The 72,089-nt window shown below is 44.4% G+C and overlaps 1 pseudogene; it reads right to left on the bottom strand.

Annotated features, from left to right (window-relative positions):
• Positions 1 to 13,526: 13,526 nt before the first annotated feature.
• LOC123453298 lies at positions 13,527 to 58,443 on the bottom strand (annotated as a pseudogene).
• Between the last annotated feature and the right edge of the window lie 13,646 nt (positions 58,444 to 72,089).

Here is a 72,089-nt window from a genome sequence, read left to right as displayed (position 1 = left end):
CAGCAGGGTTAATTCTCTCTGCCTATTTGCAAGGGCTAGTCTCAAAGTTGAATCACCAATATCTCTAGGGATGAGATTGTGTGAAATTAGTCCTCCTCTTTCTTTCCTTAACAGACTGTGATCAGAATAGCGAAATGATATTAACTGTATTCTGTCGACAACTTGTTAATCATCTATGCTGTGCCAAGTACATCACTTTGCCGGCCGGAAATACAGTGAAGAATGGCGGACCGAGCTCCGGGTTTGTCGTGTGTGGCTTTGTTGTGGTGGTTTGTTCGTTGACCTATTTGTTTCGGTTTTAAGCAAAGGTCTCGCTCTGTAGCCCGGGCTGACCTTGAACTTGTAGTAGTGATCCTCCTGCCTCAGCTTCCCAAGTGCTGGGATTACAGATGTGAGCCACCACACTCCATGACACGCGTTTTATGCCTGAGGTTTTCAAGGGCAGCGACACTGAGAACACGGTGCCCCGTGTAACAGACATGTGAGTTACCGAAGGGCTCCTCCCACCGGATCGTGCCTCCAGACTGGCAGTAAAACTGAAGAAACAGCTGCTTTGGTGAGCAATGCCCCAAATCCTATTGCGTGACTGAAAGCAGCTCTTACTGGTGACACAGGAAATGGAAGGGACTTGACCTTACTCTTGCTGCCAATCAACGCTACTTTAAAAAAAAATGGGGGCTGGAGAGATGGCTTAGCGGTTAAGCGCTTGCCTGTGAAGCCTAAGGACCTTGGTTCAAGGCTCGATTCCCCAGGACCCACGTTAGCCAGATGCACAAGGGGGCGCACGCGTCTGGAGTTCCTTTGCAGTGGCTGGAGGCCCTGGCGTGCCCATTCTCTCTCTGTCTGTCACTCTCAAATAAATAAATAAAAATAATTTTTTTTAATTGGGGGTTCAAGGGCGTTAGCCTCAGTAGTTAAAGACACTTGCTTGCAAAGCTTGATGACTCAGGTTTGGTTCCCCGGTACCCACGTAAAGCCAAATGCACAAAATAGTGTGTGCCTCTGGACTTTGCTTGCAGTGGTAAGAGACCCAGGTGCATACATCCATTTTCATTCATTCATTCATTCATTCATTCATTCATTCATTCTCTCTCTCCTTGCAAACAAATAATAAATATTTTTGAAGGTTTTTTTTGGGGGGGCCGCTGCTTGCACCACGTGTGTGGAGTTTAGAGGACAGCCTAATAGTGCTGGTCCCCTCCTTCCTCCTTGTTTGAGACGGGAGCTCTCTTGTTCTTTCTTTTCTTTTCTTTTCCTTTCTTTCTTTCTTTTCTTTATCTATCTATCTGTTTTTCTTTCTCTCTTTCTTTCTTTCTTTCTTTCTTTCTTTCTTTCTTTCTTTTCAAGGTCAGGTCTCATTCTAGCTCAGGCAGAAATGGATTTCACTGTGTAATCTCAGGATGGCCTTGAACTCATGGCGATCCTCCTAACTCTGCCTCCCGAGTGCTGGGATTAAAGGCGTGCACCGCCACACCCGACTCTCTCTTATTATCTTTTTTGCTGGGAATGCCAGACCTCCTGAGGCAGGAGGATCACAACTACACAGTGGGCACTCCCTCACAGAGCCTTAGTATTGACAAGACTGAACATACAACCTGTCTTCCCTCTCAAAAAAAAAAAAATACATATATATATATATATATATATATGAATTCTCGTACCCCAAGGATAGGAATGTGAACACAGCACTGGGCGCAGGGTGACAAGGACATGAGGGGCACGCACTAGGACAACCTCACATTACCATTGCACTGTGATGGGTCCCAGACAGAATGTACAGTGCTTTGCAGCCTCCCCAGATGCCAGGGGTGAGGGAGAACTGGGTCCTTAGCGATAACCCCTCCCCCAGTAGCCTAGGCAGCAGCGGAGGTAACAAAGGGCACTGAAGTGGGCCCTGTCTTGCAATCTTGAAGGAGGAGCTCTCACTGCACTGACAGCAGCACCATGGGCAGTAAGCAGAGACACGAGGTCCAAAGAGGTGCTTCTTGGTTTTCTCGCCAACACCCAGATGCAGACTTGCCTGGTGCTGTGTGCATTACATTTCTTTTTTTTTTTTAATTTTATTTGTTTATTTATTTGAGAGAGACAGACACAGAGAAAGACAGATAGAGGGAGAGAGAGAGAATGGGCGCGCCAGGGCTTCCAGCCTCTGCAAACGAACTCCAGACGCGTGCGCCCCCTTGTGCATCTGGCTAACGTGGGACCTGGGGAACCGAGCCTCGAACCGGAGTCCTTAGGCTTCACAGGCAAGCGCTTAACCGCTAAGCCATCTCTCCAGCCCTGCATTACATTTCTTGATTTCATGAGTTCTTTTTTTTTTTTTTTCTTTCTATCATCTGTCATCTACCTGTGAATCATCTACCTACATATCTATCTATCTGCAAGGAGAGGGCGGGGGAGAGAGAGTATGGGGGCACCAAGGCCCCTTGCCACCCCAAATGAACCTCAGATGTGTGCACCACTTTGTGCAGGTGGCTTTACGTGGGTACTGGGGAACTGAACCTGGGCCAGAAAGTTCTGTAAGCAAATGCCTTTAACCACTCACTGAGCCACGGGGCCGGCGCCAGTTTCACGGAGTCTTTACTTACTGTGTTTATTGTCTAAGCCTGTCTGGATAGGGTTTTATGCCAGTGGCCACTGGAAAAGTTCTGTTCCTACCTGCTGGTAGATGGAAACCTTGGGATGCAGGGCCTGCGTGTAGGCTAGTGGCTGGGATATGCTTCCTGCTACCGCAACAGCTGTGGAATGGGCGTCCTGGGGGTTATAACTGGAGATGCCCTTCAGGTAACATCGGAGTTGAGCATGCTACAAGCAGATATGACCACGTGGCTCCTCAAGGGATGAGGTTCAAGGGGAAAAACTACTCCCCACTTTGGATAACAAAACTGAAGTTGTGGGTGGATCTCGATCTGCAGATCTGTACATTTATGAAGGCCTCACTGTGTGCTCACTGGTGCTGGCACCCAGGCCCCTGCCCAGCGCACTGTGGACAATGATAGGTCAGGCACCCAGGCTTGTACCCAGCACCCTGTGGACAATGGTGACTAGGCACCCAGGCCCCTGAGCAGCACACTCTGGCTGTCTGAGACACGGCTGGAGGCTGAGATGTAGCTCACTGATATCAGCATCCTGTCGAAGCAGACGAGACAGAGTGGCCTGAGTCTCTTCCACGACGGTCCTTCTCCCCTGCCCTTCCCAGCCGCCCATACCCAGGTTCCCTCTCAATGAGCTGCTTTGCACCTGGACATCGTCATGTGACATCACGGACAGCTCCAGCTCACAGGGTGACAAGAGCCTTTGGCTCACGTCATTCCCTGGGCACCCTGGGGTGAAGACCCCTGCTGACCTTGCTAACTGGCAGACAGAGCCACTGTTCCACAAAGGCTGCGTGCACAGTGGAATCCAACACTCACCAGGCCGGGGGGGCTTTCTGGACCTTCCCGAGGCTCTCTGAACCCATGGGCCAACCTCCCTGAGGGCTCCCCTAACCACACTACAGAAATGAGCACCTAGAACCTAGAACTTTCCTTGGGAAGACTTCCTTTACACCCTCCCCCTGTGATCCTCTGAAGTTTTCATTTCATTTTTAAAATTTTGTTTTTATTTATTTATTTGAGAGCGACAGACAGAGAAAGAAAGAGGCAGAGAGAAAGAGAAAGAGAGAGACAGAGAGAATGGGCGGGCCAGGGCCTCCAGCCACGTGCATGTGCCCCCTTGTGCATCTGGCTAACGTGGGTCCTGGGAAATAGAGCCTGGGGAACTGAGCCTTGAAACCAGGGTTCTCAGGCTTCACAGGCAAGCACTTAACTGCTAAGCCATCTCTCCAGCCCCTCTTTTTAAGTTTATTTATGAGAGAGACAGAGCAGGAATGGGTGCACCAGAGCCTCCAGCCACTGCAAAGGAACTCTAGATGCTTGCGCCACAATGTGCATCTGGCTAACGTGGGCCCTGGAGGATCGAACCTGGGTCCTTAGCCTTCACAAACAAGCGCCTTAACCACTGAGCCATCTCTCCAGCCCCAGAGCTTCTTTTCTTGATGCATCTCCTCACTGCTCAGCAACCTTGGGCATGTGGGGGTTCTCTGAGGGACACATAGCAGGGTCAGGACTCTCAAAGGACAGGCTCACCTCATTAAATGACAAAACGTCACCACAGAAAAGAGCAAACTCCTCACAAGAACCTGGAAGCAGAAACCAGAGAAACTCTAAGCCACACTGAGAGCACACTCATGCCACCGCTCTGACTCTCGACCCCATCTGGTCCACAGGACAGGGGCTCCTGATGACTTTTCAGGACTTATGAGCAGATGTGGAATAGAACAACAGAACCCATTGTATTTGCGCGTAAGGTCATGTCAGGGTCTGAACCCATTTCTGTCCTGCAGGCAGCTTAAGGCGCAGGCTCTTCAGAAGCCCATGAGGTCACCTGTCGCGTTGGGTGTGAACCTACGAAGTCTCTAGGTGAAGTGTCCGTCTCCTTCTCCTTAGACACAGATTCACGCTAGCACCACACAGCCCTGCCTGCTTGTAAATGAAGGGTGCTCAGTTGTGTGCAAAGAGCAGGCACAAGGGTGGAGTAGCTAAGATTGTCTCTGAAGATGTTATTAAAAGACTTCTAGGGGCTGGAGAGATGGCTTAGCGGTTGAGCGCCTGCCTGTGAAGCCTAAGGACCCCGGTTCGAGGCTCGATTCCCCAGGACCCACGTTAGCCAGATGCACAAGGGGGCACACGCGTCTGGAGTTCATTTGCAGTGGCTGGAAGCCCTGGAGAGCCCCTTCTCTTTCTCTCTCTACCTGTCTCTTTCTCTCCCTGTCTGTTCCTTTCAGCTAAATAAATAAAAATGGAGCCGGATGTGGTGGCGCACGCCTTTAATTCCAGCACTTGGGAGGCAGATGTAGGAGGATCGCCGTGAGTTCGAGGCCACCCTGAGACTACATAGTGAATTCCAGGTCAGCCTGGGCTAGAGTGAGACCCTACCTCAAAAAACCAAAAATAAATAAATAAATAAAATAAAATAAATAAAGAAATACAAATGAACAACAAAAAAGACTTCTAAGAAAGGTAAACTTGGGTTGGAGAAATGGTTTACTGGTTAAGGTGCTTGCCTGTGAAGCCAAAGGACCCAGGTTCTATTCCCCAGTACCCACGTAAGCCAGATGCACAAAGGGCATATGCATCTGGAGTTCGTTTGCAGTGGCTGGAGGCTCTGGTATGCTCATTCTCTCCCTGTTTGCCTCTCTTCTATCTCTCTCTCCCTCTGCTTGTAAATAAATACATTTTTAAAAGATCTTTTACAAGTTCTTTTTAAAAAGGTAAATTTATAAAATTTTATCATTATTAACATTTATATTTAGTTTATTATTATTGACAACTACATTTATTTTTAGGAGAGGGCCAAGAAGATCAGGGGCATAAAAGAAAAAGAAGGCTATTCTTTTTTAAAAATATTTTTATTTATGAGACAGAGAGAGAGAGAGAAGGGCATGCCAGTGCCTCTTGCTGCTGCAAATGAACTCACATGTATGCGCCTTTAACCGCCCAGCCATCAATCAGCCTGGCAATTCTTCTCTCCAGGTAAATTCAGGCGTCTTGACTCAATCATGTGGACCTTTTAAAGCCAGTATGGTATGAGTCCTCTCTGGAATTCATGTATTGAAGAAATCTGTGGTGGACTACCCCTCTCCTCCTGCGCTGGGTGGAGGGCTTGGGGCTGGATGAGGTGGACACGGCAGAGTAGATTTCTTTTTCTTTTGTTTTTTCAAGGTAGGGTTTCACTCTAATCCAGGCTGACCTGGAATTCACTATGGAGTCTCAGGGTGGCCTCGAACTCACAGCGGTCCTCCTACCTCTGCCTCCCGAGTGCTGGGATTAAAGGTGGGTGCCACCTTCAGAGTGGATTTCTTGCATGGCTCCTGCTTACAGCTGTTTGAGCAAATGCATGCCCAGCGCTCCACACGACGGCATCAGGATCTTGAAGCTTAAGGACCTCTGGGCTTCCCCTTAAAACACAGAAACAAAGCCAGGCATGGTAGTGCCCGCCTTTCTGGGATGGAGGGATGGCTTAGTAGTTAAGACATTTGGCTACAAAGCCAAAGGACCCAGGTTCTATTCCCCAGGACCCACTAACCCAGATGCACAAGGGGGCACACACATCTGGAGTTCGTTTGCAGTGGCTGGAGCCCTGGCACTCCCATTCTCTCTCTCTCTCACTCTCTTTCTCCCTCTCTTTTTCTCTCTTTCTCTCTGTCAAATAAATAAAATAAAAATAAAAAAATTGATCATCTTCTGTGGTTATGTATAATGTTAATTGTTTCTAAAGAAAGTTTCCCTGCCCAGCCCTCCAAGCCTTCCCCTAATCAAATCTCTGCATAGAAGGCAAAGTGGTCTTTTAAAATACCTAGTTCAATCCTGTCCTCCCTGAGAACCTCTCCACAGGGGAGGAGGCTGAAGGTCAACACCGCACCCAGTCACACTTGACTTTGTCATAGCTATCATTTTGGGGGGGAGGCTTTCATTTTTGCCTCTCCCCCAGTCAAGTACTCTCTCCCAGAATCCCCCTGCCTCCTCTCCTATTAAGGAAATGTAGGAGTTTCTGCATCTCACTGGGTATGTGGCTGCACACTTTCCTTTAATACATCCATGCATGTGACACATTTATGTCCCTTCTCTCCCATTAATCTGTGCATTGTCCCCTTATTTCACAGACTCAATTGTCCGGCCAACAAAAGGGTAAATGACTAGTTTCTCCTCCTGACAGGAGCAAAACCCCGTTTCTCCATCCAGGTCTCTTTATCCTGTTGTATTTCTTGTCGGTGACATTTATCGCCATTGAACAGTAAGTTACTAGTTGCCAGGCACCTCAATCCCAATCGAAAGTAAGGATGACAATTCCATTTATTTATTTGTGTGTGTGTGTGCACGCACACGCGTGTGCATCAGGGCATCTTGCTGCTGCAAACCAACACCAAATGCTTGTGCCACTGTGTGGGTCTGGCTACATGGTTGGATTAAGGATTGAACCCAGGCAGACATGCCTTGCAAACAAGCTCATTTGGCAGCTGAGCTATGGTCCCAGTCCACGGATGAGGACGTCTCCTAGCGTCTACTCGGTTGTCCATGCACTCCATGAACACCAGTTGAGAGCATAAAGCAATGAATGAATGAAAGAATCAGAAATGGAGACACAGATGAGTGGGAAAGGCAGAGAAGGCTCACTTAACACTCTGTTGGAGGTCCTAAGCTCAAGGTTTTTCTTCTGTGTAAGAAAGAGTCTCTGGGCCAATCCTGTCCCTTCTTCATGCCCTGCTGCGGATTTCTGGTCCTGGCTTTCTCTCAGATGTGGTAAGTGACTGGAAGTAGCTGGATGTGAGGTGCAGACTTAGTCCCACAGCCCAGGAAAGGCCACATTCTTATGCTTGTGATGAGAGCAGCCGGCAAATCCTTCCTGATATTTTATCAACTCTGAGAAGAACTGCATTCGGGGAAACCAGGTGATTATTGGTTTTTGTGTTTTTTTTGTAAGACAGGTGTGAACAGATCCAAAAGCAGACATTATTCTTCTAAATGTAAAAAAACACATACACATTGTAAAATATGCAGAAAACAGAGAACTAACAAGCAGAAAATACAAAAACCTAAAACCTTTACTATGTTGAGAGACTGCTGCTGACATGTTCATTTACTGCCCGTCAAGTTATTTGTCTATATATCCATGCCTATAGCTCACTTCCATCTCTCAAAAATAGGATTTTAAGATATATCTTATTTACTTATTTATTTGGGAGAAAGAGAGAGAGAGAAAAATGGGCCCTCCAGGGCCTCTAGCCACTGCAGACGAACTCCAGATACATGTGCCACCTTGTGCATCTGGCTTACGTGGGTCCTGGAGAATTGAACCGGGATCCTTTGGCTTTGCAGGCACATGCCTTAACCACTAAGCAATCTCTCCAGCCCCATCAATAATAGGATTTTAAATATGAAGTTAATGGCCAGGCATGGTGGTACACGCCTTTAATCCCAGCACTTGGGAGGCAGCGATAGGAGGATTGCTGTGAGTTTGAGGCCACCCTGAGACTACATAGTGAATTCCAGGTCAGCCAGGTCTAGAGCAAGACCCTACCTCAAAAAACAAAAACAAACAAACAAAATACCTATCTCTAATAGTGAGGAAAACTGCAAATTCCAGTTGAGGAACATTCTCTAAAAAATCCTTTCAGTCAGCTTCAAAACTTTCAAGGTCTTAACAAATGAGGATGGTCTGAGAAGCTGTTCTGTCAGGAGGAACCCTGGGCATCATGACCACAAAATGCGGGTTGGGATGCTGGCTGGACTCCCTGGACAGAACCAAAATAAAAGGATATTAAAAGAAAAATGAAAAAAAATGGGCTATGGAGCTAAATAGAGCATTCTCAAAGGAAGAAATACGAATGGCATATAAGCATCTAAAAAATGTTCTACGTCACTAGCCATCAGGGAAATGCAGATTAAAACTACATTGAGATTCCATCTCACTCCTGTCAGATTGGCCACCATCATGAAAACAAATGATCATAAATGTTGGCGGGGATGTAGAAAAAGAGGAACCCTTCTGCACTGCTGGTGGGAATGCAATCTGGTCCAGCCATTGTGGAAAACAGTGTGGAGGTTCCTAAAGCAGCTAAAGATTGATCTACCATATGACCCAGCTATAGCACTCCTAAGCATATATCCAAAGGACTCATCTCATTTCCTTAGAAGTACATGCTCAACCATGTTTATTGCTGCTCAATTTATAATAGCTGGGAAATGGAACAAGCCTAGATGTCCCTCAACTGATGAGTGGATAATGAAGATGTGGCACATTTATACAATGGAGTTCTACTCAGCGGTAAAGAAAAATGAAGTTATGAAATTTTCAGTAAAATGGATGGATCTGGAAAGTATTATACTAAGTGAGGTAACCCAGGCCCAGAAAGCCAAGCACCACATGTTCTCTCTCATATGTGGATCCTAGCTACAGATGATTGGGCTTCTGTGTGAGACAGAAAATACTTAGTAGCAGAGGCCAGTAAGTTAAAAAGGCGATATAAAGGGAAAAGAAAGGAAGGGAGGAGGGTACTTAATAGGTTGATATTGTATATATGTAAGTACAATGATTGAGTTGGGGAGGTAATATGATGGAGAATGGAATTTCAAAGGGGAAGGGGTGGGGGAATTACCATGGGATTTTTTTTATAATCATGGAAAATGTTAATAAAAATTTAAAAAGAAAAAAAAGAAAAATGAGAGTATTTAAATAAAGTATGGGTATTAGTTAATAATGTATCAATTTTGGTTAATTAGTTATAAAATGTGTCACAGTAATGTAAGTTGCCAATAATAGGGGAAACTGCAAGTACATAGAAACTCTATTATCTTCATTATTTTTCTGTAGCTCTGTAACTCTGACAGCACTCTAAAATTAAAAAAAAAAGTGTTTATTTTTTTTAAAAAAATGGCACTTGGAATACGATACCTCAACTATCTTAATGCCCTAGTTAGGCAAAGAAAAAAGATTGTTTCAGGAAGCATGTTGTGTGTCGTAGATTTTTTTTTCGTCACAGTTTGTTGTCCCCCTTCCCTCGTGGCTGTTGCATGAGGCAGGTAGACAGAGCTCAGTGTTGCTTGGGAAGGAAAACCCAGAGTTGTTTATTAATTAGCTCTCGATCAGATATAGCCTGAGGACTTACATGTCTTGCCATGTTCGAGTTTCAGCTTGGAGCTCAGCGATGTTATTTTAAGATCCTTAGCCTTTACTGTGATGGAGAAGCCTGGGAAACACATTAGCCTTAATAAAACTATGTATCTAACAAAAGTGATTTTCCTGGAACTGAAGGAAAGAACAAGTCTTAAAGGCCAGGAGTGCCATTCAGAGGACTGTCTGCATGGAATTTCCTTGTTTAAAGAAAATCTGAGAAAAGAAGGAGAATTTCTCTCTCAGATTCCTCCTCGGAAAAACTAGAAGGTCCTTGAGGACTGGGTCAGGTGTATTTCTAAGAGCTACTGATTGAACAATAACGGGGTGCTGATGGGGGGCAAGCTGCTTGGCTCTTAATGGTGGACCTCATGTCCCTTAAGTTCTTGCTCCATCCACTGAACTCTACTGAGATTTTCTAAAACACCCTTTACTCACAAAGGAAACCATCCAGGGAAAATATCAAGATAATAGGATGAGCCAATTTACATGTGAGAAGATGGAGCCACAGATGTCTTACCTTTTACAAATATTTTTAATTTATTTGCAAGGAGAGGGGGACGGGGAGAGGGAGAGAGAGCATGAGTACACCAGGGCCTCCTGCCACTATAAATGAACGTGAGATGCATATGCCACTTTGTACGTGGGCACTTGGGAATCAAACCAAGGTTCTCAGGCTTTACAAGCAAGCGCCTTTCACTGTTAAGGCATCTCTCCAGCCCGTGAATGCCTTATCTTTGAGGTGATAATAAAGGTACAAGGGTAAGTACATAAATATAAGCAAAAAGAGCACTGATTAAGAATGGAAGAACGGGGCAGGAGGGATGGCTTAGGGGTTAAGATGTTTGCCTGTAAAACCAAAGGACCTAGGTTCGATTCCCCAGGACCCATGTTAGCCAGATGCACAAGGGAGTGCAAATGTCTGGAGTTCGTTTGCAGTGGTTGGAAGCCCTGGTGCACCCATTCTCTCTCTCTTTCCCCCTCTTTCTCTGTCAAATAAGTAAATAAAAATAAAAAATATTTTTTAAAAAAGAATGGAGCTGGAGAGATGCCTTAACAATGAAAGATGCTTACCTGTGAAGCCTAAGGACCTATGTTCCGTTCCCCAGAACCCACATAGGCCAGATGCACATGGCGGCACATGTGCCTGGAGTTTGTTTGCAGGGGCTGGAAGCCCTGACGTGTTCTCTCTCTCTCTCTCTTTCAAATAAATAAAAATCTTCTTGAAAAGAATGGGAAAATGGGGGCTGGAGAGATGGCTCAGTGTTTAAAGGCACTTGCTTGCAAAGCCTAATGGCCCAGGTGCAATTCCTCGGGACCCATGTCAAACCAGATGCACAAAGACCATGGTCCATGTGTCTGGAACTCTTGTGACGTGGCAGGAGGCCCTAGTGTGGCCATTCTCTCCCCCCCTCCTTCCTGCCCCATCTCTCATTCTCTATCTCTGCTTGCAAATAAATAGATGCAAATATATTTAAAATTAATAAAAAAAAGAATGGCTGTTTATCATGAAAAGAAATGGGAAAATATGTTGCATGAGAGTAAAAGTACCCTGGGAAATGGGGAGCTGGCTCAGTGGGTGAGAGCGTGAGGACTTGAGGTCAAACCCCAGCACCCCCACTACAAGCTGGGGGTGCGCCTGTAACCTCAGTGCCGAGTTGGGTGAGACAGAAGAATCACTGGAGTTCATCCATCAGCCAGTCTGACACATAACCAGCAGCTTGAGCTCAATGACAGACTCCATCCACCTCACAGAGAAGTGAAGAGCAGTAAAAAAATGATACCCAACAGGGCCGGAGGGATGTCTCAGCGGTTAAGGCACCTGCCTGCAAAGCCTAAGGACCCGGGTTCAATTCCCCAGTATACACTTAAAGCCAGATGTGCAAATCGGAGCATGCATCTGGAGTTGGCTGTGGTTGGAGGGCCTAGCGTACCCATTCTCTGTCAGCCTCTCTTCTCTCTCTCCCTCCACTTGTAAATAAATAAATAAAAATATTTGTTAAAAGAATATCTAAACAATTTTTTAGTTTTGCATGATGTTTACTTTATATCAATGGAATTGGGCCAGGCATGGTGGTACACACCTTTAATCCCAGCACTCAGGAGGCAGTGGTAAGAGGAATACTTTGAGTTTGAGGTCACCCTGAGACTACATTGTAAAGTCCAGGTCTGCCTGGGCTAGAGCAAGACCTTACCTCAAAAAACAAGAGACAAGGAAAAAAAAAAAAAAAGGAATTGGTCTGAATAAATATTTGTTGTTTGTATTCTAAAACACCAACATGTAAGTTATATGTCTGTATTTATGTTTCTTATTCTGTAAAAGATATCTTTCTACCTTCTATGTAGTATTGTCTATTATGTTATCTAAGCTTACGTAATTCTGTCCATTATTTCTACATGGTTATTGTTTTCTTAATAAATTCTAGAAGTTTTAAACCTTTACATTCTGGATACCAGTGACTTATAGATTTCATGTATAGCAAGTGTTTTCTTATTCTCTAGCTTATATTATAGCCTTCCTAATGGTCTTTGAAAAAAACAGGCTCTTTAAGACATGTCCCTTGTCTTGTTTAAGAAATCTTTACTCGCTCAATTCAACTAGATTCCATCTTTGTATAAAATGAGAACAAAAATCTGGTTTCTTTCTTATGGGAGATAAGTACAAGATATTGACTATCATTATTGAATTCCAAGGCTTTAAAATAAATTGATAGATGAAAAACATTTTACACTTGATTTTTTTTCTTGGCTGTTTATACTTTCACATTTGTTGTAGAGTTACCTCATAGTGTTCTGTGAAACATTCCAATTAATATTCTGTTAGAAGAGCACTGAATTTATGTTTAGCTTGATCAAGAATGAACATTTTAGCCAGGTGTGGTGCATGCCTTAAATCCCAGCACTCCGGAGGCAGAGGTAGGAGGATCACCATGAGTTCGAGGCCACCCTGACACTACATAGTGAATTACAGGTCAGCCTGAGCTAGAGTGAGACCCTATCTCAAAAAAAAAAAAAAGGATGAACTTTTTATGATATGATTTTATCATCCATGAATATTGTATTCATCACTATTTACTTGGATTCTTTCTTCTCCTCCTCTATAGTTGAGAAAAATGCCTTGTTATGTAACTCAGGCTCACTCTGTAGCCTAGGCTACCTCGAAATTATAAACCCCTCATTCCCACGAAGAAACAAAAACAATACACAAACATCATTACAATAGTTTAAACCAATTTCCTTTGTGAAATATGAGGTGTCAGACAGAGTTTCCCAGAGAAATGGAACTGTTAGGATTTGGATGGAGAAATAGATAGATAACGATATAATGATAGATAATAGATAGATAGACAGATGATAGGTAGAAAGATGATAGATAATAGGTAGGTAGATGATAAATAGATATTTTCAAAGTTATATTTAACAGTTTATTAAGCTTTGTGTCATTTTAAAAAATCAGGCCCTTGGGCTGGAGAGATGGCTTAGCGGTTAAGCGCTTGCCTGTGAAGCCTAAGGACCCCGGTTCGAGGCTCGGTTCCCCAGGTCCCACGTTAGCCAGATGCACAAGGGGGCGCACGCATCTGGAGTTTGTTTGCAGAGGCTGGAAGCCCTGGCGCGCCCATTCTCTCTCTCTCCCTCTACCTGTCTTTCTGTGTCTGTCGCTCTCTAATAAATAAATAAAAATTAAAAAAAAAAAAATCAGGCCCTTAAGCCATGTAGATATAAGTAGGCAAAAAGTTTGCAAAAAACAAAACAAAATTTAAGCATGTGTAAGTAGATAGATGGTCTGAAATATGGAGTATCTGGTCACTTCCTTATTACGCTATGGCTGTCAAGTAATCCTTAAGTTTAGTTGGATTAAGCCCCCTAAAGCCAGCTTCATTGCAAATCCCGACCTCTGTGTTCTCTTCTGTCATTTGCCCTTCAAAGCTTTCCTTCAGGGTTAAGATGGCTGTGTGGGTGACGTCTTCTAGTTCCAAATCTTCATTATATCTTTTCTCAAGGGAAGTCTTCCCGTTTACATGGTTGTTCCCCATTGCTGTGGCCTTCCAGGCAAAGTAAACTCCAGATGGATCCGATGGAAATAAATATGGCCACTCCCAGTCCATCCACAAGTAAAGAAACAGTGGGTTCTTGGTAAACAAAATAGGACTGCTGAGCAAGTTTTCGGGCTCTGTGCACGAGCACCCTGTAATCTGGGCCCATGCCACTACACACCAAGCCTATTTGCTTGGTAACTAATTGGTTCCACTTCGTGTATACTTCGCTTATCATACAGAATGGATTTCTGTTTCTTATCAGTTGCTAATACCACACCATTTGTAGCTTCATTATTTTTAAAATATTTTATTTTATTTATTTATTTGACAGAGAAAGAGAGAGAGAGAGAGAGAGAGAGAGAGAGAGAGGGAAAGAATGGGTGCAGCAGGGCCTCCAGCCACTGCAAATGAACTCCAGACACATGCACCCCCTTGTGCACCTGGCTAACGTGGGTTCTGGGTAATCAAACCTGGGTCTTTTGGCTTTGCTGGCAAATGCCTTAACTGCTGAGCTATCCCTCCAGCACCCCCCCCCCCCATTTGTAGCTTTAATTCCTTCCAAAGGGATCCCTCTAGCCACAGCAGCCAGTTTACCAGATGGGCTGAAAGTAGTCAGCAGAAAGCTGAGGCTTTGTCCCTCCTTTTAAAATTTATTTATTTATTTTTGGTTTTTCAAGGTAGGGTCTCACACTATTCCAGGCTGACCTGGAATTCAATAAGTAGTCTCAGCGTGGCCTCGAATTCATGACGATTCTCCTACCTCTGCCTTCCAAATGCTGGGATTAAAAACATGCACTACTACACCCGGCTTTTTAATTTATTTATTTGAGAGAAAAAGAAGCAAATTATCTATCTATCTATCTATCTATCTATCTATCTATCTATCTAGACATAGATAGATACATAGAGAATAGGCATGCCAGGGCCTTTAGCCACTGCAAATGAACTCCAGACACATGCACCACCTTGTGCATCTGGCTTATGTGGGTCCTGGGGAATCGAACCTGGGTCCTTAGGCTTCATAGGCAAGTGCCTTAACCACTAAGCCATCTCTCCAGCCCCAGATTTCCTTTTAACAGTTATTTTATAGTGGGTTTGCTGGTGAAAAATTGTTCATTTCACTTTGTTTGAATATACTTTATTATTTTCATATTTCTATTGGTAACAGGTATGAAAGTTTCTTCCTTTCAGCCTTTAAACAATGTGTGAATACTTCCTTTTTTGGTCACCATATTTCTGATAAGAAATCTGTAATTTAAACTATTTTCCCTATGTAAGGTATAATTTCTTTCTCTAGTTGCTTTAAGAATTTGACCTTGATGTATCTTGGAGTGGTTTCTTTGAATTAATCTCATTTGTATATTAAATATGCATATGTGCGTGCACACCATATTTGGGGAATTTTCAGAAATTATTTCTTTGAATACTTTTTCAGTCTCACCCTCTTTCTCCTCTCCTTTCTAGGATTTAACTGCTACAATCCCACATATCCAAGACTGCATTGTTTTTGTTGTTGATGTATCCAAGTCCGCATTGTTGTTTGTTGTTGAGATAGGGTTTCACCCTGCAGCCCAGACAGGCTGGAAATCACAGGGATCCTCCTGCTTCAGCTTCCTAGGTGACCTACCACCCTGGTTCTCAAGCTTGAAGTACCTCAGTACCTATGTCTTACATCAACTCTCTTGGCAAACTTTTCTTAAATCTTATATCTTGCCTGGTTTATCTACTACTTATTTCTCATTAGACACCATTAGCCTTAGAAATCTACCTTCCAATAACCTCAACTCCCATATTGTCCAATTATTTAAATCTCTGTTCCTCATTATTTGTAATTACTTCAGTTCTATCTTACAATTCATTAATCCTATTTTAACTCATCTGCATGTTTGGGAATCCTTAATTTTATTCAGGATCTTTTTGGTTTTTGTAAATTGTGTCTTTATATCTTTGGGCTCATTAAGAAAACTTTAAGATGAAAATTGTCAAAGTAAATGAATAGGATAATAAATTCTATGTATCTTTATTTACCTTTAACAGTGAATAACTTGTGGCTAATCTTACATCCTTTGAATGTCTAATCATTTCTCCTCCCATTCCAGATAATTCTAGAGCAAATTCCAGACATTGTGTCATTTTATCTGTAATTTTCAATGTGTGTATATAATAGACAGGCTTCTCCCACTAATCTAACAAAATTGTTATTTTACTACTTCTGAAAAATCCACTATAATTTCTCACTATAAAATATTCTTAACTTTTAAGAAATTCTTTTTTTTTTTTTTTTTGGTTTTTTGAGGTAGGGTCTTACTCTGGTCCAGGCTGACCTGGATTTAACTATATAGTCTCAGGGTGGCCTCAAACTCTCAGCGATCCTCCTACCTCTGCCTCCCAAGTGCTGGGATTAAAGGCATGTGCCACCATGCCTGGCAAGAAATTCTTTCTAGTTCTTTGTTCATACTTTTAAAATACTCTTTCATTTCACGAAATATAATATTATATATATATACATATATACATAAATAATTTAATTTGTAGTTGATATCCACTTGTTCCAGTGTATGTAGTCTTTGTGGGGAAGATATTGAAGATATTGTTGTCTAATTGTCCTTCTGGCTATTGGTCATGTTGATTTGTTTCCTCATGCATTGTGGGTCTTTTTTTTTTTTATAAATGTGAGATTATAGTAATTGAAACCTTCTGTGTAGAAATTGTTTGAGACTTAAATGAAGCTCATTTCCTCAAAGCTTTAGAAGTGCCTCTTTCAGGCACCTTGAGACATCACTAACCTGTAATCGTTGACTTTCATTTCTCAGGTTGCCTTTTTTTAGGTATTCCAGCAGTGTAAATTTCATACCCAGCTTGTGGGATGGTCACCTGTGGGTAGTAATTCTCAGAGGAGCCCTTATTTTCTTAAAAGTTGACAGAGGAAAGAGTTTTGTTTTTTTTTTAATATCTATTTCAATGGTGTTGATTTCATTTTTCCAGTTTGCCTCTGTGGCTGCTCTTGCCCCTTGTAGGACTGACTCGAGGAAGGGTCTCACTTTGCCTTCCTGGTTTGCATAAATCCCAAGCATTGCTTCTGGACCCTTCCTGTACTTATACTCTGTTAGAACAAAAATAACATCACAACCACGTACTCACAGATCTCCCGAAGACAATGTTTAGCGTCAATACCCAGTTATTGTTTTGGATCTGTGTCTTTTACTACTCTTATCCCAGGAGAGAGACTTTTGCCATTTTCAACTCAATTCAGCATTTAAAACATTGTCAAGTATGGGCTGGAGAGATGTCTCAGTGGTTAAAGGTGCTTGTTTGCAAAGCCTGCTGAGCCAGGTTCAATTCCCTAGTACCCAAGTAATGCCAGATACACAAAGGGTCATATGCATCTGGAGTTCATTTGCAGCAGCAAGAGGTCCTAGCATGCCCATTTCTTTATGTCTCTCTCCCTCTTTGTCTCCCCCATCTCCTTGCAAATAAATAAGAATGTTTCAAAAATACTGTGAGTACTTAGTTCCGTATTTTATGGTCTATGCTAGAATTGGGAGAATTTATTGTGCTACCATATTTTTTTAAATAATTTTTTTTGTTTATTTTTATTAATTTATTTGAGAGCAACAGAGAGAGAAAGAGGCAGAGAGAAAGAGAGAGAATGGGTGCGCAAGGGCTTCCAACCACTGTAAATGAACTCCAGATGCGTGCGCCCCCTTGTGCATCTGGCGAATGTGGGTCCTGGGGAATCGAGCCTCGAACTGGGGTCCTTAGGCTTCACAGGCAAGCTCTTAACCGCTAAGCCATCTCTCCAGCTCTGTGCTACCATATTTGTAGAGAGAGGAATACAAGTTATGTTGCTTATGAGCCTCCTGAGGTTTACTGCCAGAAATTAGTCCCTTTCAAATATCTCCCATCTGTTCCTGAGAGCTTCCTGTTCCAAGGGTTATGTGATAGAATCTTAAACCATTTAGATTAGCCTCACAACATAACTATATGCAGTGGCTATGAACAGCAACAACTCATTTCTCAGTATTTTGGAGGAACAGCAGTATAAGAGTATAGCTCCATGGGCTGGAGAGATGGCTTAGCAGTTAAGGCATCTGCTTGCAAAGTCGAAGGACCCAGGTTCGATTCCCCAGGACCACATTAGCCAGATATACAAGGGGGTGCACGTATCTGGAGTTCATTTGCAGTGGCTGGAGGCCCTGGCATGCTCTTTTCTCTCTCTCTCCCTCTTTCTCTCTGTCAAAAAAATAAAATAAAATAAATTTAATTTAAAAAAAAGAGTATAGTTACAGCAGATTCAGCATCTGCTTTCTGGTTCCTAGTTGGTACCTTGGTGTGTCCTCACCTCACATGGTGAAAAGGGCAAGGTTTCTCTCTGGGTCTCCTATTACAAGGCTATTGATCCTATTCGTGGGGTTGCGACCCTGACCATCTAATCACCTTCCCAAGGCTCCACTGTCCAACCCCATCATAGTTGTGATTAGGTTTAACCTACCACCTTGGAGGTGGAAGTGGTCTGAACCAACCTTCAGACCACAGCGGGCTGGTTCCTGGGTTCAGATCTTCCACCCTGTTCTGGCTCCATGGTCACTGTGGTTTGGGGCCTTGGGAAGAGACACTGCTGTTCATGTCACCCTAAATATGACATACGTATGTGTCCTTAATTACTTAAGCAGAGGCATGGGAGATGATATCACGACATAGACCCCAGCATATAGAAGCATATATGCCTCTCAGCGCTAGAGCCAGGCTTTGGACTCCCTTAGTTGGTCTACCTGTGTGCAGCGCTCTATGTTGACAGCTAGTGTGCCTTGTGACATCATTAATGGGCCTTGGAGACCAGGTTAAGATTCAGAGTTCATGTTCTGCTCTTTTTTTTTTTTTTTTGAGGCAGGGTCTCACTCTAGCCCAGGCCGACCTGGAATTCACTATAGAGTCTCAGGGTGGCCTCGAACTCAGGGCAATCCTCCTACCTCTGCCTCCCGAATTCTGGGATTAAAGGCGTGCGCCACCATGCCCGGCTTTCAGAGTTCATGTTCTTGCCAGTCTCAAATTTCTCTGCCAGAATGACTATCCACAATTGCTAAAAAGAATCGTTCTCCTCCTCCCTTTCCCCTTCTTCTTTTCCTCCTTCATCTTTTCTTTCCAGAGAGATAAAAACACCCCAAACCACGGATGCCAACCCCAAGACACCAGCACATACTTCGTCACATGAGCACTTTCTTCTTCTAGAGTGGGCGCTTTTCAGCCTTGCATCGAGGACTTCACCGAATCCATTTCAGGGCCCATTGCCCTAAGTCTGCTCCATTTCCTTTAGCTGCTGTGCTCTGGGTAACGACTTAGACAATAAACATTCACGAACTTCCCCAAGAAACACATAATATTAAAGAGGCTGAGTTTAGAAGAGTAAGTACTCTCTAAGGAACAAATAATCGAGATATACAGCTCTCTAAGACACCTATCCAATTTACCGGACTAAACAGAACATGAAATATTTGACTCTGGGTTCCTACATTACCTTTGGCTGTTCTCGCGGATGATGCCTTTAGATGTGCATAATCAAGAGTCCCAGTGTTTGCTGAGGAGAGGGAGGGAGGGAACAAACAGAGGCAGTCATCAGCTGTCACTGTAAACTCAGTTCTCCACCTGGGACCTCTCTCCCCCACATACAAGGTTACAAGCAAAGCATGTAAGTTTTTAAATGGAAGTTTCCCCAGCAGCTGTTCTCACATATTTTCATTTTATTTATTTGACAGAGGGAAAGAGGGACAGAGAGAAAGAGAGAGACAGAGAGAGAGAGAGAGAGAGAGAGAGAGAGAGAGGAAATGGGCATGCCAGAGCTTCCAGCCACTACAAACAAACTCCAGATGCATGTACCACCTTGTGCAGCTGGCTTATGTGGGTCCTGGGGAATCGAACCGAGGTCCTTTGGCTTTGCAGGCAGGGGCCTTAACCACTAAGCCATCTCTCCAGCCCCACTCACATATTTTCTAACAAGACATTGTTTCATGCAGGATAGCCCCCTTACAAATCTTTCTTGATATTTCACAAAGCACAGTGTCATGCCTTTGGTGAGTTCTTGTCACACGTGTGTTGATGTCACACACTAGTGTGGGTTATTCTTAGTGTGAAGGTTTTCTTTTTTTCTTTTTTTTTTTTTAGTAAAACAAGAGAATTTATTTGGAAAGTAGGATATAAAAGGCATGATTCTAACATTGATTCAGATTATTAAAATTAGAAAAAGTTATAAACTACAGTGAAGGCAGGGATTCTGAAGATGGCTACAAACAAGAGAACCCACGTTTCTGTCATGCAGATAAGCACTAAGGAAAAGCACATGGGAATGTGTACAGAAGAGGCCACAACAAACACCCGGAAAATTTATATAAGAAACTGTACATACATGGAAAAATAAATTAGGTCATTTACAAGAAATGTTTTGCAGGTTATAATAGGCCATAACTTAGTTTATTATGCATAAAATTTATAGCACATCATACATTTTTACATCACAGATTCAATGTAGCAGAGCTCAGACATGACAAAGCTTGAACCTGGACAGGAGTAATGCAACAGACCAAATAAGGCAGCATGCGCTGAAGTGGCGAGTATGCATAAAACACACCCAGACCTTTAGTGTGAAGGTTTTCTGACTCACCTTTCTCTCTCTCTCTCTCTCTCTTTCGATGTTACGGAAACAAAGGCATTGATGGAGGATGGGATATGGTGTCCTTGGACTATGTGGCCTTTGAGAACTTTATTATTTTTTTTAATTATTTATTTATTTATTTGAGAGCGACAGACACAGAGAGAAAGACAGATAGAGGGAGAGAGAGAGAATGGGCGCGCCAGGGCTTCCAGCCTCTGCAAACGAACTCCAGACGCGTGCGCCCCCTTGTGCATCTGGCTAACGTGGGACCTGGGGAACCGAGCCTCGAACCGGGGTCCTTAGGCTTCACAGGCAAGCGCTTAACCGCTAAGCCATCTCTCCAGCCCCTTTGAGAACTTTAAATCCCCGCTCTTGTGGTCATGCTATTGCATTTAAAGAAGCATGCAGAGGGTCTCAGGGAATATTAAGACATTTCCTCTTTGCTTCTGCCACGTCTCAAGATGCCAAAGGACACCCTGGCTGTAGTGATAACCAGAAAAAGGTGGGTCCCAGGCCCTCACTTTCTCTCTCTCTTTCTTTTTTTCTTTTTTTTTTTTCGTGAGATATGAGAGCAAGAGAGAGAGGGAGAGAGAGAACCTTGTGTGCTTGCATCACTTTGTGCGCCTGGCTTACTTGGGACCTGAAGACTTGAACACGGGTCCTTAGGCTTCGCAGGCAAGTGCCTTAACCGCTAAGCCATCTCTTCAGCCTCCAGACCCTCACTGTGTGGTTCTAGGAATGATTCATAGTTGTGACATTCTCACTTTGGGCATTTTATTTTCATTCTCTGGCCTTGCCATATATCTGTGGACTCGTTCTTTTTAAAATCAGGATGGAGGAAAGGAAGGCTAAAGCTCACAAATCCATGTTTTTCAATCTGTTAGTGCTTAAGATATGTATTTATTTATCTCCAAGGAGAAAGAGAAACAGAGAGAGAGAAAGTGTGGGCACGCTAGGGCCTCCTGTTGCTGCAACCAAACTCCAGATGCAAGCACTGAACTGTGCACCTGGTTTTATGCAGCTCCTGGAGAATCGAACCTGGGCTGGAACTCTTTGCAAACAAGTGCCTTTAACCACCAAGGCATCTCCTCAGCCCCAATCTATTACTTGTCACTCAATGGCTTCTTGTAATAATTTGGTAGACAGACAGAATTAAAAAAATTAAATAGCATGATAGATGGCTAGATGTGGTAGTGCACACCTTTAATCCCGGCGCTCCAGAGCCCGAGGCAGGGGGATCACTGTGAGTTTGAGGCCAGCCTGGGACTCAAGAGTGACTTCCAGGTCAGCCTGAGTTAGAGCAAGACCCTATCTCAAAAAAAAAAAAAAAAAAAGAAAGAAAGAAAAAAACAAAGAAGGAATAGTGTAATAGGAATGGCTGCTCACAATTATGAGAAGTAATGTTTTGAGGAGCTTTTGTATGAAGTGAGTCCCACCATGCATACAATATGTTTCTTATTATAAAGTAGTAAAATACTTGAGAAGCACTACTTTAGAAGAGTTTGATAAAATAAAAATTAATTTTAATTCTATGTATATTGGTAATAAAAATTAATCTTCCCCAAATTAAAAAAAAAAGAGGCCGGATGTGGTGGCGCACGCCTTTAATCCTAGCACTCAAGAGGCAGAGGTAGGAGGATCACTGTGAGTTCGAGGCCACCCTGAGACTCCATAGTGAATTCCAGGTCAGCCTGGGCTAGAGTGAGACCATATCTTGAGACCTCCCTCCCCGCCCCCAAAAAACCAGTATATACCATGTAGCAGATTGGTTGTTGTCTTGGTTATAGTTCTTCAGTCCTCTCTACCCATCTTCCATGCTATGAAACTTCTAGGCCTGCTTTGCTCGCCAAAGCATGGCCTTGAACTCAATCATGCGACTTGCAAAAGCTAGTGAGGTCACAGCAAATGAGATTCAGAGTCTTAAGAAAATTTTGTGTATGCCAGGGCGTGGTGGCGCACGCCTTTAATCCCAGCACTCAGGAAGCAGAGGTAGGAGGATCGCTGTGAGTTCGAGGCTACCCTGAGACTGCATAGTGAATTCCAGGTCAGCCTGGGCCAGAGTGAGACCCTACCTCAAAACAAACAACAACAACAGAAAAAAGACATGGCTGGAGGTCAAAGGATAATCTCAGGTACTGGTTTCCCACCTTCTTCCTTGTTCAAGGCAGCCTCACTTGCTGTTTGTCTTTGCATATGTGAGACTAGCTGGTCATTTAGCCTCCAGGCCTTCGCTCCTGTCTGCCTCCCTCCCATCCTGCACATTACAGACACATGAGCCACTGCGTCCAGCTTCACGTGGCTTCTGGAGATCCAAATCCAGGACCTCACGCCTTTGCAGCACATGCTTTACCTACTGAGCTGTCTCCTCTGCCAGCAAACGGAGTTTTAAAGAGAGCATGTGAAGCTAGACTTGGTCTTGTTCTTGCTGTTGATATGAAAACCAGTCCAGATGAACATATTGAAAGAAGAGAATCAGCGGAGAACAGAGTAGTCACCCCTACCTCGTGGCCAAGGTTATCCTGGACCTGGTAACAGACAGGCAACCACCCTGTAGCAGTCAGCTACAGGCGGCTGGGACAAGCCTCCAGACCAGACACAGTGTATAGGGGGAATGGAATTTATTGAGACTTACAGATCCAGGAGACTTTCCAAGGTGGTGGAAGAAAGCAGCCCCCTTTCACAGGTCCACGCAGAGAGAAATCCCACCGCCAGCACCATGAGCAAGCACACCCCAGGCAGAACTTAATCACTCAGCATACCTTTAACTGGAATTTAGATCTGCCCCCAAACACACATTAAGACTCGACCCTAGGATCCATCCGCAGCAACACCAAGTTACAAGTTAGAATAAAACTCCTGAATCTCTTGGGGGACATCCATTAAAACTACCACACACCTCAATATGGATGAGGCTGGAATAGATAGGAGAATGGCCCTACTGAGCCCAACCAAGGTTGCTCAACCCACTCATTTACTCGTGAGGTAAATAAAAGCTTCTATTTGTACGTGACCGAGTTTCATAGTTGTTTGTTGTGTGGTGATATTGTGGCAATGGATAATTGATACATCCACCAGGATATCTTGCTCATTAGTAACATTCATAATAATTATTACAATAAGATATGCATGCATTTTTCAGACCTTGTCATTTATAATCTCAAAATACTCTCTTTTAAAGATATTTACTTATTTGAGAGAGAGATAGAAAGAGAGAGAAAATGAGCACACCAGGGCCTCTTGCCACTGCAAACAAACTCTAGACAAATGTACCACTTTGTGCATCTGGCTTTACATGGATCCTGGGGAATCAAACTCAGGCCATCAGGTTTTGCAAGCAAGTGCCTTTAACTGATGAACCATCTCTCCAGTCCCCCCAAATACCCTCTTTATCTATCTTTATATTTCAGTGTGCTGGGTACTACAGAAGGAGGTATTTCTTTTTTAAATTTTATTTATTTATTTATTTATTTGAGAGAGAGAGAGAATGAACATGTCAGGGCCTCCAGCCATTGCAAACAAACTCCAGATACATGCACCACCTTGTGCATCAGCTTACGTGGGTCCTGGGGAATTGAACCTGGGTCCTTTGGCTTTGCAGGCAAGTGCCATCACTGCAGCCTTAGAAGAAGGTGATTCTTAAGAATGGGTTTATATTAAGAGGGAATGGATAGCAAGCAGTTACTTGCTTGTAAACCTGACTGCATGGCCCATGTAAAGCCAGATGCATAAAGTGGGGCATGCATTCAGAGTTTATTTGCATCAGCAGGAGGCCCTCGTGAGCCCATATGCATTCTGTCTTCTCTCTGTGTGTGTCTCTCACAAAGAAATAAAAATATTTTTAAAAAGAAAAGGCTTACATGAGTGACTTAAATCGATGTCAGAGGAAATATCTCTTCTCAGGATTATCCATCAAGGTCCTGTTGTTACCCGAGTCTTAGATTCACCCACTTAAGAATCTTCTTTATCAGAGCTGTTGGCAGGTTGCTAGCCTCTCCTATCTTCCAGAATGAAAACTCCACTTCCTGTCTACCCTTGTGGACCCACCTCAATTTTCATAAAAGTTCCTGTAGGATGCCGGTTTGAGTAATAAGCACTGACATTTTGCTTGCAAGCAAAATAGGGGCCCATTCCTCAGGAAACCACAATGACATTAATATCCTCTGGGTACATTCGGTCCTCTAAATAACCCGATTTATTTTCCTTACATTTGCATTTTCATTTGATCATTAAAGATGAGCTTTTCTTTGTAGCAGGAAGCTTATGGCTGTCTTGATTAGTTTGGCCTGCTGGTTATCACGGCCAACTCCTGGGGCCTTTCTCGTTGGACATTCAGTTCTCAGGGAACATGACTACCACACGCTTAACCAAAGCCTCTCACCATTGATTGATTGTATAAGGACAGCAAAGTGGGAGTGGATGAGCTTTGAAGTTGTTTTTATGATCTCCATCAACAGGGTAAGAAAGTGCCCATTGTCCATCTGTGTGGGGCAGGGGCAGTGCAAAGAGAAAGAAACACAGGAAAAAATTAAAATCTTAAAAGCCACCCATGGGCATCCCAAAACCTCCACCAGAGAGATCTGGTCAGTCCTCAAGTCCTGTTGGTAACAGAAGCTGGGAAGGGTATGTGTCATTGAAATCAGGTAAACTTCACATAGGTGTCCGAAACATCCCAATGTCTAGGCTTAGGAGCCTAAAAGTAGGTAATTTTATGTGGACCCCTGCTGTGGTGAGCAATATTGTGGGTGCTGGAGAGAGACGGTCAAGTAAGACTCAATTTGTATCATCAAAAGTACTGAGCTAATGATGGTTTGAGGTGTTTGACGCTGTTTTTGTTTTTCTAGGTAGGGTCTCACTCTAGCCCAAGAATTTACTATGTAGTCTCAGGGTATCTTTGAACTCATGGTAATCCTCCTGCCTCTGCCTCCCGAGGGCTGGGATTAGAGGTGTGCACCACCACACCCTGTTCATGTGTTTGACTCTGTAGTCCCAAGGTAGGACTTGGTAATTTGACTCTGATTTTAGTGGGCTAATGGGACATTTTCCACATCTTGAAGTCTCTCTGCTGCCTTGATAGTTTGATTGTATGAATGCCTTTTAATGCCTTTGCTTTGAGTTCCTTTGGGCTTTGAATTTGACACAGAGATTCAATTTTTAAAAAAATATCCATTCAGGCTGGGGAGATATCTTAATTATTTTATTATTTATTTATTTGAGAGAGAGAGAGAAAGAGGCAGATACAGAGTATAGGGCTTCTAACCTCTGTAAACAAACTCCAAACACTTGTGCCACCCTGTGTATCTGCCTGTATGTGAGTACTGGGGAATCAAACCTGGGTCCTCTGGCTTTGCTGGTAAGCGCCTTAACCACTAAGCTGACTCTCCAGCCCATAGGGAGATAGCTTAATGATCAACTGGAGTGCCCATATTGAATCCCAAAACCCCATGAAAAAAGGCAGAAGCCATGGCTGGCTTCTATAATCCCATCATACTGATGCTCATAGAGAGATAGGAAGCAGAAAAAGGAGAACTTTCCAGAAGGAATTTCATGTCAAGAAAAGCAAGCAATAGCAGAATGAGAGTCCAGAGGGAGAAACTCAGCCTCTAGGCAGGTGGACAGGTGAGGACTGGCTGGAGAGCTGGCTTCTGACCTCTGGCATGTTTGCATTCAAACACTCAAACATTTGAACACACACACACACACACAGATAGAATTAAAAAAAATTCTCATTAAATAAATATAGAAGCAATAGCATTTTAAAAATGCCTCCTAACTACTGATCAGCTGGTTTGACAGAATTCTCATGATAAGGTACCTGTGTTTGTATGGTGCATAGCAAAATAGTTGCAAGAATCTGGTATAAGGTGTTTATTTAGGAATATATATATTTTCAGATAACCCACTAGGTTATCTTATATCAAAATTTTACTTCCATTTCCTCTAGTACTGAAAGCTTGGTTTGAAGTTTAAATACTTGAGTTCAAAGTACTTTAGTTTATGACAAAATCCTTTGGAATCCATCAAAATAGCAGTTGAAGGGGCTGGAGAGATGGCTTAGCAGTTAAGCGCTTGCCTGTGAAGCCTAAGGACCCCGGTTCGAGGCTCAATTCCCCAGGACCCACGTTAGCCAGATGCACAAGGGGGCGCACGTGTCTGGAGTTCGTTTGCAGAGGCTGGAAGCCCTGGCGCACCTGTTCTCTCCCTCCCTCCCTCCCTCTCTCTCTCTTTCTCTCTCTCTCTCTGTCACTCTCCAATAAATAAAGAACAAAAACAAATTAAAAAAAAATAGCAGTTGAAGTAGGCTTACTTCAGTTCCCTACATTAAAAATGGGAATCTATCTATCTATCTATCTATCTATCTATCTATCTATCTATCTATCTATCTAATTTGAGGTAGAGTTTCACTCTAGCCTAGGCTGACCTGGAATTCACTATGTAGTCTCAGGGTGGCCTTGAACTCACAACAATCCTCCTAACTCTGCCTCCCAAGTGCTGGGATTAAAGGTGTGCGCCACCATGCCCAGCTCTGCAAATGTAATTTAGTGGTTGTTTCACATAACTCTTTTCTTGCCAAGTGATTAATAAGAAAGTTTAAGATAATCTATTTTAATTAGAAAAAAATCAAAATATTTCTGAATGCCTTTAAATAAGATTTGCTTTAAAGGGTATTTGTTTTTCACTGTGAAATCATGTATCCTATAGGGTCATAAAATTACTTTTGCTGGGCTGGGATGGGGGATGACTCAGCAGTTAAAAGCGCTTACTTTCAAATCTTGCCAGTCAGGGTTCAACCCCCCTGCACCCAGGCAAAGCCAGATACAAAGTGGCACATTTGGGTTGGAGACATGGCTTAGCATTTGAGGTGCTTGCATGTGAAGCCTAAGGACCTAGGTTTGATTCCCCAGTGCCCATATAAGCCAGATGCAGAAGGTGGCACATGAGTCTGGAGTTTGTTTACAGTGGCTAGAGGCCCGGGTACGTCCATTCTCATTCTCTCTCTAAAATAAATAAATAATAAAATATTTCAAAAAGAGAAGTGGCACATTTCATCTGTGATCCTAACCCCCATGTCAGCGGGAGGCAGAGCCAGGAGACTGCAGCTCCTGGACCAGCAGGTCTGAGGATAGCGTGCAGTGGGTTCACGAGCAACAAAGCCAAAGGACCCAGGTTCGATTCCCCAGGACCCATGTAAGTCAGATGCACAAGGGGCACATGTGTCTGGAGTTCGTTTGCAGTAACTAGAGGCCCTTGCATGCCCATTCTCTCTCTGTCCCTCTTCTCTCTGTGTCTCTGCTTGCAAATAAATAAAATTAAAAAAAAAAAAAAGAAAGGTAGAGCACAAACATCTCAAAGGTGTCGTCTGACCTCTGCATAGGCACCGTGGCACATGGGTATATGTGTGCCTGCACACACGCGCACACACACACATGCACACCCACACAATCTAAAAACACTTTTGCCTGCTTGGTGCATTTAATATACATATTAGTTGTTGTATGTCTGTATGTGTGGAAATTTATTTTGAGAAATATGAGGAGCACTCAGGGTAAGAGAGCTCGCTGTTGCTACATTTTATTACTGTCACTGATATTTATAATCACTTGGAGTTGGAGTCCTCCTCTGAGTGGTTATAATCCATCCAGTCTGATAGAGTCTATAATAGACTGAAGGAATCAGTATAAATGTCTTCTGAATGTAGATACAATGTACCACTGTGTACTTTGAGATTGTCTTCTCTTTTCGAAAGCAATGAACTGCGTGATCACGAAGACTGATGTAATAGAGCTGCAACGAACACATCATAATCCAGGTCTTTTATTTCACACAGGAGGTAACCTGGCTCATCAAGGTTAAGGGATCCGTTCATCATTCTGATATTATGTATCAAAACAATTCAGGAATGTTGAGCCCAGAGATGGCAACACAATAAGTGATGTGGAATAGCTCCACTTGAGTCTATTGCCTGCTCTGTGCTAGTGAAAAATGGAGTGTAAAGGGACACAATTAACCTGCTTAAACATCCTCCTGTGCAGTCCTTGCCTTCAGGCACACTTAATGGAGGCCATCGCCCAAGTTGTTCCTCCTGACAGATGAAGGAGAAGTTTCAGAAATCATTACCCCAGGCCTTATTTTTCTTTTTAAATTTTTTATTTATTTATTTGAGACCGACAGACACCGAGAGAAAGACAGATAGAGGGAGAGAGAGAATGGGCGCGCCAGGGCTTCCAGCCTCTGCAAACGAACTCCAGACGCGTGCGCCCCCTTGTGCATCTGGCTAACGTGGGAACTGGGGAACCGAGCCTCGAACCGGGGTCCATAGGCTTCACAGGCAAGCGCTTAACCGCTAAGCCATCTCTCCAGCCCTACCCCAGGCCTTATTGCAAAATGCTGGTGTTTTCTGTTATCTAAGGAATGGGATGACCCCTCTGTAAAATGTACCATGACCTTCCTGTACCTCTGTATTTCTAAATACCTTTATGATTACATAGCATAGAATGTTTCTTGCCTAATTTTGTATTTTCACTTCCATTCTGTTTTCACAATGAGCCTCTTGTGGTTTTCTCCAATAAAAGCTGACCCTCCCAGCAGTTCAGGGATGCTTCCTGAGATCCCGAACTTTAGGAAAACAGACTTGGTGCACCAGTCTCTTTCTTTTTTCTTTTCTATCTTTTTTTTTTTTTAACCCAGTAAAATTTCGCCTCACATTCCATGAGTCGATGGTCTTACTTGTGTGACACCGGACCCCATAACACTAGGACACAGTAAAAGGACCAAAAATAGTTGGTGGTCCTTGGGAACCAGTGGTGGAGAGCGTGGCTGATGCGACACACTGGTGCGTTCTGTCACTCAGCACCAAGAGCTCACAACAGAACCCAGATTACTGTGAGTATGGCCAGAAAGAAATAGCACAGACGTCCACAGAGGATAAGGACATTTATCCTGCTAATCATGGGCCAACATACTTGGAAAAAATAGCATATTCACTGAACATATAGCCTGTTTTCTCTTGTCATTTTTTTTTCTCAAACAACATAGTACAACAATTTGCATGTAATTTCCAGTTTACTCGGTATTTTGAATAATCTAGAGATGAGTTAACGTGTGCAGAGGTTGGATATAGGTAAGTAATATACCAATACGATCCTATTTTATATCATTATAATATGGTGGAGCTGGGAAGACCCCAACATAATGCCAGCCCTTCATGGCACACAGGAAATGACTTGGCTCATAAAAGCTCAGTGGTTTGCTCACCGTTCCAAACGCTCTTAAAGGATTTGAGTATCAGAGGACTTTGGCATCCTGGAGTGGGGAATTGGGATGGGGGATCCTGGATTTTTGTTTGTCCATGGGTACAGAGGGATAACTTTATTGTCTTTGGAATCAAACTTCTGCTAGAACTGATAGGTGCACATTTCTCAGAAGCAGAGAGTTTCAACCATGTGCCACATATGAGCAAACAAATAGAACACACACACACACACAGACACACACACACAGCCTTGCCTTCCAGGAGGCTGGTAACTAGGAAAAAACTTCGAAAGTTTTGGACAATGGAACACTCAGGAGCCATACATTGTTGCTAGAAAATTTTCAGTGCCAGCGAGTTGTTGGCCAGGGAGATCCCTGATGCCCCCAAAACATTATAGGCCATTGCCAAGGCCCTTAGTTTCCCACCAGGAATAGATGTTAAGACCCTATTGCTGAAGACTCCACATACTTGGGCTGCAAGGCCACTGATAAATCCTGCTGGAACTGAGCTGATAACCTCCTCCATGTAGACCAGCTGACAAAAAGCTGGAAGAAGCCATTCTGCATGCAGTTCAATGGGAGAGAGATAAATCACCAGTGAAGATACTCAACAGTGGACATTGGAAGCCTTGTATTCGGCCAGCTAGTCCAAATGAGCCAACAGGTACAATAGTGGCAGATCTATCATGGTGGAAACCAACTGCCCTCTAATTGGACTGGAGGCCCACTCCATGGGAGGGAATACATCCCTGATACTGAAAACCTACAACAGGGGTAGTCATGAGCTCTAGAGGTGTAACGTCTGCTGATATCTGGATAAATGTATATATTATGCTTATCAAACAAACTGCCCAGTAAGCACTTCTCTTAATGTTCATATCCTTATATTAATGCTACTCTCACTTTTGGTCGAGAATCTTCTCTTTTCAGATAGCAGTGACCTTGAGATGACTCAGAGGCATCATGGTGCTGGAAAGAAGTGACCGGAGTGCTCAGCACTGCAATATCTCTATCACACCTTCCAAGGCTCAGGGTCCATTGCAGAAGAGGTGGCAGAAAGAATGCAAGAGCCAAAGGAAGGGTAGGACTCCTTACAACGTGCTCTTCCAGACACAAAGTGGCCTGGATATCCATGACCTCACCGTGCCTGACACTACCTACACAAGACCATCATAAGAGGAGGAAAAGATCATGACATCAAAATAAAAGAGAGACTTATTGAGATGGGGAGGGGATATGATGGAGAGTGGAGTTTCAAAGGGGAAAGTTGGAGGGGGTGGGAGGGTATTACCATGGGATATTTTTTATAATCATGGAAGTTGTTAATAAAAATTTGAAAATAACCTTAGAACACATCCTGAGCTCTTGCCAACTTTAAACTGGGATGAAAATGGGACCCTAAGCTTATCAGAACATTCTGTAACTTCCATCAGATATTTGTATATAACTGGCATTCATTAAATTTTCAGAGAATGTTTAAAAAAAAAAAAAAGAAAAAGAAAAAGAAAAACACTTCAAGGGAAATTTCATGGAGAAAGTGGCCAGGATTCCTGCCGCTAGCTGAGTGAGTTTCTTGGATCTGAGGAAGCAGCCGTAGAGGGAAACAACCCGGCGTTGAACTTCAACTCCAGCACATGGAAGCGGAACGGTGTGTCTGTGAAATGGGGTGATGCTACAGCTGTTGCTGCCTGATTTTAAGAGTGGATGCCAGGACGTACATCCGGTTTAATAGGGACTCGATGAACAGTTGTTAGTGTCCATCTGAGGGAGAATATTTGTGGCATTAGGTTTTCATTCCTGAACCCTTCTTAGTATCATGTGAAAACTTAACAAACTCTTTTTTTTTTTTTTTTTTTTTTAGTTTTACAAGGCAGGGTCTTTCTCTAGCCCAGGCTGGCCTGGAATTCACCATGTAGTCTGAGGCTGGCCTCGAACTCACAGTGATCCTCCTACCTCAGCTTCTTTCCCGAGTGCTGGGATTAAAAGTGTGTGCCACCACACCTGGCTAAACTACCTTTCTAAATTCCCATAACAACCCCATGAATCAGATTTTATTTTTTTGCCTTTTCCTTTCCAATTTAATTTAATTAATTTTATTTACTTATTTATTTGAGAGAAAGAAAGTGAGAGAGCATGGGCACCCAGGGCCTCCAGCCACTGCAAACAAACTCCAGATGCATGTGCCACCTTGCGCATCTGGCTTACATGGGTCCTGGGGAATCAAACCTGGGTCCTTTGGCTTTTCAGGCATGTGCCTTAAGCACTAAGCCATCACTCCTGCCCTTAATTTAATTTTTAACAACTAGGAAAGGGACTCAGAGGCAAGGTTCCAAGCCAGGTCTGCCTGGCTTTTCCACCTTAATTCCCTGCTCCCTCCCCACATCCTTTGCAAGCAAGAGACTGATTCCACTCCATAGATGGCCTTTCCTTCCATGTCTGTTTAGGTTGAGAGGGAGCCATGATTAACTAGTAAAGATGATTAAAATAGTCAGAACTGACACGAAATTGCACAGGAGAGGAAAAAAAAAAAAAAACCTACATTTCCGTGTCTTTCAGCCGAGACCCTCAGGATCCAAGGTGAACGAAGAGGTGGAAGACAGATGTTTGACATTCAGCGTAAACTGTGGAGTTTTTAGTACTCCATGTTTGTTTTAGAACATATTTTATGGTATTGCTATTAAAATGATGGGGAGATAGAAATCTCTTTTAGTGTTTGGAAGCACTTCATTTTCCTTGGAGTCATGATGTTACAGTTGGCTCCAGAAGATGGGGATTTTTTTTTTAAGACATTTATGCTAAATTCTGACATTCGCTGAGTTCCGTTAGCCCTGCCCGTAGTTAAACTCAGGTAAACACAACTTTATTCCCTCTCTTCCGTTGACAGGGTCAGTAGATTAAAACTTACAAGGTCATGTCTCTTTCAGTATCACAAAGCATTACCTGGGATTATTGCCTGGTGCCATTCTTGCTTTTTTTATACACAGTTTGGATTTAGGGGCCTAAGAGATCTGATGATTTCGCCACCTGGGCTTGAGGCTAGAGTTCTGCAGGTGGAAAGGGCTAAATACCCATGGAAAATGGCCTTAAGAGCAACATACTTGTAGCCTGATTTCTGGAACTGAATAGCAATTTGTTACTTTACTAATTTGCCCCTTTGTCCACTTATCACAACAAGCAGGGAAGGAATGTTTAAAAGTCCCTATTGTGCTAAGGATGCTGTGGCCCTTACGCAGAAGTACACACGCTGGAAGGGACAAGGGATCCTGGGGAAGATGCTGGTATGGTTGTACATCCCTGAAATCCCCGCACTTGGGATGCTGAGGCCAAAGATGTTCAAGAGTTCAAGGCCAAGCTGGGCCATGGTGGCGCACGCCTTTAATCCCAGCACTCTGGAGGCAGAGGTAAGAGGACTGCCATGAGTTCGAGGCCAGCCTGATATTATATAGTGAATTCCAGGTCAGCCTAGACTAAAGAGTGAGACTCTACCTTGAAAAACCGAAAAAAATAATAGTTTAAGGCCAGTTTGGGCTACATGGTAAGGCTCTGTCTCTAATAATAATAATAATAAGTAACAATAAAAAGTTTCTCCTCAGCAATTTGATGATAATGATGATGTTGATAGTGACCTTGACCATATTGTTTCTGGTAATTGCCAATCACTGAACATCTTTTGTGTGTCACGAATAGGTATTTGTCTGTTTTGAAAACTCCTACTCTTTTCAGTATGTTCTCATAACTGACAGGCTCAATAGTGTGGGAGATAAGTAGCTTATTTTATTTTATTTTAAACTTTTTTTTGATTATTTTTACTTATTTGAGAGCGACAGAGAGAGAAAGAGGCCGATATAAAGAGAGAATGGGCGCACCAGAGCCTCCAGCCACTGCAAACTGAATTCCAGATGCGTGTACCCCCTTGTGCATCTGGCTAACGTGGGTCCTGGGGAATCGAGCCTTGAACCGGGGTCCTCAGGCTTCACAAGCAAGTGCTTAACCGCTAAGCCATCTCTCCAGCCCTGTAAGTCACTTATTTTACTGTCATATTGTTAGAAAGTAACAGGACCTGGACACCAGAAATGTGATCCTAGAAGTGTAAATTAGTGCCAAGTGTGATGGCTCACTTTAGTAATCTCAGCACACAGAAGGCTGAGGCAGGTGGACCACTGTGAGTGTAAAGCCAGCCTGGTCTACAAAGAGTGAGCCCTAATTTCAAAAGAAAGAATGAGAAAGAAAAAAGAAAGAGAGAAAGAAAGACAGGAAGGAAGGAAGGAGAAAAGGAGGGAGGAAAGAAAAAAAAGGAGATAAGGGGCTGGAGAGATGGCTTAGCGGTTAAGCGCTTGCCTGTGAAGCCTAAGGACCCCGGTTCGAGGCTTGATTCCCCAGGTCCCACGTTAGCCAGATGCACAAGGGGGCGCACGCGTCTGGAGTTCGTTTGCAGTGGCTGGAAGCCCTGGCGCGCCCATTCTCTCTCTCTCCCTCTATCTGTCTTTCTTTCTGTGTCTGTCGCTCTCAAATAAATAAATAAAATTTTTTTTAAAAAAAAGGAGATAAGGAAGGAAGGAAGGGAGGGAGGGAGGGAAGGAGAAAGATTAATTTTTTTTCACTTTTTTACCCTGCACTTTCCTGGGAATGGTCAGTCCTGTGAGCTATCAGATAGCTATAAGAATCTGACAGAAGACTTATGAATAGTACCATGTTCACAAAAGATATCTCACAATCAGCAATTGTTGTTAGTTCTACTATTTGTCATAGCCTTGTCCCCCAACAAGTCTCAGTGACCTTTGCCTAAAGGCTGAGAAGCAGTGACTGACACGGACAAGAGTTTTAAGCAGCAGATGAACTGACAGTGACGGGTCCTAGAAAGAAGCCAAAAGTTCAGGACAACAAAACAAGTCACACTACTTTCTGTCAGGGTTTGAATATGTAATGTCCCCCACAGATCGTGATTCAAACGCTTAATCCTCAGAATCAAGTGCTGCTTTGCAAAGTTCCAGAAACGTGGAAGGCTGGGCCACTGAGGGCTGGTCTTTGGGAGCTGTCATATCTCTAATCACTTCTCATCTCATTCTCTACTTCTTGGCCCACCATGATGGGAACTGGCCTACCCCACCATGTTTTCCTCACCATGGAGAGGGAGGGAGTGGTAAACACTTTTATTTATTTATTTATTTTTGGTTTTTCCAGGTAGGGTCTCACTCTAGCCCGGGCTGGCCTGGAATTCACTATGGAGTCTCAGGGTGGCCTCGAACTCATGGCGATCCTCCTACCTCTGCCTCCCGAGTGCCGGCATTAAAGGTGTGTGTCACCACACCCGGCTTAGGAGCAGTAAACACTTTTAAAGCATGAGCAGAGGGCTGGAGAGATGACTTAGCAGTTAAGGCACTTGCCTAAGGATCCAGGTTCGATTTCCCAGAACCCACATAAGCCAGATGCACATAGTGACACATGCATCTGGATTTCATTTGCAGTAGTTAGAGGCCCTGGTGTGCCCATATTTTCTCTTCCTCTCTATCTCATAAATCAATAAATAGATAAACAAGTTTCACTTAAAAAAAGCATAAGCTGGCCTGGAGAGATGGCTTAGCAATTAAGCACTTGCCTGTGAAGCTTAAGGACCCCAGTTCGATTCCCCAGGACCCACATAAGCCAGATGCACAAGGGGGCACATGCATCTGGAGTTGGTTTGCAGTGGCTGGAGGCCCTGGTGCGCCCATACTCTCTCTTTCTCTCTGCCTCTTTCTCCCTCTGTCTGTTGCTTTCAAATAAATAAATAAAAATAAACAATTTTTTAAAGCATAAGCTGAGAGAAATACTTCCTTCCTTAAAGTATATCTTTTTTGTTTGTTTTGTTTTTTTGAGGCAGGGTCTCACTCTAGCTCAGGCTGACCTGGAATTCACTATGTAGTCTCAGGGTGGCCTTGAACTCACGGAGATCCTCCTACCTCTGCCTCCCAAGTGCTGGGATTAAAGGCGTGCACCACCACGCCCGGCTCCTTAAAGTATATCTTGCAGGTACTTTGATCACAACAAAAGAATGCTACCTAATACACTTCGTCAACATGGAGTCCTTGGAAAAAGAATTCCGGAAGATCACAGGGCTGAGCTTGAGAAAGCATCTGGGAATCCCTGTGTGCATGTGTATTAGGCAAGGCCTGGCAATATACTTGCTTATTCGCACTTTCGCTGGGACTGCATTCAGACTGATTTCCTAAGCCTCATCTCCCATGTCCATGGGTAACTAACCACACTTAGGCTCCCAGGACAGACTCAGAGCCAGTGTTCCCTTCCCTGGGCCTGCCGACTCTGCCTGTGACAGCTTCTCTTCTGCAGAAATCAGGCTGACTGGGGATTTGTGAATAGAGGACATTAAAACCTTACAGTCCGCTGCAGACTGCACAGAGAGATTGAGCTGATGAAAGCCCTGTCCTCCATCATTTATTCAGCCGTAATTGTCATTAGTTTGGCTTGTTAACAGCAGACAGAGAGGCCACGGAACGCTGCTCTGTTTTCCAGAGGCAATTGTTCCATCAAATCTCAGCACTTTCTTCAGTCTTTTTTAGTTTGAGGTAAACTTAAATCACGTAAACAAAACCCTGCGCCAGCTGGGCATGGTGGCATGCGCCTGTAATCCCAGCGCTCAAGAGGCAGAGGTAGGAGGATCACCATGAGTTCGAGGCCACCCTGAGACTGCATAGTGAATTCCAAGTCAGCCTGAGCCAGAGCGAGACCCTACCTCAGGAAAAAACAAACAAACACCACCACCAACAACAACAAAAACTGCTGCATCTCTTGAGTATTTCACCTTTTGCTTCTTGGCTCAATTGCTCCGAATATGAGATCATCATGGACATCTTTTTTTTTAAAATTTTTTTTAAATTTATTTGAGAGCGACAGACACAGAGAGAAAGACATAGAGGGAGAGAGAGAGAATGGGCGCGCCAGGGCTTCCAGCCTCTGCAAACGAACTCCAGACGCGTGCGCCCCCTTGTGCATCTGGCTAACGCGGGACCTGGGGAACCAAGCCTCGAACCGGGGTCCATAGGCTTCACAGGCGAGCGCTTAACCGCTAAGCCATCTCTCCAGCCCCATCATGGACATCTTAACCAATGCGCCTGAAAAACATCTCACAGGTGGACTTTATCTATTCCATCATCACCGGGGCTTAATAATGGGAACAGGCTTATTGCGAAATTTTCAAATGGGATAAAAGAGTAACTAATGAAAATATCAGCTTGTCTAGTTTCTTTTGCTGTTTGTTGGTTTTGGGACAATGTCTTGCCATAACCACAGATTCTCTTGCTTCTGCCTTCCTGACAATTGGGATTACGGGCATGCATCACACGGGGCTTCCCTTGCATTTTGTTTTGTTATTTTGTGTTTTTTAAAATATTTTTTATTTTTATTTATTTATTTGAGAGAGAGAGATACAGAAATCAGCTGGGAAAGAGAGAGAGAGAAAATGGGCACGCAGGACATCCAGCCACTGCAAACAAACTCCAGATGTGTGTGCTCCCTTGTGTATCTAGCTAATGTGGGTTCTGGGGAGTCAAACCTGGGTCCTTTGGTTTTGTAGGTAAATGCCTTAACCTCTAAGCCATCTCTCCAGCCCTTGTTTTTTTTTTTTTTTTTTTTTTTTAATTGAGACATGGCCTTGGTGTGTTTCTGAGGCTGGCCGGAACACACAACTATAATTCTCCTAGCTCAGCTTCCTGAGTGCTGGGATTACAAGCATGCACCACTATGGCTAGCTTTCCTTTATAATTTTTGGTATTTATACAAGTTAATGACAGGATACAATTTAATCTGAACATAGATGAAGTTTCATGTGATGAAAAGAAAAAAAGGGATGTTTCAGGCTGGAGGGAAGGCTTAGTGGTTAAGGTGCCTGCCGTAAAGCCATAGGACCCAGGTTTGATTCTCCAGGACCCACATTAGCCAGATTCACAAGGGGACACACACATCTGGAGTTCATTTGCAGTGGCTGGAGGCCCTGGCGCGCCCATTCTCTCTCTCTCTCTCCCTCTTTCTCTGTCAAATAAATAAATAAAAATAAAACATTTTTTTTTTTAAAGAAAGTTTCTAGTGAGCAACGTTACGGTTTATACCTATGAAAATACTGAATTAGCTGACAAGAAATGACATCGGCCCTGAGACACTGTCAAAAGGGGCAAAATCACAACCATTTAAAGATCTCAACTTTTCAACGCTGGGATGAGGCTACATTTCATTCTGTAAAGCAGAATACGTGCTCCAGTAGGCTAGGCAGAGCAGATGGGATTCACCGAAAAGAAAGCAGAAGTAAAAACAAAAGGAAAAGTGGCTCAGTCATTTCAGGTGCTTTCCTAGTCAGGCAGGAACAGGAAGAAATGACCGGGATTGCATCAATATTAATTAATCATGGGATAATATAATAAGTTATATTTTAAAAAGTTATTTTATTGACCACTTCCATAAATATTAACAAGATACCATGATCATGATTCCCCTTTCACCATCTTCCTTTTTTCTCCTTCCAAGCCCCCCCGCATTGAATCTCTTCTTCTGTTTTAAAAAGATATTTTATTTTTATTTATTATTTGAGAGAGACAGAGTCAGACAAGGGGAGATAGAAAGAGAGAGAAAGAATGGGCACACCAGGACATCCAGCCACTGCAAACGAACGCCAGATGCATGGGCCATCTCATGCATCTGGCTTACATAGATCCTGGGGAATCGAACTGAGGTCCTCTGGCTTTGCAGGCAAGTGCCTTAACCACTAAGCCATCTCTCCATCCCTGCCATGACTTTTTTTTTATCCAATTATACAAGTCTTGTGTAGGTAGGGTCAGACACTGTGAGGTCATGTATAATGAGGCCACTTTGTGTCTGGACATTGTTATAACCCTCCTCCCCTTCCTTTGGTTATTACATTCATTCTTTTATTGATTTTTATTTATATTATTGACAACATCCATAATTATAGACAATAAACCATGATAATTTCCCCCTTCACAACTCTAGTCTCCATCATTACCCTCCCCCTCTCAATCAGTCTCTTTTATTTTGATGTCATCATCTTTTCCTCCTATTATGAGAGTCTTGTGTAGGTAGCGTCAGGCACTGTGAGGTCATGGGTATCCAGGCCATTTTGTGTCTGGAGGAGCACGTTGTAAGCAGTCCTACCCTTCCTTTGGCTCTTACATTCTTTCCACCACCTCTTCTACTATTGCTGAGCCTTGGGAGGTGTGATAGAGATGTTTCAGTGCTGGGCACTCCTCTGTCACTTCTTCTCAGCACTATGGTGCCTTCTGAAACATCCCAGAGGTCACTGCCATCTGAAAAGAGAAGCTTCTCTAACCCAAAGTGAGAGTAGCATTAATATATGGGTGTGAACATTAAGAGAAGTGCTTACGGGGCAGTTTGGTGAGCATAATATATGCATTTAGCCAGACACCAGCAGGTGTTATACCTCTAGGGCTCATTACTACCCTCATCATAGGTTTTTCAGTATCAGGCATGTATGCCCTCCCATGGAGCGGGCCTCCAGTCCAATTAGAGAGTGGTTGGTTTCCCCCATAATAGACATGCCACTATTGCACCCGTTAGTTCATTTGGCCTGGCTGGCCAAACTGAAGGCTTGCAGTATTTACTATTGTTTATCTCCACAGATGACCTCTCTCTCTCCCATGGAGCTGCACGCAGTGCAGCTTTTTCCAGCTTTCTGTCAGCTGGTTTACATAGAGGTTTTCAGCTCAGCCTCAGCAGGATTTCTCAGTGACATTGCAGCCCAAGTATGTGGAGTCTTCAGCCATAGGGTCATACCATCTATTCCTGCTGGGAAACCAAGATTCTTACGTTCAGTTTTCATTGCCCCTTCTTCTGCAATGATCCCTGAGCCTTGGAGGGTATGATAGAGATGTCTCACTTAGTGCTGAACACTCCACTATCCCTTCTTCTCAGTACTTTGGGGAGTTTTGAGTCACCCGAGCGGTCATCGTCGTCTGGAAAGGGAAGCTTCTCTAAACCAAAAGTGGTAGTAGTTAATACATGAGTGTAGGGCTGGAAAGATGGCTCAGTGGTTAAGGTACTTGCCTGTGAAGCCTGAGGACCCAGGTTCAATTCCCTAGTACCCATGTAAACCAGATGCACAAGGTAGGACACATATGTGTCTGCAGTTTGTTTGCAGTGGCTAGAGGCCCTAGCGTACCCATTATCTCCCTCCCCCTCTCTGCTTCTTTTTTTCTCTCTCTCTCTAATAAATAAACATAAAAAAGATAGGCAGAAACATATTTAGTTTTGTGGAGATAATGTACCCATTTAGCTAGACGACAGTGGTAGTCCCCTACCAGGGCTTATGACCTCTTCAGCCATAGGCATTTCATTAGGTTTTCAGGATCAGGCAGGAATTAATAACAATCCCAAAATTGTATATAAATAATACTGTAGGCCTTCTATCTGTCAGGTTAGTAAATTTTCCAACTTCTTCTTCACAATCTGTAATCTGTTTATTTTGTTCCCTGATTTAGTTTCTAAACTTACTCAAAGTTAAGTTTTCAACTTTTCACACCATGAGTGGTTTATCTTGGGACACTCTGTCTCTCTAGCAACATGCCATTTCTGGCATATGAATTTCATCTAGTGATGGATTCAAAGTTTCCTGAGGCCAAGCTTGTGTATTATATTACGTAGTATTTGGCAGCCTGTAAAGGGCTATGAATTCATGAAACCTGAGCTAGTGGGTGGGTAGATGGAAGAGAATAATGCTATGAAGTTTGAACTTGACATATGAAATGAAAGGTTCAGAAATTTAGCAAGGTCTAAGGGATATGACAGACCTCTAAAAATAATCATAAAAGATTAAGGAAGCAGCTGAGAGATAATGTAAGTAGATTTCTTAGAAAACCCAAGACCAACACAAATTATTAAAAGTTTCCAATACTTTCTGTTTTTAGTGGGAGGACTAAAATCATACAGTGCTTCTTTCTGAAGTTTTCAGCGGAAATTGGTCTACCCTCCAACATGTTTGGAATGTATAAGTTACCCATCTCCATTATTGGCTATTTATTGAGACAGATCATGCTCAGGGTCATTAGAAAAGTAATTCTGTCTTGATTTTTCAAGAAAATCCCAGATGTGCCCTGCACCTTGATAACAGAGAATTTAGGTTGCCAGCCAGAGCCGAATTGGATTTTGGCTATAATTTTTAAGTGGAGTTGCTATCCTTTTCCCCTTTTTCAAGGACAAATTCAAATATCCACCCCCCCACCCCGCTTGTCGAGACAGTTGCTCTGATGGGAAACTCTTCTAGAATAGAAATATTTTAAGGTATTAAAAAGAATCCAATTGACAAATAGTTTTGAAGAATCCACTTTTGAGATGAAAGTATCCAATTCCACTCCGCGCCCTTATACCTGGGGATACACAATCAATCCTCTAATCTTGTAATCCAAATCGCTGCAGGAGAGAGGCAGGATGGTTATGCAAATACGAAGCTACCAATTAAGTCAGATGGCTTAAAATGCCCAGTTTTGTTTTGTTTTTAGTGAATTTAATCTGTTGAACCTTGGCACTCTGTAAACACCAGGCAGATGATCCAGTGGTTTAAACTGTCAAACATGTACCACGCTGCATCTATTAATGTCACCTGGATGACACTTGGCTCTTAAGTAATGATGAAAGACTTCAATTTGTTAATATAAGTGATGGGCCTTATGTATTAAAGTAATTTGGAAGTTGAGAGGAGAAAATTATTGTGAAGTATATGTTGTCACATAAATTTGCATGTTAGCCAAACAGGGGCCTCCAGGTGGGACTTGAGGACAAAATTAGCAGGTCTTTGTTAGCTTGCATGACTTGTGATGATGTTAGCTCTTACACCTGGGAGATAAAGTTCTAGTATAGCTCCCTAAGTAAGCATGTAAGGGCCATCACAGAGACATAAGCATGGTGATGCTTAATGGACACTTCTTTGCTTTGGGGGAATATGTAGTACAATTCCAGGAAAATGTCAACATGTTAGAGACTTCAGAAAGAAAGGATAATGGTTAAGCTAGGCATGGTGGCGCACGCCTTTAGTCCTAGCACTTGGGAGGCCGAGGTAGGAGGATCGCCATGAGTTTGAGGTCACCCTGAGACTATATAGTGAACTCCAGGTCAACCTGGGCTAGAGAGAGACCCTACCTCAAAAAAAGGGGGGATGGGGCTGGAGAGATGGCTTAGAGGTTAAATGCTTGCCTGTGAAGCCTAAGGACCCCGATTCGAGGCTACATTTCCCAAGACCCAGGTAAGCCAGATACGCAAGGGGGCGCACGCATCTGGAGTTTGTTTGCAGCGGCTGGAGGCCCTGGTGCGTCCATTCTCTCTCTCTGCCTCTCTTTCTCTCTGTCTGTCACTCTCAAATAAGTAAATAAAAATAAACAATTTTTTCAAAAAAGGGAGGGGAATGGTAAAAGTAGAAATAGCCATGTGGGGCTGTTGCACTATGCTGGGTTTTATTCCTTGAGCTTATAAATCGTTGTAATAAAAAGAAAATGGTTCAATTGTGCTATTGGCCTAGAGTTTGATTGATTGGGTTGGGAGTGCTCTAGGCGTTTGTTGGTTTGTTGTTGTTTTTTCCCCCTCTGGAATGGTCTGCTGTTTGCAGAAGCTGTTTTGAGTTTTATTAAGACCTGGAGGAAAGAAAAGAAGGGACATAACTTAAAGGATGCTCATGTTTTTCACCATAAAGCTGCTCTTCTTGCTGTATGAAAAACGATATTTTCTGTGCACACATTCTCTTTCTCCTCTCTGCCTGCTCTCTAGACTACGTGCTGGAAAAAGTCTTCAGTCAATGAAGGGTTGTTGGCTCCAAGTAAATATGCATGCCTGCTCAATGGCATTGCCTCTACAGTCGTCAAAACATGGTCATATTCTGTAGAAATGCACATGATTACTGCCCCCTTCAGCAAACTTTCCAGTGAAGATTAGTAAATTAAGATCATTTTCAAGTCACTTGCATAATGCAAAAAAAAAAAAAAAAGCTTATGTGTTTTCAATAGCAGTCTTCAATGCCCATTCTAGGAGAATCATTTCTGGCTTTAAGTTTAAAAGCAAAATGTGGCAGGGGTGGGGGTCCTGGAAAGATGGCTCAGCAGCTAAGGCAGTTACCGGAATAACCTAATATCATGAATTTGATTTCCCAGTACCCATGTAAAGTTAGATGCAAAAGTGGTGCAGGCATCTGGAGTTTGGTTGCAGTGGCTGGAGGCCCTGGTGCACCCATTTTTTTCTCTCTGTCTCTCTTTTCTCTCTCTCTGCTTACAAATAAATTAAAAGGTATTTTTAAAAATTAAAAATAAGGGACTGGAGAGATGGCTTAGCAGTTAAGGCACTTGCCTTCAAAGCCAAAGGACCTCGGTTCCATTCCCCAGGATCCACGTTAGCCAGATGCACAAGGGGGCGCACGTGTCTGGAGTTCGTTTGCAGTGGCTAGAAGTCCTGGTGTGCCCATTCCCTCTCTCTCACACACACTCTGCCTCTTTCCCTCTCTCAAATAAATAAATAAAAATAAAAATATTGGGCTGAGGGGATGGCTTAGTGGTTAAGGCACTTGCCTGCAAAGCCAAAGGACTTAGGTTCGATTCCCCAGGACCCACGTAAGCCAGATGCACAAGATGGCACATATGTCTGGAGTTCATTTGCAATGGCTAGAGGCCCTGGTGTATTCATTCTCTCTCTCTCTCTCTCTCTCTCTCTCATTCTCTCTCTCTAACAAATAAATAAATAATTTTTTAAAAAAAATTAAAAATAAAAGTGCAGATAGATGATAGAGTGAACAGCAGATGAAATAGGGAAGTGGACTTTCAGCTTCTGAGTGTCCCACCCAGGCCTCTTAGCTTCAGGGTCCCTGCTCATGCAATGGCTGTAATGATCTTGTCTGTCCTCTGCCAGAGGATGGATGTGAAAATGCTCTACAAAGACTGGCTGTTAGTGACAGCTTTGTGCAGGTCACCGAGTCTAGTGTGTTGTTTTGTCTGTGATCTGAAAAGAAGACCTTTCACATCCTGTCGCCGTGCCTGACCCCCTGTTGTTGCGAGCCAGGGAATTTCCAAAAGAGAAGATTCAGTGTTTCCTTGACTTTGACTTTCATGGACGTGGCCGATCCGTGTGCAATCAGAGACTCCCTCAAGTTGCCCACAGCTATGTTCTTAATAGACCCGTGATCCTCTGAAGCCAGAGGGACCACCAGAGCCATTGTTCCTGATGCTAAATCTTTCCAGCAAGGGCCCCTCGTGCGCTGAACCGACCTGCCGTCCTTCAGACCCCTTCCAACCACCGGGGTCTCTCCGGAGGCCCTTGACCGTCATCTTGGGGAGAGAGGACGCTGCGTGAAGCATTCGAAATTTTCAGTGCAATTGACAGGATCTTGAAACAAGTCAGAATGGAGGGCAGAAATAGCAGCAAATAAACCTAGCCAGGGCTGATTTAAGAAATATGTGACCTTGTGGTCGCCTTGACGTGGAAACTTCTTTATGGTCTGTCTTTTCAATTCACCAATATTGTCCCTGAAGTATTTTGTGGCTGTTATTCACAATTAAAAGGTTAAGTATTTCAAAGTATGACTGTTTCCTCAGAGCATCTATCTGTGGACAGAGGGGGGAAAAAAGTGGCCCTTGCAAGTGTCAGGGGAGAGGTCAGGAGTCAGGCTCCTGTGGCGGCAGGTATGAGTGCTGGGTGACAGGAAACCTGGGCACAAAGGCAGTTGTAGAGACTGGATGAGACACCTTTAGGAAAGGGTGAAAACAGGAGCCAGAGAAGAAGTATTTATGTTTAAAGACAGTCATGAAACAAAGAGAAGCAAAACGATTGACTGACTATCTGAGTGCTGGGACTGAGTTTTTCTGAGCTGGGGGTTGATCTTAAATCCACACTGCGGTGGTTTGATTCAGGTGTCCCCCATAAACTTAGGTGTTCTGAATGTTAGCTCCCCAGCTGATGGATATTTGGGAATTAATGCCTCCTGGAGGGAGTGTATTGTTGGGGGTGGGCTTATGGGCTTTATAGCCAGTTTCCCCATGCCAGTGTTTGGCACACCCTCCTGTTGCTGTGGTCCATCTTATGTTGGCCAGGGCGTGATGTCCACCCTCTGCTCATGTCATCGTTTTCCCCTGCCATCGTGAAGCTTCCCCTCGAGCCTGTAAGCCAAAATAAACCTCTTTTTCCCAGAAGCTGCTCTTGGTTGGGTGATTTCTACCAGCAATGAGAACCCGACTGCAACACACACTATTGGGTGTGAATTAATATTCCATATTACCCTCGCAAAGCGTGGGGAAAACATGCGTGTTTGGCTACGTACGCATAGGACATTAGTTATTGAGTCAGCCAGGTTGGTTACAATGAGGAAAAAAACTGCTGGGAGCTAAGAGGATGCCTACTTTCCTCCCCACTCTTCCAACTGTGGCGAAGGAAAAGATTTCCCTTTGCAGCCACCTGAGGCTCAGGAGACCTATAAACCTCTCTGCATGTGGTAGAAGAAACCAGGCCCCCAAGAGACCATCCTATGAGCAGGAGAGTGATGAGGAGAGGTATTTTTGTCAAGGATGGAGGATTCCTGAGTGTGGTGGTTTGATTCAGGTGTCCCCCATCAACTTAGGAGTTCTGAATGCTAGGTCTCCAGCTGATAGAGATTTGGGAATTAACGCCTGATGGAGGTGGTGTATTGTTGGGGGCAGGCTCAAGGGTGTTATAGCCAGCTTCCTTTGGCACACTCTCCTGTTGATGTTGTCCACCTGATGTCGGTCAGGGGGTGATGTCACCCTCTGCTCATGCCATCGTTTGCCCCTGCCATCATGGAGCTTTCGAGTCTGTAAGCCAAAACAAACCCCTTTCTTTCCCACAAGCTGCACTTGGTCGGGTGTTTCCTGCCAGCAATGGGAACCTGCCTGCAACAGTGAGGGCAGGATGGGGTGGCAGCACAGGAAGCCATGGGGTTCCCCTCCACATCTGACGTCACCCCTCAGCAAGCACTTGTGAAGCCATCATCTGCCCTTGCGTTTGTCAGGATGAGCTGGAAACTTAACAGCAGCTATTTATGCCTAGAGAAGCCTCAACACTGAGCACCTTGGGAGTGTTAGAGACGAAAGATAAAATAAAATAAAATAAAATAAAATAAAATAAAATAAAATAAAATAAAATACAAGGGCTGGAGAGATGGCTTAGCGGTTAAGCACTTGCCTGTGAAGCCTAAGGACCCCGGTTCGAGGCTCGGTTCCCCAGGTCCCACGTTAGCCAGATGCACAAGGGGGCGCACGCGTCTGGAGTTCGTTTGCAGTGGCTGGAAGCCCTGGCGCGCCCATTCTCTCTCTCTCCCTCTACCTGTCTTTCTCTCTGTGTCTATTGCTCTCAAATAAATAAATAAATAAATAAATTTTTAAAAAAATTAAAAAATAAAATAAAATACAACACAACACAACACAAAGTACACGTGGGTGAGACTCAGAAGCAGGGGTTTAGGACGCAAGTTGCCACCTCCATCTACCAGAAGACGGAGGGAGTAACAGCTTATCAGCTTAGATTTGGAAAGCCTGAACCTTAGGCTAGAAGGCTACTCAGTAGATTCAACTGCAAGGCGTCTATCTCATTAGTCTGGCAATCTGGAAGTTTCTGCTGTGTATTAGTTCTCAAAGAAGGCTCCAGTTTTGCTCTGTCCACAAGTGACCACTATGCCCTTGAAACATGTGTTGCCTAGACTGTGATGTGATCTAGACGCACAATACAAGCTGAATGTCATGTTAGTTTTTCTTCAGACAGGAACAAACACCTTATCCCCCACCGACCCTGCCATAGGGCACTGATAAGAGACCTAAGAAATGATCCCACCCAAGTCCAGCTTGGTGAACCAGTTAGTATATTGGAGGTACTTCAAGGGGTATGGACCCCTTTTAGGGATGAGGGCTCACCAAAGCTGCATCTCTTAAGTTCCCTGCTCAACTTGCAGACAGCCCCAGTGAAAAAGTCTCCTCTCTCCCACTAATTGTTTATTACTTGCTCCTTTAAGCTTGGGGGAGGAATTCTTAAAATTTTTGTAAGCTTCCTGAGTCATACCATCACTTCTTCTTCCAAGAGAGGGAATATTTCAATTTGGGGGAAATAGCTACATGACATTTTGAAGACACTGTTAAAAAAAACAAAAGAGTAAATATCTCAGTATAAAAAACTAGCTACTAGCTGGGCGTGGTGGCGCACCCTTTAATCCCAGCATTTGGGAGGCAGAAGTAGGTGGACCACTGTGAGTTCGAGGCCACCCTGAGATGACATAGTGAATTACAGGTCCGCCTGGGCTAGAGTGAGACCCTATCTCAGAAAACCAAAAAACAAACAAAAAAAACTAACTACTGGTAAAATGACATTATCCTGGCTATGTAGGGTATAGAATAAGATACAGTATGAAAATTAATTCCTCTTTATTTTCTTTGAAATGATGACTAGAAAGCTGAAAATGACATCTTCCCATTTGTGCCGCCCAACATCTCTCCACGAGGCACTGCAGGTGTAGTCAGAGTCAGACAAATGTCACCTTCCCTGTGTCATCTCATCTCCTGCGGCGCGCAAGGCCCCACCACAGCAATGTGAGTCACAGTGTCAGGAGAGGGAGAGAGGATCCACTCATCTGGAGTTTGAGCAGGAAGCCTCCTCCTCCTCATCTCTCGGCAAGCTAAGGGGACAGGCGTTCTGCGGCCTGTGCACACCTTGGGTCTCCGTTGGCTGCTGCCTTGAAGCTCTTGTTGACAGAGGGTCTGCAGTCTTCGCTGGGCTCCCCTGAGCTCTACACCATCCTGGCTTGCCAGACTCCAGTGCGCCGGGAGTTGTCCCTGCCAGCTCTGCCTTCCACCCGTGTGGCTTGGGAGAGAGGACCTGAGACTGTTCACAGGGCACCAGGGAAAAAGAAGGCATCGGGCCAGGATTTTCCTGTTCAGCACAGTACCTCAGAGGCATCTGGCAGGCGCTCCTTCCTCCTGCCCGGAGTCACAAGCTTGCCACCTCTGTTCCCCTTCAAACCAGAAAGAGGCTGTCCCAGGGAAATAGGAATATTGGTTTTTTGTTTTTTTTTTTTTAATGGATTTCTTCAAAACCTCCCAAATGTACAGCTTGTAAAACCCGGAGTCACTAATGAACTCACTTCAAACCCGTTGGCAGCCAGCACGGGAGTTTTTACCCCCGCTCCTTCTCCTCGTGAAGTCAGGTACAGGGAACGTCCAGAGTCCACCTTAGAAGCTGCTGCTGGATGGGCTGGAGAGATGGCTTAGTGGTTAGGGCGCTTGCCTGCAAAGCCTAAGAAACCAGGTTCGATTCCCCAGGACCCACAAAAGCCAGCTGCACAAGGTGGCACATGCGTCTGGAGTTTGTTTAGTTTGTTTACAATGGGTAAGTCCTGGCATGCCCATTCTCTCTCTCTCTCTCAATCTCTAATAAATAGGTAAATAAAGATTTAGAAAACAAACCAAGTTGCTGCTGGAGACCAGGCAGAGCTGAGTTCTGCAGCCATGGAAGGGCTTGGGTTAAGGGAGAAAAGACTGAGCTCCTGACAGCAATCTGCATTCATTGAGCCCTTTTGCTCCTTCCCTAAACATCAACTCCATCTTTGCAACAGTTCTTTGGGATGAGGGGGGTTGGGACTTCCATTTTGCAGCAGAAAATATAAACAGAAGCAAAGGAATATGGCTACTCTATCAATTACTTAATAGCATAAGTGTGTCACAATATCAGGAAGTTTAAAATGTTTGCGCCTAGCCTAACCTCAGAGTCCTGCCCCTTTAAAAAAAGAAATTATAATGTGTTTGAAAGAAAGTGACAGATAAAAAGAGAGACAGAAAGAATGGGCACTCTAGGACCTCTAGCCACTGAAAACAAACTCCTGACGCATACACCACCGTGTGCATCTGGCTTTACGTGGGTACTGAGGAATTGAACCTGGCTCCTCAGGCTTTGCAGACAAGCGCCTTAACCACTGAGCAATCAGCCCCAGAGCCCAGCTTCTAACTCCTCTAACCCTGTGTCTGCCATCCTCCACCTGGGAAAGGGCTGCTAAAGAAAGGTGTGTGCTTGGCTCCATCTGCGTGTTCACGTGAGCAAGTTTAACCTTGCCTCATAAGTTCCAGGACTTTATGAGCCTGCAGACATTTTTGTAGCCCCTGAAATATTCATGATCTTCCAACATTATCACAAAGGCTTAGGGTGACTTATTCAGATATTGACATACTAAAGTGCAAACCCCTTGAGACAGGATTTATTTCATTTATTTATGAGAGGGAGAGACTGGGAGAAAGAAAGAAGCAGAGAGAGAGAAAGAGAGATTGGGCCTGGGCACACCAGAGCTTCTAGCCACTGCAAATAAATTCCAGATGCATGTGCCACCTTGTGCATCTGGCTTACATGGATTCTGGGGAATCTGCCTTAACTGCTAAGCCATCTCTCCAGGCCAGTATTTTTTTTTTTAATTTGTCTTTTTAAAAATTTTATTTTGATGCCAGGCATGGTGGAGCACGCCTTTAATCCCAGCACTCGGGAGGCAGAGGTAGGAGGATCGCCATGAGTTCGAGGCCACCCTGAGACTCCATAGTGAATTCCAGGTCAGCCTGGGCTAGAGTGAGACCCTACCTCAAAAAACCAAAACAAACAAATAAATAAATAGATAATTTTGAGAGAGAGAGAGAGAGAATGGGCGTGCCAGGGCCTTCAGCCTCTGCAAATGAACCCCATACACATGCACCCCCTTGTGAGCATGTGCAACCTTGTGCAGCTTGCGTCACTGTGCACCTGGTTTATGTGGGACCTGGAGATTTGAAGGTCTTAGGCTTCACAGGCAAGCACCTTAACCGCTAAGCAATGTGTCCAACCCTAACTTGCCTTTTTATTATAGCTTCCTAGGATGGTGTCTGGTCCTTAACTGTAACTGACCCACCCTTTCAAGTCATGCTTGAAGAAAATGGATTAAAATTCAGACAGAAATGTTATTTACCTCTTTTCAAAGAACATGGGGAGACAGTTACCACCAGAAGATAATGTTACTTATTGCCTCTTATATAATCTTTTAATTCTTTCCACTCTGAAACTTTAATTACCCATGAGCAAATGTGTCTCTAATTATTTGGACAGACTTCTTATGTCATAGTCAAATAGCTAGACTTGTGAATTTTAACAAGAATACCAACCCAGTAAAAAACTAAGCTAAGTAAAGCAAACATTTCATATTTAATAGGCCCTCCTGGATTAAAAAGAAATATTTTTGGTAAGTGATAATTTCAGTGACCTTATTATATTCTATTCATTGCATTTTTCCCTCCTCAAAAGAGAAATATAAAGCAAATGTTCATTTTTTATGAGTCAAAATTGCAACATGTACAAATAACTGGTTTTCAATGATACATGAACATTATATCAGAATTTGCTATAAATGTTGATGCAATTACAATTACAGAGAATGCAGTTCAACACCCTCTTGCTCATTAATATATATGGCCCTTCAAATGGATGTTCACTACTCCTTGGGAGTCAGATTTGGCAAGTCAGATCCAAGAATCATTTCCCTGGCTTGTCACATGTATAGTGGTCACAGAAGCAAGTTAAAAAGCCTATCCAAACCCACTACAGCATTTAGAGTAGTCGGGCGCACTCCACACTCACCCCCAATTCGATTAGAGGCCCGAGAGAATGTTGATTGTAGGGCTGTAAACTATAGCACCCAACGCTGACCTCCTGACTTGCCCTTCTCCTTTCTTTGGGAAGGGGGACATACTGGCTTTGGTTTTAGAGCTTGGGGATGGCTGAGAAAGTGGCTTTCGGTATTTACAGAACTTCCGTATGTTTGTGTGGGCCCATTCACGGCGATTCTTGACATCGGTGCGAATTTCATAGTGACTTACTGGTCTTGCGGATTTGGCCAACTCTGGCTTCCCCACGTTTGTAATGGCAAACCACAACTAAAGTGCTGTGGCTTGGTGCCATTTGCTCCGAGAATTCTCTGAGGGGTGGAGTGGGTACTCCCACACCCCGTCAGCTGGGCAGCGTGAGTCCATGAAGTCAGCTTTGGAACCCAGGGCACGTAAACTCAACCACCCCTGGGCTCCACTTGACATGGTTGTCTTGTCATCTACTGGTGTGACCTTCCGGCTTCCTACCCCTGAGCTCATGTAGTACGTTCTCTGGCCTCGGAGTCTAAAGAGGAATTGGTTAGAGGGAGGGTGTATTAGAGGGGTCGAACAACCTGTGGCCAAAAGAGAGGTGGCATCATGAGGAGCTGACTGTGAGCTGGAAATGATCATGGACTACTGCTTGCAAGAAAAGAAGAGACTGGGGCTGGGAAAATGGCTTAGTGGTTAAGGCGTTTGCCTGTGAAGCCTAACGACTCTGGTTCAATTCCCCAGGACCTACGTAAGCCATATGCATAAGGAGCGCACGCGTCTGGAGTTTGTTTGCAGTGGCTGGAAGCCCTGGGGCACTCATTCTCTCTATCTGTCTCTTTCTCTCTCGCTTGCTCAAATGAATAAATAAATAAAATATTTTTTAAAAACTTCTAAAAGAAAGGAAGAGACTGGAGCAGAGCTGGGACACACACGCACACACACACACCCACACACACAGACACACTCACACATTCAAATCAACATAGCCTTTAGAATTGTGAAAATTGGCATTGGCTTAAACTTAACTCTGGAAGGTTATTTATCAAAGCATTTCAAAGCGGGCTGAAGAGATGGTTAAGTGGTTAAGGTGCTTGCCTGCAAAGCCTAAGACCCAGGTTCGACTCCCCAGAAGCCACACAAACCAGATTCTCAAGGTGACCCATGCACACAAGATGGGCATGCATCTGGAGGTCATTGCAGTGGCTAGAGACCCAGTGCCAATTCTCAATCTCTCCCGCCCTCTCTCTCTCTCTCATAAAAAAAAAAAAAAAAAAAAAAAAAAAAGGCTGGAGAGATGGCTTAGCGGTTAAGCGCTTGCCTGTGAAGCCTAAGGACCCAGGTTCGAGGCTCGGTTCCCCAGGTCCCACGTTAGCCAGATGCACAAGGGGGCGCACGCGTTTGGAGTTCGTTTGCAGAGGCTGGAAGCCCTGGCGCGCCCATTCTCTCTCTCTCCCTCTATCTGTGTTTCTCTCTGTGTCTGTCGCTCTCAAATAAATTAAAAAAAAAAAATTCAAAGGTAAACTGGGTGTGGTGGTGCATACCCGCAATCCCAACACTCATGAGACCCAGGCAGGAGAATTGTGAATTTGAGGCCAGCCTGCACCACATTAATGAAATTCTGTCTCAGAAAATACAAGCAAAACCAGCTTTTTCCCAGGATGAGAGCAACATAATTAAATCTTAATTTTAGAAAAGACCCCAAAAGTCATCCCAAGGATGTGGTATTGGAAGGCGGGCAAGGAGTTATGGATAGATCATTAAAATGGAGGAAAGATGGTGTTTTGTGCCTAGAGGTAGAATTGAGTTTAGGATGACTGTCATCCAAGTTTCCAGGTCAGCTGGAAGGGTGATGGTGTTGCTGATCACCATACATATTGGTATTTCTGGTTAGGGAGCAAACATGGGATGTTAATTAATTTTTTTTAATTTCATTTATCTATTTGAGAGAGCGAGAGAGGGAAAGAGGCAGACACATACAGAAAGAGAAAGGAGAGAGAAACAGAGAGAGAGAGAGAATGGGCATGCCAGGGCCTCTAGCCACTGCAAACGAACTCCAAATACATGAGTCACCTTGTGCATCTGGTTTAGTGGGTTCTGGGGAATCAAACCTGGGTCCTTAGGCTTCATAGGCAAGCACCTTAACCACTAAGCCATCTCTCCTGTCCTGCCCCTTAATTAAGCTTTAAAAAAGATAATGCTCTATATAGAGTTTTTACTGTAATATGGTACTCTAATATACACAGCTGAGTGAGGACAACAGCATTATAAAAAATAAATCTTGGGCCGGAGAGATGGCTTAGTGGTTAAGGTGCTTGCCTGCAAAGAGAAAGGACCCAGGTTCAATTCCCCAGGATCCATGTAAGCCAGACGTACAAGGGGGCGCATGTGTCTGGAGTTTGTTTGAAGTGGCTGGAAGTCCTGGTGTGCCCATATATATTCTCTCCTTCTGTCTGTGTCTTTCTGTCTCATAAATAAATCAATAAATAACAAAGCTTATCAGACTGCCCAGTAAGCACTTCTCTTAATATTTATACCCTTATATTAACGCCACTCTCACTTTGGGTAGAGAATCTTCTCTTTTCAGATGATAGTGACCTTGGGATGACTCAGAAGGTATCATAGTGCTGAAAAGAAGTGACTGGAGTACTGAGTAACATCTCAATCACACCTTCCAAGGCTCAAGGTCTAATGCGGAAGAGGTGGTAGAAAGAATGTAAGAGCCAAAGGAAGGATAGGACTCCTTACAACATGGTCCCTTCAGACATAAAATGGCCTGGATATCCATGACCTCACAGCACCTGACACTACCTACACAAGACCATCATAAGAGGAGGAAAAGATCATGACATCAAAATAAAAGAGACTGATTGAGATGGGGAGGGGATATGATGGAGAGTGGAATTTCAAAGGGGGAAGTGGGGGGGTATTACCATGGGATTTTTTTTTTAATTATGTATTTATTTATTTATTTGAGAGTGACAGACACAGAGAGAAAGACAGGTAGAGGGAGAGAGAGAGAATGGGCACGCCAGGGCTTCCAGCCTCTGCAAACGAACTGCAGACGCGTGCGCCCCCTTGTGCATCTGGCTAACGTGGGTCCTGGGGAACCGAGCCTCGAACCGGGGTCCTTAGGCTTCACAGGCAAGCGCTTAACCGCTAAGCCATCTCTCCAGCCCGGGATATTTTTTATAATCATGGAAAATGTTAATAAAAATTGAGAAAAAATAAACAAAGCTGGACTTTGGAGGTGGCTCTGTGAATAGAGCCCTGGGCTGTGCAAGCTTGAGCTCACGAGTTCAGATCCTCGGAAGCTGCATGAAAGCCAGATGCTGTGGAAGGCAACTGTAATCCAAGTGCAGGTGATAAGACGGGAGGCAGAAATAGGAGAACTTTCTAGAAGCTCATGGGCCAGCTAGCCCCGGCAAACACAGCAGTGAACAATGAGAATGAGACCCTACCTCAAACAAGGTGGAGGGTGAGAAGTACAACAGAGGTTATCCTGTGACGTCCATGGGCGTGTGACCACACAGGAATGTGAACATGAATGTGCACATCACGCACACATGCACGCCCACACACACACGCACACACACACACAGAGAAAATAAGACCAGAGGGATGCATATCTCAGCACCAGAAATTCAGAATTAATTGGATGAGATAGGGGTAGGCATTATTTTGTATTTTCTTTTATATGTGTGTGTGTGTGTGTGTGTGTGTATAATATATGTGTGCAATATGTATGTATGTATGTGTGTGTATGTACGTATGTGTGTATGTATATCAAATGAAGTTAACTGCACATTGTTATGGGTATCTGCTGTGTAGATTGCTATACCTTTTTCATCTTGTGGGGCTCAAACTTCAGACCCCCCTGGACAGCACCATCATTCTGTTTCCTGCTTCCATGAGTTCTGGGGTGTCATATACATTTCATGGAGGAGCAGGTGGTCTTCACCTCTTCTAACGAGCTTACTTAGTGCTGTGTCCTGAAGGCTTACGGATATTGTAGCATGTGTTAGGACTGGCTTCTCTTTAAAGGCTAAATAATATTCCAGTATATATAGTTCCATAATGCCTTTGTCCACTCATTCACTGGTTGGGCAGCTCATAACTCTTTTATTTTTAAATACTTTATTTATTTAGTTAGTTATTATAGCAGACAGCTTCAGGTTCACTGAGATGAACTTTCAGACCAGACACAGTTATGGAGGAATGGATATTTATTGAAGCTTACAGATCCAGGGGAAGTTCCATAAATGGCAGAAGAAGCTGGCCTGCCTCCACAGGACCAAGCAGAGAGAGAGAAGCACAAGCCAAAAGCCAAAAGCCACAGCACACTTCAGGAACTCCAGCTAGGCACACTTTGCCTATCTTTAGATTGAAAACTGAAACCCACCACCACACCTTAAGATCCACCCAGTGACATTGCCTCCAGCCAGGTGGCTGCAGATGCAAACTACAAACAAAAAACTGAGTATATTGGGGGTCATCAATTCAAACCACCACAGTTATTTAATGTTATTTATTTTTATTTATTTATTTGAGAATGACAGATAGACAGAGAGAGGAAGAGGCAAAGAGAGAGAGACAATGGGTGCGCCAGGGCCTCCAGCCACTGCAAACAAATTCCAGATGCATGCGCCACCTTGTGCATCTGGTTTACATGGGTCCTGGGGAATCGAGCCTTGAACTGGGGTCCTTGGTCTTAACAGGCAAGCGCTTAACCACTAAGCCATCTCTCCAGCCTTAGTTAGTTATTTGAAAGAGAGAAAGAGAGAGAGAAAATGAGCATGCCAGGGCCTCCAGCCACTGCAAACAAACTGCAGACACATGCACCACCTTGTGCATCTGGCTTATATGGGTCCTGGGGAATGGAACCTGGATCCTTAGGCTTCTCAGGCAAACGCCTTCACTGCCAAGCCACCTCTCCAGCTCCAGTTCCCACCTCTTAACTCTTGTGATTACTTCCCAGTGAACATGAGGATGAAGATCACGATTCCAGAGTGAGTTCTTTAGGCTACATGTCTAGAAGTGAGATTGCTGGACCCCTGGTAGTTTAGATTTATTTATTTATTTTTGGTTTTTCGAGGCAGGGTCTCACTCTAGCTCAGGCTGACCTGGAATTCACTACGGAGTCTCAGGGTGGCCTCGAACTCACGGCGATCCTCCTACCTCTGCCTCCCGAGTTCTGGGATTAAAGGTGTGCGCCACCACGCCCGGCTTGATGTCTTTTTTTTTTTTTTTTTCTTGTTTGCAGAGTTTGGATGCAGTTCTGTCGGCCACATCTGGAACAGCTGTTTCCCTGCCAGCGCTGAGACACTGAGGTCACCTCTCCCTCCTCCGGGCCTAGCCTCCCCGCTCAGCCCGGAGGAAGCGACGGTCAGAAGCTTTGCTGGGCTTCGGTTCGGCTTATTCTCGGCTGTCGGGGCTGCAGCCGGATAATCCTCGCTGCATTGTGCAAGTGGAGAGGAGACTCACCCATCCAGGAAGAGCCCATTCACAGGCTGAGCTCAGGGGAACCTGGAAGAGCAGCCGAGGACAATCACCACAGTGTGTCCACGGGCCAGAGAGCTCAGCAGTCAGCCATGCTTGACGCATTGTGGTGTCACAGATGTCCCGCAGTGGTGGAGCAGCGACCGTTAAAGTGGGGAAATCGACAATGTGCATTTCTATGAGCAAAGCTGTTGTCACTTCATCCTTCCAGCTACATGATGTTTTGCTTGTGTCCTAACAATGTGTCTATTATTCAAAGACACTGTTTACAAAATATGCCTAATTAATGAGAAAGAAAGAAAGAAAGAAAGAAAGAAAGAGAGAGAGAGAGAGAGAGAGGGAGGGAGGGAGGGAGGGAGGGAGGGAGGAGGCAGGCAAAAAAAGGAAGAAAGAAAGAAAGAGAGGGAAAGGAAAGGAAAGGAAAGGAAAGGAAAGGAAAGGAAAGGAAAGGAAAGGAAAGGAAAGGAAAGGAAAGGAAAGGAAAGGAAAGGAAAGAGCACTGACTTGCATCCACTCCTTCACTGTAGAGACCTTCAGGAAAGGAGGAGGAGGAGGAGAAAGGGAACACACTTATGTTTTCCATAATTTGTATTTTCTCATATCAGAGCACTCTGATGAGGGCCTGAGCATCTTCACGTCACCCTCTTAATGAAGCCCCAGTGAGCACAAACTGCTGTCTCCACACTTCCCCCACACAGACTTTCTAATTATAAAAGGACCTTTTCAGACTTCTACAGGGCATATAATCTTATTTGCAGCTCCTAATTGGAGGGCTATGTTTGTGGAAAAGAACAGAAGTGTTCAGTCATTTAGAAGAAAGCTGGCTCATCCACCCCAGTGGGAAGAAAAGGACTATTTATTTTATCCGTTAATCCCAAATACAAACACAATCAAGCTGTCTTTTCTAATAGTGACCTATTTCATGTTAAATTGGGAGAAAGCTAGCTTTGCTCAATAAGACTTTTGTGGTCAACAGGAAAAAAAAGTCAATCTTGTTAGGCTTCCCATTGAATACCTTCCAATCACTTATCTTTTCAACCGCTGAACCTAAAACCCGGGTTGAATCCTTTATGTTGTCTGACAAAACGCAACTCTGAGAGGGGAAGTAACCTCAACTCGTGAGCCCCATCTAGTGGTAGGGAAGTAAACTGCTGCTCTCAAACCTGCCCTATAATTAGCCTCTATCTTTTAATCTAATTGGAAAATTCTTCCATCTATACTCAAATCCTTATCTTGCCACTGCTTATGCCTATACTTTTCTTTCTAACAGTGGGCGACTTTTTATGTTCCACTAATTTCCTTCTGGTAACTTAAACCTAAGTCTTGAAAAATTGCTTAAAATGAGGGCTGGGGATATAGCTCAGTTGTCTGAGGCTTGCCTAGCATGTTCAAAGTCCTGGGACTGTGCACCAAGGTGGCGGTACATGCCTGTAATCCTAGCACTGGGAGAAGGGGTAGAGGCAGAAGAATGAGAAGTTCAAGGCCATCCTCACTATGTAGTGAGTTTGAGGTCAGCCAGGGTTATATGAAACCCTGTCTCAAACAAAAACAACAATGACAAAAAAAATTGCTTACACTAAGCCAGATTTTCTCCTTTTTATTGAATTTTGAAATGTGAGCAATGATATCCCTTACGTTGCATTAAATTGTGCTTGTTGATTAAATTGTATCCATGTAAATAATATTATTTTGTTAGCAATTTAATTTCACCAAAAGACTCCAATGGTTCTTTATTCATAAGAGGTTTATAGCAGCAATACAGAGTCAGAAAGACCCTTGTGACAGTGTCAGAGATTTCAAAGGTTGTCTTCCAGGACAATCTTTATGTTTGATGACTCTGCTGGTTTAGAGGTGGGCTTCTTTTAGCTGACTACATTAGAAGTTAAGTGTGGGGGCTGAAGCGATGACTCAGCAGTTAAAAGTGCCTGCTTGCAAAGCCTGGTGCCTGGGTTCATTCCCCCAGTATCCATGTAAAGCTAGGTGCACAAAGTGGCACATGTGTCTGGAGTTCATTTGTAGTGGCAGAAGGTCCTGGCACGCCCATCTCTCTCACTCTTTCTTAAATAAATAGATTTTTTTTTTTTTTAAAGAAGTTAAGTTTGGAAGCCGAGCATGGTAGCGCACGCATTTAATCCCAGAACTCGGGAGGCAGAGGTAGGAGGATCGCCGTGAGTTCGAGGCCTCCCCGAGACAACATAGTGAATTCCAGGTCAGCCTGGGCTAGAGTGAGACCCTGCCTCGAAAAACAAAAAAAAGAAGAAGAAGTTAAGTTTGGTATGTCTACCTCTGCTTTGGCAATTCTTTACTATTATTATTATAATATAATCATATCATATTATATTCTAATAATTATTATATAATATAATCATATCATATTATATAATAATAGTTATTATATAGTATTATATTATGACAATTATTATTATTGACCTTTTCTTTGGAAACCTTCATACATATACACAATATACCCTGATCATAATCTCCCCTCATCCTCCTCATTCATCTCCCCTACTGTACCCCATTCTACTGAACCCCTTCTTCCCAACTAGCCCCTCTTCTGCTTTGATACCATCACTTTTTTCCCTCCTACTATGCCGTTCTGCGTAGATAGCGACCGCTGCTGTGAGGTCTCGGAGGCAATGGCCGCTTTGTATGCGGACGGCGGCATTCCGAAGCACGCTCCCCACACTTTGACTCTTGCGTTCTCTCCAGCACCTCTTCCGCAACGGTCCCTGAGCCTTGGGGGGTGGGGTGTGTGATAGAGATGTCTCACTGAGCGCTGAACACTCCGTGGTCACTTCTCAGCACGTTGATGAGTTTCGAGGCTTCCCAGTAGTCACCCGAAAAGAGAAGCTTCTCTAACCAAAAGTGAAAGTAGTGTAAGCACATGGACACAAACCCAATTTTTTAAAGGGAGATTGGTGGGCATACTATATCCATTTAGCCAAACAGTGGTGGTGGCCTCCCCCTCCCCACAGAGCTTGCTTCTATACCTCTTGACTTTCCAAAACAATAAAAGTGGGCTGGAGAGATGGCTTAGTAGTAAGGCACTTGTCTGTGAAGCCTAAGGACCCAGGTTCCATTCTCCAGGTCCCACATAAGCCAGATGCACATGGTGGTGCATGCATCTGGAGTTTTTGCAGTGGCTAGAGGCCCTGGCATGCCCATTCTCTCTCTCTCTCTCTCTCTCTCTCTCTCTTTCTGCCTCTAATAAATAAATAAAATAAATCTTAAAAGAACATAATAAGGGCTGGAGAGATGGCTTAGTGGTTAAGCACTTGCCTGTGAAGCCTAAGGACCCCGGTTCGAGACTTGATTCCCCAGGACCCACGTTAGCCAGATGCACAAGGGGGCGTACACATCTGGAGTTGATTTGTAGTGGCTGGAGGCCCTGGTGCACCCATTCTCTCTCTCTCTCTCTCTCTCTCTCTCTCTCTCTCTCTCTCTCTGTCTGTCTCTCTCTCTCTCCGCCTCTTTCTCTCCCTGTCTGTCGCTCTCAAATAAATGAATAAAAATAAACTAAAAACAAAACACAATAAATGTGCCCAAAACTGAATCACAACAGCAATGATCAACACCGGCTGTGCACAGGAAGGGCTTTTGCTAGAATTTTCCTTATAAACACAAACCTTTGCTTCTACAAAAAAAAAAGACTTAATAATAGACACATGTTATTTCAAATCAAAGAATGATATATTCCTCAATTCATCTACACTCGAGTTTCTTTCAGAAATCCTCCCATTAGTTTGTGAGCCTTAACCCCCAATGAGACACGGGTACATAGGGGCATCTGGGTTGCTGCGGAAGGGATAAGGACCTTAAGATCGGGCACCCACAGTGCCCATGGCTTTGAGCAGGCATCCTCTCCGCGAGGTGGCTCAGACGACCCGGCAGACAGTGGCGGCTTCTCCGTCTCCCAGCCGCCAGGCTTCCGACACCTCACTCCTCTCGGCCTCGATCGCTTCAGAGTGTATCCTGTCATTTGCTTCATGGAGTTCTACGAAGACTGATCGAATGAAGTACGTGAAATGCTTAGCTCAGGGCCTGGCACTTAGCCGAGAGCTCGGTAAATGCAGTTATCACCTGCGAAATGAAGGGACCAGCGGTCGTCTCAAGATTGTTGGAAAGACTGATGAGATGGGAAAACCGTCAGTCAGGGCTAAGGCACTCTGTCAATATTACAGACTACAGCCAGCCTAGCAGGACCCTGAAGGATCTGAGATGGGCAAGAGAAAGAAGTGTTGTAGACATGAAAAGATATGGGACATTTGCAAGCCCGCCTATGTCTGTCTTATGGACCGACAGGATTTCTTGTAGACCTAAGAATTTATACTATTGTTTTCCATCTGATTTGTGATCATAGATGCCTGCAGAGAGGAGAAAGAGTTGGAAGGGAGCTTGTACAATTTAGTTGCATCATCCCTAACTCCCTGTTCTTCAGAGCTCCTTGAAAATTCACTCGTGATTATTGATGTTTTTTTTTTAAAAATTAAATTTCATTTTTATTTACTTATTTGAGAGACAGTGAAAGAAGCAGAGAGAGAGAGAGAGGGAGGCAAATAGAGAGAGAATGGGCACGCCAGAGCCTCCAGCCACTGCAAACGAACTCTAGACACATGCCACCTTGTGCATCTGGCTTACTTGGGTACTGGGGAATCGAACTGAGGTCCTTTGGCTTTGCAGGCAAGTGCCTTAACCACTAGGCAATCTGTTCAGGCCCTATTGATTTTTTGTTTGTTTGTTTTTCCAAGGTAGGGTCTCACTCTAGCTCAGGCTGGAATTCACTGTGCAGTCTCAGGGTGGCCTTGAACTTACAACGATCCTCCTACCTCTGCCTCCCGAGTGCTGGGATTAAAGGCGTGTGCCACTACGTCCAGCCTTATTGACTTTTTTTTTTTTAATGCTCTGTTCAATGTCTGATTATCAGACCGTGTTGTCAGGGCCATGTCCCTTTGGTCCACACCATATCCACAAATGTGACTTAGTAGCCAGAAGAACCTAGCAGAGTGTCTAGCGTGTTGTCCAGATGAGATCATTTCAGGGAAGCTCAGGGATGCCATCTAGTTAAATGGGTGTGAGCACGTGCACAGGGGAGGAAAAAAAAAAAAACCCAGTACATTCCTGGACCCCTCTGGCTTCCTTCCTGTGTGACTTTGGGCAAGTCACTTAGCCTCTCTGACCTATAAAATAAGAGTAGTAGCTACAGAATATACATTCCAGATCTTGAGTACCTGCGGGCTGCCTTGTGCAGAGGAAGAAAGGGTCTATTTCACCTTACAGCGTCGAGGGGGAAGTTTCATCACGGCAGGGAAGGTGGGGCACAAGCAGAAAGCTGGTTCACATCTTCACATATCAGCAGCAGAGAGGAAGCATCAAGAGTGAGCTAGCTAGCTGGCTGGAGGGATGGCTTAGCAGTTAAGGCATTTGCCTGCAAAGCCACAGGATCCCGGTTCAATTCCCCAGGACCCACATAAGCCAGATGCACAAGGGGGCGCTTGCATCTGGAGTTTGTCTGCAGTGGCTGGAGACCCTGACACTCCCATTCTCTCTCTCTCTCTCTCTCTCTTTCTCTCTCTCAAATAAATAATATATATATATATGTATATATAATATATATATATATATGTATATATATATGTACATATATATATATATATATATATATATACATATATATATATTTTAAAGAGTGAGCTAGCTAGCACTGGCCAGCTCCTGAGTGACACACTTCCCCCAGCAGGGCTCTGTGGGCTGAGGATCACAAACGTGAGGCCAGGGATCACATGAGGCTATGGGGGATATTTTACATTTAAAACACGACGGCAGTGTGCTCTTATGCATTTAACTAATTTAACCAATCCCACTAAGAGTGTGTACTCACTTAGGCTTTCCTCTGGATTTTATGCCTTCGTAACCCCCAGACCACTTTCCCGAGCCATCGCATCTAAGCAGATTAAAAATAGCAACGTGAAATAGTGCATGGACTGATCAGCACCAAGGCGACGTCATCCTTCAAAGTCTAGCCACAAGTTTCAGGAGTGCGCTGGGATGCCAGTGAGGAGCTTATTACAGCTAATCACCTCCCAACGTTTAAAGCAGCACCGAGCGGAGGATTTCAGAGATTTTTCTAGCAGCTGGCCCTTAAGGGCTTGACGATCACATGCAGGCATGCTGGAATAAGAGAATGGCATATTTAAAAATATCTCTGCAGCTCACTCCTGAGTGACTTTTAGCAGTTGAACTAACTGTTAGCCTCCTAGAAGATTAGATGTCAGGATAATTAGCTCTCTGCCCCGTGGACTCTGTTTCTCGACTCGCATTCTCCTTTCTTCCCTGTGTCCCTGAGTTGACACAACTCATTATTACTTTATTCCTGAGTTCTTCAGGTTTGTTTTTTTTTTTTTTTTTTTTTTTTTTTGCAGCGCCTTCAAAACCATCTCCTTTTCGTGACTTATGTTCGTACTATTAGCTTTGATGTTTTGTTTTACAGTTCAGATTGTGGCCAAGTATCAGAGGAAACAAAGAACAAGTTGGACAGGTAAAGCAGATACAGGAGTTTTACCCCTAATAGCCCATTTTCTTTTCTTCAGCCTTCAACAACCTCAGGTACTGCAGAGGCCGTGAATCCATTTCCTCCCATGACCACAGCTCTGTGAGTTTCCCCTGTCACTGTCTGCCATTAGGGCGTATGAGCCTTCCCATTTCATGATTCTGCATGACCTGGGCCTTGGCTTTATGCAACTGGGGAATAACTTTCTCTTTTCTTCAACCTTTTCTATCAGAAATGGAGCTGGTGAAAAGCTAAACTAGAAAAGAATGAGATGGAATAGGGGAATTAACCAAAGAAGCCAGACAGTTATAGAAATGCCTGCCTGGGGTTGGGAGTGGAGGGAGAAGGCTGGAGAGATTGCTCAGTAGTTAAAGCGTTTGCCTGGAAAGTCTAATCACCCAGGGTTCAAGTCCCCAGTACCCACGTAAGCCAGATGCACAAAGTGGCACATGCGTCTGGAGTTATGTATAGTGGCCAGAGGCCCTGGTGTGCCCATTCTCTCTCTTTCTCTCCTTGCAGAGAAAGGAAGGAAGGAAGGAATGAATGTCTGGCGGGGGGCTCCTGAAAGGCTCTGCCCAACACCCTCTACTTTGGTGGACCCCACACCCTTTCAGAAGGTAATTATGGCCCCATTTATAGAAATTCTCAGGACAATTCCCAGTTAAGAAAGTCACTATTTGGGCTGGAGAGATGGCTCAGCAGTTAAGGTACTTGCCAGGAAAGCCTAACAACCAGAGTTTGATTCCCCAGTACCCATGTAAAGCCAGATGCACAAGGTGGCACATATCTCTGGAGTTCATTTAGAGTGGCTAAAGGCCCTGGCATGCCCAGTTTTTCTCTCTCTGTCTCTATCTCTCTCTCTCTGCTTGCAAATAAATAAAAGGGTTTTGTTTGTTTGTTTGGTTGGTTTTGAGATAGGGTCTCACTCTGGCCAAGGCTGACCTGAATTTCTGTAGTTTGGTTTCAGGGTGGCCTTGAACTCATGGTGATCCTTCTACCTCTGCCTCTCAAGTGCTGGGATTCAAGGCATGCACCACCACGCCCAGATAAAAGTGTTTTTTTAAAGAAAGTCCCTTGTTGATGTAGCTTGCCACCTGCCCCATTAGTTCACATTTACCTTTGAGCAGCGAGAACCAAAAGGTCAGCTTCCTGTCACCTGGAAATGTCCATGTGTGGCAGGCAGAGGGACAAGGCATACCCCCCCACCTTCCTTCTCTAAGACTTACAGAGTTCGCTGGATGTTGCTACAGTCTGGTTAATTGTCAGAATTCCAGGATCTCCTGAAAATAGGATGGCACTGAAGCAGTGTTTGAAGTTGACGGAAAGAGAATGCCAAGTGTCCACCTCCCCTTCCTCTTTCTGTGGCCAACATCGCTGCTGCACCCTTTCTGGACAACTTCCTCACTCCCACCTCACCCTCACAGCGCAGAAAACGGCCTTTAGCCTCCTACTGGGCTGTGTCCCAATCCCAGCTCTTTTCAAAACTCCGGGGAAAAGGCTTGAGTCCTCAGGGCCAGGAGTTTTCTGTTTTGGTTTTGGTTTTTTCCAGGCTGACCTGGAATTCACTACGTAGTCTCAGGGTGGCCTGAACTCACGGAGATCCTCCTACCTCTGCCTCCCGAGTGCTGGGATTAAAGGTGTGCACCACCATGCAGGGCAGGAGTTTATCTTAATGTGTGTGTGTGTGTGTGTGTGTGTGTGTGTGCGTGTGTGTATATTTTTAGACCCAGGGACTGTTTGTTACTTGGAGACTTGCAACTGGCAAGGAATCCCCCTCATCCCCTGTTCCCACCTGTAATCTTACATACAGGCCCTTAAACTTCTTTTTTTTTTAAAAAAAAAATTTTTTATTTATTTATTTGAGAGCAACAGACACAGAGAGAAAGACAGATAGAGGGAGAGAGAGAGAATGGGCACACCAGGGCTTCCAGCCTCTGGAAACGAACTCCAGATGCGTGTGCCCCCTTGCGCATCTGGCTAACGTGGGACCTGGGGAACCGAGCCTCGAACCGGGGTCCTTAGGCTTCACAGGCAAGCGTTTAACCGCTAAGCCATCTCTCCAGCCCAAGGCCCTTAAACTTCTTAATGTTGAGCATGACTTGATACTGGCATGCAGAATTATTTCCCGTGTGTACCCCGCTTAGGGCTTTGATGCCAGCAGCCAGTCTATTAAACCTCAATATGCTGGCACTGTGTATAATGAATGGGGCACAAGTTCAGGCGTCAGGGTGACCTTGGTCTGATGCTCCACTGCTTCGTTTACTGCTGAATGACTCTGGTCAAGTTGCTCTAACCTCCAAGCTTTGGGTTCTTTCTATGCAACACAGAGCTACCAGGGACTTCAAGGGCTTGTAAGGGGATTAAAAGGACAGTGGACAGATCCGTGAAGCACCCAGCACACAGCAACTCACCAGTACTGTTAACAGCAGAAACAGTGACTCAGATCGCGAAGGCCTCTGTGGTTCACCCACTGTGTGCCCAGGTTTGTGCCAGAGAGTGAAGATAGAGGGTCATTTGATCCTGTAGGCCACAGGACTCAGAAGCTAGAAGCCACAGCGACGACTGCATGTGAACACCTCATGAACATCTATGCCCAGCCTCCCGCCAGGGTTGGATTAGGATTTTGGACAACTTCAGCACTAGGAAGATTATGGTGCATTCTTACATATAATTAAAAATAAAACCGCTACCAAGCTATCATTAAATGCACAGAAACACAGCCATGTTTGGAGGCTTTTCCCACTGTGGTAACAGTCTCAGAATGTCTTTGAAGTGGCAATTTTCAAATTCTTTTTTTTTTTTTCTTCCCCCACGAAGGTTTTATAGTGGTGCTCTTATTTTGCAGGCACCCAGACTATCTATAAGGTGGCCTATCCCTGGCCCCACATCCCAATGCTCAGGAAATAGATAAGGAGATAGGCATGAGTGGGGAGACCAGGGGGTCTTAATAGTCAACCAGCTACTTGGTTACACCCCACAAAGAATGGAAAGGTCATGATGTATTTTGAGACATAGGGGACAAAGTAAATGGAATTCTTTGCAAACATGGGGGCTGTTTTCTCTGGGACGGGCTTTGAATACTTTCTTTTCTGCTTTCCTTCCCTCCCTCCCTCCCTCCCTCCCTTTCTTCCTTCCATCCTTCCTTTATTTTTCTTGAGATAGTCTTCCATGCACTCTAGGCTCACCTTGAATTCCCAGTCCTCCTGCTTCGGCCTTGCTGGTGCTGGTACTGCGGCCGTGTGTCCCAAAGCTTTAAAACCTTCCAAGCCAGGCATGTTGGCACACGCCTTTAGTCTCAGCACTCAGGAGGCTGAGGCAGGAGGATCACTGTGAGTTCGAGGCCAGCTTGGGCCTACAGAGTAAGTTCCAAGTCAGCTTGGGCTAGAATGAGACCCCATATCAGATGAACAAGTCACATAACCCAGTACATAGTATGCCTTAAGGTGTCCCTGGAGGGAGAGTCGCATATTCCGAGTCTGTCCTTATATAACAGAGACGTGTGACCAGGAGCGATGGTGGTGTGAGACATCACCCCGTACACAAACTCACATTTCTTTTCTAGGTCCTTCCATTTGCTGAGTGGAGGATGGTCCATTTGAAGGAAACAGGTTGGCAATACCTGGAGAGGCTTATCTGGGGAGATACCTGATAACTGGACAGCTTTATATGGCAAATCAAAAAGATAAGCACTGGGAAAGGCCAAGAAATTCTAACAGGGAACTTTCTCAGGCCTAGGTGAAAACAAGTCACACAGCCGCTGTAAATAGTTAATAAAATCCATTTTATAGTCCATCTACTTAGATTTCTATTACATCCTGTTCTGTTTCAAACACGCATTTTTCTTTTTGGATTGTTAGGCAATAAAGAGTGGAGCCATTTATCAAGCAATGTCTTCGTATTCGTTTAAAATGTTTTCCCGTGTTCAGGAAACACTGTGGCTTCTATAATTAATCTCTCCATAGAAGCTGGTTTAAAACGACTCCAGAGCAGCGACAAGAGAAGTCTTTTTCTTCATGAGAGTTTTTTTTTTTCCTTTAATTTTTTTTTTTTTGTTCTTGTGAGTGGAAACGTTCAAAGTCGATGCCGGTGGTATTATCACATATTGTGAACTGTTCATTTCTGATAACGAGGGGGAAAACAATGGAATGCAGTCTCACTCTTGCAAAACTGTCCTGTAACAAAGCTGTGGTTAAAATGGGGCCACAGGCAGCTCCAAGCCACCACGCTGTAATTAGGGGACTCTGCAGTGCACAGCTGAGCTCCCACAATCCTGATCCTCTAGCTAAAAACAATAGCACCTGCCAAGGGTATAAAAGGGCCCCTTCCCCAGCCTCTACCCTTGGCACTAATAATACTGTGTTTGTTTGTTTGTTTTGGTTTTTCGAGATAGGGTCTCACTCTAGCCCAGGCTGACCTGGAGTTCACTATGGAGTCTCAGGGTGGCCTCGAACTCATGGCGATCCTCCTATCTCTGCCTGCCGAGTGCTGGGATTAAAGGCATGCGCCACCACGCCCGGCATAATACTATGTTTTTCAATACTTGCGCGCAGGCTTGATCATGCACATGTGGAATCCAGGGGGCAGCTGTGGGGGTCACCCTTAGGAATGCTATACACCTTTTTGTTTGTTTGTTTTCAATATGGGTCTTGCTCTAGCCTAGGCCGACCTAGAATTCATTATGTACTCTCAGGTGGTCTTGAACGAACGGCAATCCTCCTACCTCCACCTCCCAAGTTCTAGGATTAAAGGCCACCTTTAATATATATATATATATTATTATTTATATTATATTATATATATTATTTAATATATATATATTATTTATTTGAGAGAGAGAGAAAGAGGCACTGAGAGACAGAGAGACAGAGAGAGAATGGGAGTGCCAGGGCCTCCAGCCATTGCAAACAAACTCCATATGCATGTGCCACCTGTGCATCTGGCTTACGTGGGTTCTACGGAATCAAACCCGGGTCCTTTAGCTTTGTAGGCAAACGCCTTAGGCACTAAGCCATCTCTCCAGCCCTACCTCCCCCCCCCCCCGCACACTTTTTTTCTTTTTAAGACAAAGCCTCTCATGGGCCTGGAACTCATCAATTAGGCTAGAATGGTTGGTAGAAGCCCCAGGGATCTCCTGGTCTCCTCTGCCCTAACACTGGCATGACAGGAGCATGCCCCCACACCCAGCATTTGCACCTAGGTACTGGGGATCGAACTCAGGTCCTCACGTTTGCACAGCAGGCACTTTACTGACTGGACCATGCCCCCAATGTGGCATTGGCAATTCTTAATTCTTGTCTATGTGGTGGGCTTTGAGTTTTCACATATTTACATTGTAACAGATTTACATGCTTACCAACTGACTGATTCATCCCCACGACTCTCTGAGGAACTTGCTAATATTTTCCAGATCAGAAAGTCATCGACGGCTTGCCGATAGCTCACTTCCTGAGGAGTGGGGCTTCCTTCCCAGGACAGCCTCTCAGTGGCTGTGCCTTGTTGCCCCTTCTGGAATTGTGTTCAGTTCTTATAGTTCTGGGGTGCACTGGTGCATGGTCAGGTATTTTAGGCATCCCCCTTTTCAGAAGAGAAAATAGGTGTAGATCTAAATGGTCACCAAGAGGTCAGTGCCAAAAGCTAAGGCTGCCATCTTTTCTCCCTTTGGCATTGTATTTACTATTCTTTTTCTTTTTTTTTCTTTCTTTTTTTCTTTTTTCTTTCTTTCTTTCCTCCTTCCTTCCTTCCTTCCTTCCTTCCTTCCTTCCTTCCTTCCTTCCTTCCTTTCTTTCTTTCTTTCCTTTCTTTCGTTCCTTCTTTCTTTCTTTTTGCTTTTTCAAGGTAGGGTCTTTTCTAGCTCAGGATGACCTGGAATTCACTAAGTAGTCCCAGTCTGGCCTCGAACTCACAGCAATCCTCCTCCTACCTCTCCCTTCCATGTTGCTGGGATTAAAGGCATGTGCCACCACACGCTGCGATTGCTCTGCTTCTAGGACTTGTCACAGGGACAGATGCAAGGCTTAGCTATCCTGTGACACTGAGCCACCCAACTCCACTATAGGAGGCTCTACCTGAAGGCAAGTGGCTGGTTTTGAAATGGTTTAACCATCTTCTCCCCAGGCCGTCGATGACAGCCAGGAAGTGCTCTCTTTGGTAGAATATACGCACAAAAATGTCCAAGATAACTATTTGACAACCCAGAGAGTCTGGACAATCTTCAAGAGAATGTTCTTTGTTAAAATTTTTTTTTGGGGGAGGGGTTTCAAGGTAGGGTCTCACTCTGGCCCAGGCTGACCTGGAATTCACTCTGTAATCTCAGGGTGGCCTCGAACTCACAGCAATCCTCCTACCTCTGCCTCCCGAGAGCTGAGATTAAAGGTGTGCACTACCACGCCCGGCTTCAACATTTTATTATTTATTTGAGAACGAGGTGGGGGGGGGGGTGGAGAATGGGCACGCCAGGGCCTCAAGCCACTGCAAACAACTCCAGATGCATGTACCACCTTGTGCATCTGTCTTACGTGGGTCCTGGGGGAATCGAACCTAGGTCCTTTGGCTTTGCAGGCAAACGCCTTAACTGCTAAGCCATCCCTCCAGCCCAAGAGAATGTTTTTGCTTCCTCCACCAAACCTCAGAGGACGATATCTGTCTCACCAGGGTCAAGGGTACTTATGTGCGTGTGTGTGCATATTATGTGGATGCATGTATGTGTGTGTGTTCATGGATGTTAGTGAGGACACCCGCATGTCTCAGTGTGCACTGTGGAGGTCAGATGACGATGCTCGAGCTTCAAGGATTCTCCTGTCTCCACACCCCTCCTCATGGTAGGTGTGCTAGGATTACAGATGCCCACCAGTGCCCGCTTTCATGTGGGTTCTGGAATCCAAACTTACGTTTGCATAGCAAGGGCTTCTATCCTCTGAGCCGTCTCCCCAGTCCTGACCTCTTCTTTCTTTCTTTTTAAAAATCATGTTTGCTCTTTTTCAAAAACAATTTTGTTTTGCCAGGCACAGTGGCGCACGCCTTTAATCCCAGCACTCAGGACTCAGAGGTAGGAGGATTGCCGTGAGTTCAAGGCCACCCTGAGACTCCATAGTGAATTCCAGGTCAGCCTGGGCTAGAGTGAGACCCTACCTCAAAAAAAAAAAAAAAAAAAAAAAAAGAGAGAGAGAAAGAAAAGGAAAAAGAAAAAGAAATTTTGTTTTAGTATGTTTATTTTATTTATTTGAGAGAGAGAGAGAGAGAGAAAATGGGCATGCTAGGGCTTCCAGCCACTGCAAACGAACTCCAGATGCATGCACCCATTGTGCATCTGGCTTACTTGGGTCCTGGGGAATTGAACCAGGATCCTTTGGCTTTGCAGGCAAACGCCTTAACTTCTGAGCCATCTCTCTTATTTATTATCATTATTATTAGTTTGATTTTTCAAGGTAGGGTCTCAGGCTAGCTCAGGCTGACCTGAATTTCCCTATGCAGTTTAGTTTCAGGGTGGCCTCGAACTCATGGTGATCCTCCTACCTCTGCTTCCCGAGTGCTTGGATTAAAGGCGTGCGCCACCGCGTCTGGCTTTTATTTCTTTTTCTTTTCTTTTCTTTCTTTCTTTCTTTTTTTTTTTTTTTTGGTGTATGGCAGGGTTCAGGGAAACAGAGGAAGTGAAATACCCCAGGGCTGGGCTGGCCCCAGCAGGGAGCTGCTAGACAAAGAGAATGTTATAGAAACGGGACAGACAGAAGCATGGAGAGAGCCACGGGACAGGCTCTGTGGCTCAGTGACCTGTCCCAGAGGAAGCCAGGGGAGTGGGCACTGCAGCCTTCACTTTCTTCTGCTTGTGGAGCATATTTAACCAGAGGACCCTACGGTCATAGGCCACCAGGCCTGTCTCCCAGAGTCCAGTGCATGGAGCAGGGCAGAGGGACGTCACTCAACACGCCATCTCTCTAAGATCCCCTCCACGGAGGTACAATAGCACCAAGCTCCCCTCTTGCTGTGACATGAGTAGCTTAATAAAGAATTGAGGGCTGGAGAGATGGCTTAGCGGTTAAGCACTTGTCTGAGAAGCCTAAGGACCCCGGTTCGAGACTCGATTCCCCAGGTCCCACGTTAGCCAGATGCACAAGGGGGCGCACATGTCTGGAGTTCGCTTGCAGTGGCTGGAGGCCCTGGCGTGCCTATTCTCTCTCTCTCTATCTGCCTCTTTCTCTCTCTGTCTGTTGCTCTCAAATAAATGAAAATAAATAACAACAACAAAAAAGAATTGAAGGGGGTCTGGAGAGACGTCTTAGTAGTTAAGGCATTTGTCATTTGTCTGCAAAGCCTAAAGACCCAGGTTCAATTCTCCAGGTCCCACATAAGCCAGATGCACAAGGTGGCACATGTATCTGGAGTTCATTTGCAGTGCCTTCACTGCTAAGCTGTCCCTCCAGCCCATGTGTGGCTTTTTATGTGGGTGCCAGGAATCAAACTCAGGTCCTCATGGTTGGCATACTGTGTTCTTACCTACAGAGTCATCTCTCCAGCCCCCAAATCTTTTGTTTCAATTATCCTATCACAGTCTTAACCAAATGACAAAAGTCTTTGATAAGACTCACTCTAACTACTTGGCTGGAAAGCAGGTTTGCCACATCATCTCAATCTCTCCCTCTCCCCCCCCCCTGCCCCTCTCTCTCTCCCAGAACACAATGGGTATCATGAACATGAGCATAGATGTCACAAAGAAGGTCATGGGGACTTGAAAATTGTTGACATGACATCAAGAGAGGCCTCCAGGGCTTTGGAAGACACCCCCCCCCATGTTAGTGGCCCAGCTGGACACCGTCTTGGCTTGGTCCTTCAGTGTTTTGCTTGGTGTTCTTTCATAATTTAGTCAGAAAAGCAGCCAGAGAGATGGCTTAGCAATTAAGGTGCTTGCCTGCAAAGCCAAAGGACCCAGGTTTGATTCCCTAGGACCCATGTAAGCCAGATGCACAAGGTGGCACACACATCTGGAGTTCATCTGCAGTGGTTGGAGTCTGGAGCACCAATTTTCTCTCTCTCAAATAAATAAAATAAAATTTAAAAAGTTTTAAAAAAAGAAAGAAAAGCAACCAGAGGGGAGAGGTAGGGGTCTCCTGTAGACATTTTAGAGACAGGACCATGCCCACAGTCAGCCCAGGGTGTACAGACATCATGTAAGGCTGGAGGTGCAGCGGTAGAGCATTGCTTAGCATGATTAAAGTCCTGGGTTCAATTCCTCAGCACCAACAGTGTGTGAGAGACAGAGGAGTGGGAAGAGAAACAGAGCGAGAGCGAGAGCGAGAGAGAGAGAGAGAGAGACAGACAAACAGACATGATGTGAAAAGCCTGCTTTCCAGCCAAGTAGTCAGAGTGAGTCTTATCAAAGACTTTTGTCATCTGGTGAAGACTGTGATAGGATAATTGAAACAAAAGATTTGGGGGCCGGGCGTGGTGGCGCACGCCTTTAATCCCAGCACTTGGGAGGCAGAAGTAGGAGGATCGCCATGAGTTCAAGGCCACCCTGAGACTACAGAGTTAATTCCAGGTCAGCCTGGACCAGAGTGAGACCTTACCTCAAAAAACCAAAAAAAAAAAAAAAAAAAAAAAAAAAAAAAAAAAGATTTGGGGGCTGGGGAGATGACTCCGTAGGTAAGAACACAGTATGCCAACCATGAGGACCTGAGTTTGATTCCTGGCACCCACATAAAAAGCCACACATGGGCTGGAGGGATGGCTTAGCAGTGAAGGTGTTTGCCTGCAAAGCCAAAGAACCCAGG

Source organism: Jaculus jaculus, chromosome 11 (genome assembly GCF_020740685.1).
Source record: "Jaculus jaculus isolate mJacJac1 chromosome 11, mJacJac1.mat.Y.cur, whole genome shotgun sequence".
In the NCBI taxonomy this organism is placed as follows: domain Eukaryota; kingdom Metazoa; phylum Chordata; class Mammalia; order Rodentia; family Dipodidae; genus Jaculus; species Jaculus jaculus.
This window is presented reverse-complemented; position numbering and strand designations above follow the sequence as displayed.